The 72,089-nt window shown below is 43.1% G+C and overlaps 1 protein-coding gene across 2 annotated transcripts; it reads right to left on the bottom strand.

Moving 5' to 3' along the window:
• Positions 1–38,236: 38,236 nt before the first annotated feature.
• On the bottom strand, positions 38,237–67,972 carry STMND1 (stathmin domain containing 1). Of its 2 annotated transcripts, none has more exons than XM_053223194.1 (5): positions 67,630–67,972; positions 56,125–56,305; positions 51,555–51,706; positions 43,263–43,394; positions 38,237–42,367 (listed from the first exon to the last, which is right to left on the bottom strand). In XM_053223194.1, the coding sequence occupies exons 1-5, from the start codon at positions 67,705–67,707 to the stop codon at positions 42,080–42,082; spliced, it is 831 nt and encodes a 276-aa protein (XP_053079169.1). In that variant the 5' UTR covers positions 67,708–67,972; the 3' UTR covers positions 38,237–42,079. The 2 variants fall into 2 exon arrangements, with proteins under 2 accessions (XP_053079169.1, XP_026896160.1); XM_027040359.2 differs by lacking the exon at positions 67,630–67,972 and adding an exon at positions 67,379–67,570.
• Positions 67,973–72,089: the final 4,117 nt, after the last annotated feature.

The following is a 72,089-nucleotide window of genomic DNA, read 5'->3' as shown; positions in this document are numbered from 1 at the left end:
GAGAATTCTCCCTAAGCTGAATTATAGTTCTTTCAATCCTAATAAAAAGCAAATCAAATTATTGGTAGAGATTGACTCACTGCTTCTAAAGTATATGGAAATGCAAATGATAAAAAAAATGGCCAAAACGCTCTTGAAGGAAAATATAAGGGGTGAATTTGTCCTTCCATATGGCATAAAACTGTAGTAATTAGTGTGGTACTGATGCCAGGATAGTGAATAGACTGATGGACTAGATTAGAGAACCCAGAAACAGATATATGTTCATATAGAAAGTTGGTATGTGAACAAGGTAGCTTTGTATATCAGTGAGGAAAATTGACTTTTCAAATGGTACTCCTGGGATAAGTAGCTTTCCATATGGAAAAAAGTAAAAGTGGACCCCTACCTCATACCATACATAAAAATTGATTCCCAGTAGAAAAGAGATATAAATGTGAGAGACAAAATTATAAAGCATATAGAAGATAAGAAAGCTTCAATGACTCAAAAGTAGTGAAGAATTCCTTAATCATGAAGGAAAAAGTTGATAAACTTAACTTTAATAAAATTAGGAATTCTATTAATCAAAAAACATCATAAAGAGACTGAAAACACAAAACACAGAATAGAAAAAAATATTTGCAACATGTATTACCAGAAATCCAGTCTAGTATCTTGAATATATTACAAATTCCTACAAATCAACAAGGAAAAAACTGAGAACTCAGAAAGTAATGAGAAAAATTCCCACATAAAGGGACACTTCACAAAGAAGGAAATAAAATAGCCAACAGACATATGAGAAGGTGCCCAACCTCACTGGTCGTCAGGGAAATGTACTCGAAAACCACAAATAGAGTCTACATTTTACCTAATCAAAAGAAAAATGCAGAAGAAAATGCCAGGATTCCTTTTTTAATTAAAAAAAAAATCTACATTTTAAATATGTTCCCTGGGAAATTTTTTATTCATTTTAAAGTTTCAGAACTATCTTGTCAACGAATTACTAAAATCGGTATTGCATACATGTTTTCACCTTCTTTGGGCGATTTACTTATTGGAAATGAAATTACTCCATCAAAGGTGTATGAAGCAAAAAGGGTTAAATAAATGGAAAGATATTTCATGCTCATGAATAGGAAGACTCAGTATTAGCAAAATATCAGTGCTTCCCAACTTGATCTATAAATTCAGTGCAACCTCAGTTAAAATTCCAGTTTTTATGGATAGACCAACTGATTCTAAAGTTTATGTGGCAAGGAACATGACTTAGAATAGGCAATGCAATATTGAAGAAGAATAGAGCTGGAGGGCTGTAGGCTACCCAGCTTCAAGGCTTACTATAAAGCTGCAGTAATCAAGACAGTGTAGTTTTGGAGAAAACAGACAAAATAGATCAATGGAACAGAATAGAGAGCCCCAAAATAACCCCCATAAATTTGGTTGACTCATCTTGGACATAGGAGCAAAGGCAGTATTTTCAACAAATGGTGCTAGAACAAATGAACATCCACATGAAAAAAAAAAGGAATCTAGACACAGTCATTACACTCTACCTCATAATTAACTCAAAATAGATCACAAACCTAAGTGTAAAACACAAAACTGTACAAAGGAGCAAAATCTAGAAAACCTGGCGTTTGGTGATAACTTTTTCGATGCAACATCAACATATGATCCACGAAAGAAAGAACGAACCGATAGGCTGGACTTCATTAAAGTCAAAATGTTCTGCTCTCCAGACGATACTGTCAAGAGAATGAAAAGACAAACCACGGACTGGGAGAAAATATTTGCAAAAGATGTATCTGATAAAGGACTCATCTAAAATGTACAAGGAACGCTTAACACTCAATGATAAGAAAAGAAACAAGTTGATTAAAAAATGAGCCAAAGACCTTAACAGACACCTCACCAAAAAAAAAAAAAAAAAAAAAAAAAGATATGCAGATGGCAAATAAACGTGTGAAAAGATGCTCCACGTCATATGTCATCTGAGAAATGCAAATGCAAACACTGAGATACCACTAGACATCTATTAGAATGGCCCAAAGCCAAAACACTGATGATATCAAATTCTGGCAAGGATATGGAACAACCGGAACTCTCATTTATTGCTGGTGGTAATGCAAAATGGTGCAGCCACTTTGGAACACATCTGGCAGTTTCTTAAAAAAATTTTACATATTTATTTTTATTTTTGAGAGAGAGAGAGAGAGAGAGGAACAGAGAGGGATACAGCATCCGAAGTAGGCTCCAGGTTCTGAGCTGTCAGCACAGAGTCAGACACGGGGCTTGAGCCACCCAGGCACCCCTGGAAATTTCTTTTAAAACTAAACCTACTTTTGGGGCACATGGGTGGCTCAGTCAGTTAAGTGTCCAACTCTTGCTTTAGGCTCAGGTCATGATCTCGTGGCTTGTGAGTTGGACCCCCGCATCGGGCTTTGCACTGACAGTAAGGAGCCTGCTTGGGATTCTTTCTCTCTCCCTCTCTTTCTGTCCCTATCCTACTCTCTCCCTCTTTCTGTCAAAATAAATGAATAAGCTTTACAAAAATTTAAAAAAAAAACCTAAACATACTCTCACCACATAATCCAGCAATCAGGCTCCTTGATATTTTCTCCAAAGAATTGAAAACTTATGTTCTGACAAAAGTCTGTAGCCTGATGTTTACAGCAGCTTTATTCATAATTACCAAACTCTGCAAGCCACCAAAATGTCCTTCAATAGATGAATGGGTAAATAAACTGTGGCACATTGTGACAATGAAATATTATTCAGCACTAAAAAGAAATGATCTATCAAGCCGTGAAAAGACATGAAGGAAAGTTAAGTGCATGTGACCAAATGGAAGAAACCAATCTGAAAAGGCCACATACTGTATGGTTCCAACTATATTTTGGAAAAGGCAAGACTATGGAGACAGTAAAAAAAAAGTCAGTGGATGTCTGGGGTGAGCAGGGAGGGAGGAAGGAGGAGCATAGATTTTTAAGGCAGTGCAAATAGTCTATGATACTAGAATAATGGACACATGTCGTTATAACATTTGTCCAAATCTACAGGAAGTACGACACGAAGAGAGAGTCCCAATGCTCGCTGTGGTCTTTGGGTAGCAATGATGTGTCAATGCAGGTTCATCTGGTGTAACAAACGTACCATTCTGTGGGGGGTGTTGCAATGGGGGAGGCCATGCATGAAGGGGGTTGGAGGTATATGGAAAATCTCTGTATCTTCAGTTCAACGTTGCTGTGAACCTAAAAATGTTCTAAAAAATAAAGTCTATTTTTAAAGCTTATTTTTTAAAGGTGTGTGAACATTTTTTTGAAAATCCTGATGCACACCTCCCTCTATGTGGCAAGGATAACTATGCCACAAAGACCTGATCATCAGGATGTTACAAGGTAGTGTTGGAGGAACCAAGTGAAGCGATGTACTGGGGGGTGGGGATGGTGGGGAGTTGGAGGATGTAAATGAAGGAGGAAGGAGTATTAATTAAGCTGGATGTGAGAGCACTGGGTTCTCCTGGGAAGAATGATGGTCCTCCTTCAAGGCGGTCCTTTACCTCTGTTCTGGCTTGTTCCTCCTCAGACATTCTGAAATATGGACACACATAGAAGAACTATTCCAAGAGACTTTAAATACAATAATTTAACGCTACTCTCCCAGGGCGATATACCATAAGGACAAAACATAATGGGGAAAAATATTTCAACATTGGTTACGGTATTCATATTGTCTGGGAATGGTGAGTGGTAGCATTGTTTCTCTAAGACTGTTCTGGGTCTCTTGCGGGATAAAGCAAATGAATAAGAATGTGATATTCTAATTCTATCATTTCCAGTGTTCTTGACAACCAGCTTTATCGGTGCAGGAAAAAGCACATCTTTAGAGATACAAAAGTTCAAATAAACCCTTTACTTCTAAGTTTGAATTGGAAGTTCAATATATTCTCATGATTTATTTTATCTTTAAAAAATTTTTTAAGCTTTTTTCTAAAACAAACTTCTAGTTCTGTGTACAGAAGTAGCCAAGAAAATAATGATGAGCCTCACAGCAATGAATATCTTCAGCAGACAGATGGTGATCTTGTCATGCCGTTTCCCACTAAGAAGAAAGTGCTCCTTGGAGAAATGAATGGTTCTAGGTCTGGGTCAGAACATGTACAGGAGAAATGAATGGTTCTAGGTCTGGGTCAGAACATGTACAGGAGAAACCTGGAATATCTTCTCGGATCAGAAATTAAGGAAGAAAGGAAGATGGTGAAGACAACTTATTCACTAAAATGTGTCAGAAGGACTTAGGCACCAACCTGAAGAGGTCCCCTGGGTAAAGACTGAGCAATTTAAACATCATCAAGAGAGCAAGTTCAGTGGGGTGAAGCACAAAAACAGGTTAAAGTCCACACGTTCATGATGGAACAAAAACCAAAACCCAAACAAACAAAAACACCCCACAAAATCAACTCAGACTAACTGCCAAGTGGTCACCTTTGGAGAATGCTGGTGAACCAGCACGTTCATATAAAACTAATACACAAAGGGAAATAATCAAGCATTTATCTGATGTTTCTCTATGAGTGGTGTCACTGGTTAAATGGTAGATGAGGGGGAGTTCCTCTGTAGAATTATTCCCGCTAAGAAATGAACAACGATTGATAGCATATTCTCATTTTACCCCTGAATGAATTAATGTCTCTATTACTCTACATATTACATACCACTACATATTCCCCTTAATGAATTAATGCATCTACATATCACACTAATGTATAGCCATTAGCATCTGGCAACGTCACCAAAGAGAAACAACTAGATCTTCCACTTGGAAGACTGCACCACCACTTATAAAGCAGACTTAAAAGAATTCAGGGGCACCTGGGGGGCTCAGTGGGTTAAGCGTCTGCCTTCAGCTCAGGTCATAATCTCACGGTTCATGGGTTCGAGCCCCGTGTGGAGCTCTGTGTTGAGTTTGGAGCCTGGAGCCTGCTTCAGATTCTGTGTCTCCCTCTCTCTCTGCCCCTCCCCTGCTCACGTCCTGTCTCTCAAAAAAAAAAAATGTTAAAATTAAAAAAAAAAAATTTCATCCTAGACCTGATCCAATCAGTCATGTACAGGAAATTACAAAGGAGAGACTGATATGTTAAAACACCATGGAGATGTAAGGAGCAAATCCAAACTGGGAAACTCTACAGGACGAATCAGCTGGCTTTTCTGCAACATCAACAAACTTCAAGGTTGTTGAATCAACAACGATTTCAAGAGGATGCTGTAGATTACAAGAGACTTAAGCAACATAATCACTACGTCCAGTGATGGGCTTTTTGGATCTTGATTCAAGTAAACAATTTGTAAGAATGAAAGCACAGCCATTAATGCAGTTATGAAATCATTATTAACATGAACATTGTATACTAAATAGTTGATGATATTGAGGAATGACTTAATTTCTTGGGATATAATCATTATGGCTATTTCTGAAGAATCCTTATCTTTTAGAGATACATGCTAAAAATTTTATGGATGAAATTTAAAAAGAAAGAAATCACCCTGGGAATAATAGAGGAATCACCACAGATAGGAAAGAGATATAATCGATTTCAGGAAAGTTTCATTTCCTCCCCCAACCCACCCCTAGAAGTCAGAGTTTATTCTATGGAGTCATGGATGCACAAACAGAGCCTACTTGGGGAGGCAGGGCTTTTGCTTCTAGGCTGGGAGGAGCCTGGATGAGGCAACAGCTTCACAGTGTTCTAGTCCATCCCTCAACACTTTGCTCTGAGACTGTGCCCCCGTATTAGTCAGCTCAGGCTGCTGTAACAAATACCATAGACTTGGGGGCTTAAACAACAGAAATGTATTTTCTCATGGTTCTAGAGGTTAGGAAGTCCAAGATCAAGGTACCAGCTGATTTGGTTTCTGATGAGAACCTTTTACCTGGCTAGCAGATGGCCACCTCCTTGATATGTCCTCATGTGGTAATGGTAAGAGGAGGGAGGGAGAGAGAGAGAAAAAAAAAGAGGGGGGGGGGATGGAGAGGGGAAGAGAGAGAGAGAGGGAGAGGGAGAGAGAGAGAGAGAGAGAGAGAGAGAGATCTTTCTCTTCTTATAGGGCCACAGTTCTGCTGGATTAGAGCCCAACCCTTATGACCTCATTTAACCTTAATTACCTCCTAAAAGTCCCGTCTCCAAATTCAGTCACAGTGGAGGTTTGGGCTTCAACTCTAGGGAGACACAATTCCATTCTACCACCTCCCCTTGTAGGACTTTCCTGCTCGGTGCTGGGTCTGAGCCAGTTCTCTGTGTTGGTAGCCAAGTACCTGAGAGGATCCAGCTACGTGAATATTTGCTGGGCTTCATGATGGCCCATATGGCTTTGCACAGATGCCAGGCTTGACTGAATTCATTAGATCAAATCAAACTGAAGAGAGCTTAATGGGATATTGCTTTTTGCTAGTTCTTTCCCTCCTAAGACCAAATACTGAATGGAATTAATCAGTTGCACGACCGAAATGGAGACGGTTCAGGTTTTTTTGGTCTTGTTTCCATTCAGTTGGGTTTCATTTTATGAAAGCTTTCTCTGCAAGGGCCACGCACAAGCACCGAACCCCCCTGCTTTTTGGAGGAAGGATAATGAGCATGAAACAAACCTAATGAAACCACAGCTCCTAACCAGGAGCGCTTCACAATTGGGAGCAGTGGAAAGGCAGGTGGGGGGTGGTGCGGGGAGAAGGAAGGAACCAGAAAGACAAAAGAAATAAAGAGAAAAAGAGCAGCCACAAAAGGGGAGGAAGGGGCAAGTCTGGAGGAAGAGGGAGGCGGTGCGCGGTGGGGGGGGGGGGGGTGGGGGGAGAGCTGGAGACCGCCAAGGAGGAAAGGGCGGACACAGTGCTGCAGAAGAGAACCAATAACCTGGAATGACAGGGAAGGGCTCAGGAGCCCTTGACGTTGGTATTTCTTAAAATAAATAGCTCTCTCTGAGCTTCAGCTTGATTTGGGCTGAAAGCATAAAAGATGAAATCATCATCTCGCCTGATTGTAGGTTTGCTGAAATATTGTCCACACTTAGGTCTTCTTTAGCCTTAAGTCATGGGACAGTGTATTGTAAACGGAGAAGCTACAAGCCCCGAGTGAATAAAATTAGTGTTGACACTTCAGAATAATGTCAGTACAACTGCAGAGTCACCCCAACTCAAGGACCCAAATGTCTTTATCCTTCAGGGCTTTTTTTTTTTTAATTCATAGGGCAGATATAATTGGCTGCCTCCCCAGTATCTATTCTCCCTTCTTTGCTAATGGAACCCATGGTTGTGCTTGAATGGCAATGTGCCCCCATCCTGGGGAATAATAAGCATAAGCTAGACCGGTTTTGGAAATCCCACTCCCCCTTGATAATAACCAAACTAGGGACACACAGTGAGGTATAAGGGGAAATTGGCTTGTGGGTTTATGGGAAAGATTTTCTTAGCTGATAAAGGAGAGGTTGCCTTCCTGTTTTGGATGCTGTTGTGTGAGAAGGAGCTGCTGCAGCCAGATTGTGAACAGAGGTAGCAGGCCAAGAGAACCACAGAAATACCATGTTCAGGTCCTGGTGTTGTTGAGCCGCAGAAAAGATTCTGACGCTCCCTACCTCAAGACTTCTTCACGGGACACGATGAAGTGTTTCGTTGCTTGAGTTCCCACTAACCGGCTATTCTGTCACTTGTGACCAGACACACTTTACTGAGAGCATCACGTATGCACAAAGCTAAAGCATATTAGCAGGACTTGGTTCAGCTATGAGGTACAAACCCCAGCATAGCAGTGGTTCAAATGAGATGGAAATTTCTTTCTCTTTCACTTAAGACTCTGGAAATAAGCAGTCCCATTGGTATAGCATCCTATGGCGTCAGAAACTCAGAAGTCGATCATCCTGGCTTAATGATCAGTAATCCATGGCCTTGGTTTCAAAGGTCCCCTCGTGCTCTAGGTTGGTTGCTGCAGTTCCAGCCACCATGTCCATTTTTCAACCAGCAGAAGGAATAAGAAAAGGAAGGGGCACCCACATGTGACTTTCGTCCCAGTCCTCAGGAAATACAGGATCTCAGGTAATAACCTTGAACAACTGATCTGTGTAAAGGAATCTGTGTAATGAACTGAATAGGAGATTCTTCCTATTTCAGAGGCCCCCACAGTAAGGTGCTTTTAGAGGGTGTTGACCAGAGGCAGCTCCTCAGAGCTCCCCACACTTCCAGAATTAACCCCTGTCTCTTGGTGGGTCCTGACAATGGGCATGACTGAGGCTGAGGTGGCTCCCGGGGTGGATAGGAGACACTAAGGGCACAGAGGTCTGGGGCCAAGCTCTCTGGGGAGTCATGCTTCCACTCCCCGGAATACAAATGAGGCAGATAAAAACAGACGTGGGTTTGACACTGGCTCCGTGCTTCTCTAGCTCTCAGTGAAGTTACTTAGCCTCCCTAAGCATTAGATTCCTTGCCTATGAGACAGGATGTAACAATAGTAACCACAGTAAGTGGACTTTTTCTTCTTGCTCTTCCTCTCCTTTCCTCCCTCTCATTGACCATCAGTCTAGGTGCTGAAAGGCTGTGGAGTGAGTCAAGGAGAAGGGCCAAGGCTTTGCGTGGACAAGTGCACAGTCCTGAAGCTTTGCGGTGAACAGTGGTCATGTTGGCAAGAGGAAGGGCCCTCCTGTTGATGTTCCACAAGATGGCGCTCCTCTCTGGACTCACTTAAGGGCTTGCGAGCCCTTCGCGGGATACTCAGAACCCTTGGGATCCCGTGGTGCTTCCTGCTGCCAAGGGCAACCAACCCGTGGGAGAGAACAAGGGTAGCAAAGACCAAAAAGATCCTGAGTGAAGGGGGCAGAGGAAGAGAGACAAGACAGAGAAGGGTCACTTAGATACCTTCTGAACCAATGGGCTGAAAGATTCTCAATGAAAAAAGAAATATACACTGTCTTCTTGTTGTCTTTTTCCTTGTTTGATAATGGACTGTTCCTGCACATCCTTACATGTGTTGTGACTTTACCTGCGAATCTTAGAGGCAATAAAATGCTCCAACGTATACAAGGTACTGAGCACAGTGTCTGGCACATGGTAACCACTCCAAGAATCCCAGTGACTGTCTTTAGACTAAAAGAGACCTTGGTTCTTGTCTCAGTCCCCCCACTGGTGAGCTGTGTTTCTTGGTTGATGAAATGGGGGCTTTGAACAAGATAACTTCTAAGTACTGTTTTAGCTCTCCTGTCTTTGTAGAGCTGATGTTGGGGCTAGAAAGAGGGTGGTGGAATACATACAGCCAAGATTAGGAAAGAATTTTTGACCTGATCTTGGCTGATGGGGGTCAACTGGGTGGGGAGAACAAGGGCTGGGTTCCTGCTCTCAGGGCCCCCCTAAAGCCATCTGAATATGGAACCAAGACATGCCCAGGGGTGGACCTCTCTTCTTCAGAACCGAATGTGTCCACTCTTCAATTATTCTTCTCATATAGGAAATCTGACCAACTAAAGAATTCTCTGTAAAAGGGGAAATGTTTTTGGACAAATGGTGGCATCATCTATTCTAATGAGAAGTGATTCAATCAAATTGGTTTTCTCTGAACCTTTAACTGACATGAGCCACGTTTAGGAAACGAGGACTTTGATGTTAGGATGAGAAAGTGGAGGGCAGAGATGAGATGTGGTGGGGTGACGGAAGAAAGTGTGTAGGGAGGTGAGATCAATGCGTGTGTGTGTGTTGCTGTACTTGGCTAAGGGCGGGAGATGCCTAAAGAGCTTCCAGATTGCATTAGTGTCCTGTGGCTGCTGTAACAAATTACCACAAACTTGGTGGCTTAAACCACCAGACATTTATTTTTTCACAGTTCTGGAAGCCAGAAGTCCAAAATCAGGGTGTCAGCATGGCCATGCTCCTCCTGGAGGCTTTCGGGAAGAACCCTTCCTTGCTTCTTTTAGCTTCTGCCTGGTGGGCACATCGTTCCCGTGTCTGCCTCCCTGTTCACATGGCCTCCTTCCCTGTGCGTCTCTCTGTGTCCTCTCTGCCTATGAGGAACCAGTCACTGGATTTAGGATGACCCTAAATCCAGGATGGTTTCATCTCGAGGTTCCTAACTAATCACATCTGCAAAGACCCTATTTCCAAACAAAGTCACATGCTGAGGTTGTGGTTGGCCATGACTTTGGCACGGGATACCATTCAAGGACTGGGCAGACGTTGCAAGTGGGAGAAAGGGGAGGGGCCCTTTGGTGGTGCTGGATAGGAGCCAGAATAAGCTGCGAAATTGTCTTTTCTCTAGAGCTGGCCTTTCCTCTCCCCTCTTCTCAGGTGAGGCTTGGCCTCTCCTTCCAGAAAATGCGGCCCAACAGGACAGGAACTGCACCTGTAGATACCAACGCAGGGTGTTGAGCTCCCTGCTATCCTTTATACCTGCCGTCCAGCTGGAAAACACTCTCTCCCCAGCTTGCCTCCTCTCTTGCCCTGCTCCTTCTCCCCTGCCTGCTTGCTCCTCCCTACCCAGGGACCTGATTCCACCTGGGACGGCTTCAGGCTTAGAGTGTTTTGAATGTGATAGACTGGTGTTTGTGGGTTTGGTCCGGGAAAGAAATTACTGGTGGCATTCACTCATGTAAATGGCAGTCTCTAATTGCCTAAGCATTTTTGTTAGTTACTGCTATGACTTGAACGTGATTGGATCCCCTCACCCCCCGCTACTGAGTACTATTTTGAAAATTTCATCTCTACCTACAAGAGCTTGGTCTCACAGCCCCATCAGTGCAGCTTTTTTAGGCAATGCACGAGCCCAAGGGTGGAGCATTGGATTCTTATTAGCATTTTCCAACAGCCAGGCTCCGTGCTCTTATGCAGATGTGCCGAATGCATGCTTTCCTTTTATGTAAGTGTCTGATCCACAACAGAGTTGTCCTCTGACGGCTTTCATCTGCTCAGATCTTCCAGGGCCCTTTTAAGGTAGTAACAATTTGGCAGGTCTAATCAAAGAAGCTGGCCTCCTTATATCAAGAAGTTAAAGTTCCGACATAGCCCTAAAATTTCTTGAGACAAATAGTTCATATATCTTCAGTTTGAGGGTACATTAGTCGAGAGTTGTTGTTGTTTTTTTCCTGAGTGTGATAAAAGATCAACTCAAACTAGCTGGGGCACGAAGAGGGATTTAATAGAATACTGGGGTTTCTTACATAACCGAAGGAAACCAACAGCCAAACAGCGAGAGGGCAAGGATGTGGCTCAACTCAAGATCCGGAGAGCCTTGAAATATCCCAAGGTTTTGTGCTTTGTCTACGCTTCTCTCTACGTGTTGACCTCATGATCACCCCAGACCAGCCCACATTTTCATCTTGCTGAGGCCACAACTACAACAGCACTGACTCACTCTCTTTTGGTCCCACGGTAAAATACAGTGTCAGGGAAAGGCTGTGATTGGTCCAGCTGAGACAAGACTATCACTCCTGGATCCAAGAGCCACACATATCTGGAAAAGTTCCTTCCTTTGGACAGTTTCTGAACTTGTATTGAGGTCAATGACTCTCTAAGTCCTGTCTTCTTTTCTGCAATGCAAATCTGGATGATTTTGCTGTGTACCTTCTCTTTTTGAAGAAACTGATGCTTTGAGTAGTATGATGGTTTTTTCCTTCGACAGAACCTTTCTGGAACGAGCAGAAATATCCATCCCAGTAAAAAAAAGCCTACTACTCCAAGTTTATTAAAATGGGTCAGATATTTTATTTAAAATTCTGTGTTAAGTGCTATCACATAAAGAATATTTAGTATTGGGGCGCCTGGGTGGTTCAGTCGGTTAAGTGTCTGACTTCGGCTCAGGTCATGATCTTATAGTTCACCGGTGTGAGCCTCACGTGGGGCTCTGTGCTGACAGCTCGGTGCCTGGAGCCTGCTTCAGATCCTGTATCTCTGTCGGTGTCTCTGCTCCTCCCCGCACTTGTGCTTTGTCTCTCTCTCTCTCTCTCTCTCTCTCAAAAATAAATAAACGTTAAAAAAAAAATTTAGTGTTACCGATATAGATTTAACAAACACTATAATATTGTGTCTAGCAAAAAAACCCTCTTTTCTGTTTTAAATATACATTTCATTTATTAAGGAACTAAAGCTGAGATTTAAAAGAGGGCAGTTTAGGGGCGCTTGGGTGGCTCAATCGGTTGAGCGTCTGATTTCAATTCGGGTCATGATCTCCCAGTTACTGTGATTTGACTGCTCACAGTAAATTGAACAGTTCGAGCCCCGCGTCGGGCTCTGTGCTGACAACTCAGAGACTGGAGCCTGCTTCGGATTCTGTGTCTTCTTCTCTCTCTGCCCCTCTGCCACTTGTGCTCTGTCTCTCAAAAATAAATAAATGTAAAAAAAAGTGGGGGACAGTTGATAAAAGCAACTCTAGGCTATGTCCCCATATGTTAAAAATAAGAGTATGGGCAATACGTGTCACCGTCCTTTGAAAAGACAGGTGCTGGTTCCATCAGAAAAGCAGACCAGATTCTACCACGAGGCTCAGCTGTCTTGCACTCAGTCGTCATTTAATGGAGCAAGGTTCTTCCCTTGTCCCGTGCATTCCACATTCCTGGTTCCTCGGAGTAGCTCACACGTCATTCAGGAGTCCTTCTTTGCCCACTTCGAAGGGTGAGGCCGAAAGACTAAGCAGAGACCCTCCATCTCTCACAGGGATATAGTGCAGAAGCGAAGATTTGGAGACAAACCGTCCTGGCTCCAGATTTAGACTTGGTCACTTCATCGTGCCGAACATCATATTTAACACTTGAGGGTTTTGAGTTTCTCATTTGTAAAGTTGAGATGATTTTAGCTAGGGTTGTTCTGAGTATTAAAGGAGATTATCTGTGTAATGAGTTTGGCACATTATTAGCTGGCAAGAGTTCCATTTGCTTCTAACCATACTCTGACCTCACCTCCTTTTCTGGGCTGTCCCAGTCTCTCTCCTTGGTCCCCTGCGTGTCCCCAGCACCAGGTGGGTAGGAGGGGCCACAGCCCCACTCATGTGAACTTTCCTTCCAGTGGTGTCACTTAACCAACAGCTTCCCTTCTGTCTTCCCTCTTTACTGTTTTTACATGAGTGCTGGGTCATTTCTGGTCGGCTGGCCTCACACAGGGAGAACACTCATCTGATATGGAGTGTCCTCTGTCCTATGTGTCCGGATGCCCCATCGGGGTGAGAAGTTTGTCTTGAGCAGAGTATTACGGTCTTTCAAAAGTTATGACTAGGTGGGTGTTCCAGTTCTGTCTTGTCATCCTTCCATATTTACTTGTGTGCTAATTCCGAGTACCCCATGTTCTTTTTTTTTATTTAAAAAATTTTTGATGTTTATTTTTTTTTGAGAGAGAGAGAGTGAGAGAGACAGAGCACGAGCGGGGGAGGGGCAGAGAGCGAGAGGGAGACACAGAATCCGAAGCAGGCTCCAGGGTCTGAGCTGTCAGCACAGAGCCCGACGCAGGGCTTGAACCCATGAACCATGAGATCATGACCTGAGCCGAAGTCGGACGCTTAACCTACTGAGCCACTCAAGCACCCTCCAAGTACCCCATGTTTTTTGGAGAACATTTCTTATAAAGAGGAAGAAGTGTTTGTGTAAATGCACCAACAACAGATTGAGGGGCACTTTGAAGCAAGGGGGCCTGCTAATCCTTTCCACGGCTGGCCCAGTCCCTGGAGGGAGAGTGACAGGAAGGAGAGTCAACTGGTGATCAGAAATAGTGCCATGTAAACCCTCAGGCACCAACAGCCGCATCCAAGAAACTGTTATGAATGTCAAGAGCATCACATTTGCTGAGGCAGGATCAGAGGACAGCCAAACTCGTGGCCATTGCCAACGCAAGGATGATATACGACCGTTGTTTTCTCTGCTCATTAATATCCGGTTTTCCTGAGGTGACATTTCTCCCAGTGCTAGAAGGAAGCAAATACGTCTTTGGCTTTCTCTGGCTCTGGGTATCAAGCTTAGTTCTCCAACAGAAGAGCCCAAATTCATTCTGATGGTCTATCTGTGTCAATATACATGTCAGAAAGAAGAACCCATGAAGCAGCACCTCTGGAGAGATCCCGACAAGCACAGCATATAATTTGGCATTGGGGCCTCCTGGACACTCCAAAATCCTGCCCTTTGCAGGAGAGCTGAGAGGAATGGCGGTAGCAGCTGCCCCTGGAAATTCTGATCAAACTTCCCAAGAAGCAGCGCAACCACTTTTGGGCAGTGACCCCGCCTCCAGGGGTGTTTTGGGGCCAACCTGGCTTTTGCTGAATCCTATTATTCTAGCTTGAGGACTCAACCGCGGGGCACAGGGCCAAAGACGGTCCTATATCTGTTGAGAAGAATCAGAAACACTTGGCCATTTAATTCTGTCTCAGATAACATTCAGATGCCTTAACCCATAAAAATAAATCCAATTCTTTGAAGTCTGATGTGTGTTTGCATCTTTATACAGAGACAATGGGAGCTATATTTCATTATTGGCTTTAATAGAAAAATCAGGGACTAAATGTCTGTAAGATGAAGCCCGTGAAACCATTTTAAAGCCTATAATTGTCTTGATAACTAGGGGCGGGGAGAATGCACTAGAATTCAATAAAATAAGGTATATTTAAAGCATTCTAAAGACAATATTTGGATTGATAGTTATAAATACTGTTCAAATGGGCCTAACTTTATTTCCCAATTAGCAAAAGATAAGAAGACCACTTCTGATTGTTTTAGATGCAGACCATAAATGAATGGCCACGGAATAAGATATGAGCGTCTCTAAAGCGCACAGCTCATGAATTTGTCCAGAGCGCCACCTCGTGGACAGATCGGTGCGGCTCCAGAACGGCAGGGAGGGATCATGTAATAATGAGTTTAAATTTAAGAGGAAGTGAAAACCCTTTGTTGCCTCATTTTAAAACGATTTTTCTAATATGCCCATATATATTTTGCCTCGATAAACATACCATAGCATAACCACCCATTTCTTAGGCAAACTGGAGCGATTGTACTTCAAAAGCATCCTTTAGAAAAATCAATTTCCTATGCAGAGAATCAGTAGTGTAGGTTGGCAATGCAGACAGTGAGAGATCGTCACAAACTCTCTCAGCCTTTGTCACATGTGTTTTGAGTAAGTCTCTTTGTTTTCATACAGTTTACCTCTTAATGACAATAACTTAGTGCATACAATTTTATGGAGTTGACGGCACTGGTTAATGAATTTATTGGTTATAGTTAATAAAGTGGCCCATATATACGTGTGTATGTGTGTGTATGCGTCTATGTATGTGTGTGTACACACACGTATGTATATATATGTATCTATGTATCTATACCTCTATCTCATGCTCTCTGTATATACATCGAAGCATTCAGAGTGTGCTTCCCTCCCAAACCTCCTAGCTGTGAGGCCTCTGAGGACAGGAGCCATTGCTTATGGGCCCTGGCACCTTGAGACCCTCGCATGGTGCTGGGAGGATTTAAAGCAGTGGTTCTCAGCTTTGCCTGTACTTCGGGATCCTCAGGAGAGCTTTCAAAAACATTGACGCCAGGTGCCACCCCAGAGACTCTAATTTAATTGGTGTGGAGAATGTGCTTGGTATTGGGAATGTTCAAAGTTCCCCAGATGATTCTAATGTGCAAGTCAGTGTTGGGAACCACTGATTATAGGAGTAAATTCTCCAAATGCAGAAACGGCAGTACCACTTTTCATAGGTGGTGGAAGGAAGCAAGGAGGACGTGGGTGACACGGAGGTCCCCCGGATTTGCTCGTTAACACACGACAATGTGTGTGTCCCTGTAGAGTTGCCTGGCGTGACAGTAGAGAACTGTGGGAATTTTTCTGGCCCGATCGTCATGAGTAGTTGGGATGAATTCCAAAGAATGGAAGAGTTTGAGGGCATCTGAAGGTTCCAGGAATAAACTTCACCTCTGCCCCAGGTTTACAGACTATCCCATAAACAAGCAATTCACAGAAAAGGAAATAATAAAATATTAAAAATGTTCAATTTCAGCAGCAACAGTGTGAGGGCAAATGAACACTCCTTCCTTTTAATTACAATAAAGTTATTTTGACCATTCCCAGTGTTAACAGGGAGAGTGTAAAACAGCTTTGCTCAACAGCATGGATCAAGGATGATAAAAATGTATACCCTTTGACGCCATGATTCCCCTTCTGAGAGTCTATTATAAGGAAGCCATTCACCATTCTGGAAAATCTACATGGACAAAATATTCATCATGGTTATCTCTAATGGTGCAATATCAGAAATAGCCAAAGTATCAAACAGGAGAAAGGTTAAAAAAGATGTGAAAGGATCTATCTTTCATAGATCCTGGGTGGAATATTATACAGCCATTATCAATATTGATAGAAAAGAAAATGTGGCACATAAAAATTTAGCTCTGATGCTAAGTAAATCATATCGCACTATTTGCAAACTATGATTTCCATAGTTTTGTTTTGTTTTGTTTTGTTTTCTCCAGAAAGTCACCTGGGACATATTCAATTCCAAAGCATTTCTCTCCTGGGAGTTATTCTGACACACCAAACATTTACTTTCTGTGTAGATTTTCTTATGATGGCTCCATTTTGGATTCAGATCTTTGATCTAAACCGTTTCTCCTTTGAAATGGCTGTTGGTCTTTTTCATCAGAAGTTACTATGACTAAAAAGTACTACAGACACTTTTTAATTTTCTTACTATCTTGCACTTTCTTAGGACAGCCTGAGATCACTAAAAGGGGAAGCTATTAAGTCCTATGAAAGTTCTCTCTTGGTATTGCACAGGGGAGAAATCACAAGCCTGTTCCATTCACCTTTTAGAGCCTGTTCCTGAGGTCTTTCCCCCTTCAGGTTGAAATTTCCACATGTTCTTAAATTAAGGAGCCTCGCTGACCACCCGGTTGGGGCAAAGAGTTACGAAAGGCAGAGCAGAACCTCCAGCTCCAGTAATGATAAAAATCACCAAGTAGGAACGTGGGTGCACAGAAAGGGAATTGCTACAAAACGAGTAAGGATTAACTCGCAAATCCATCTGTGAGAATTCCAGAATTGACATGGATACTGGAGCTTTGGAGTCGAATCGGACCAGCTACGAACGGGAAAGCAAAGCCGTTGCTCCACGCGGCGACCACTGCTGGTGAACCCAGCCGGCCTGTCCAGATGGCACAGCAAACGGCGCCCCCACCAGGCCACGCCAGTCAGTGAACACTTACCGAGCTACATGCATATTAAGTTATGGTAGAGTACTTGTGATCTATTATTAACTTATGATTATTAACTTATTATTAAGCTTATTAACCTATTGTCTAAAAAATGACTTAGTCCAATTCATTTCCTACATTGTGGCCTGAAGGATTTAAAAGCCAGGCTGGATCCAGTAGAATGCCTTTCTCCTCCTTCCCCTTCCCCTCCCCCCACTTCCCCTTCCCTCCCCTTCCCTTTCCTCTTCCCTCCCTTTCCCCTTCCTCTTCCTCTTCCTAGTTCTTATTCTGCCTGTCTCTTCCTCTTCCCCCTCCTCCTCTTCCTCCTCCTCCTCCTTTCTTTAAGGAAAAAAAAGGCTTTTATTATCCTTCCTAATTAAAATTCCAAAGGTTTATTGTTTCAGGTATAACCCAGGGGCTCAAAGGGTGATTTGTTCTTTCTGCATCTTTTGGCTTTTATCTCCTTTTTGTTGACTCAAGATTTCTTCCCATCAGAGAGAATAGAGATCATTCTAAACAAATGAGTAGCAGCCCTGAGAATGAGGTGACAAAAGGTGGCTATTTGGACTTTAAGACTGTCTATTTTATCTATTTGTTTATAATTATGGTAAAAAAAAAAAAACCCATATGTCACAGGGGTGCCTGGGTGGCTCAGTCAGTTCAGAGCCCATCACTTGATTTCTGCTCAGGTCATGATCTCAAAGTTCTGGTTCCATGGGTTCGAGTCCCAGGTCGGGCTCTGCGAGCTCTCAGTGCATCACGTCCTTGGGATTCTCTCTCTCTCTCTCTCTCTCTCTCTCTCTCTCTCTGCCTCTCCCTCCCCACCCCTCTCAAAGTAAATAAATAAACTTAAAAAAAAAATCCCTGCAGACCATCAAATACACCATCTTATCCATTTTAAAGTGTGCATCAGTGACAGCTATGTTCACATTGTGGTGCAACAGATCCCTGGAACTTTTTATCTTGCAAAGCTGAAACTCTATGCCCTTTGGACATCATCTCCCTACTGCCCCCCACCCCTGCCTTGGCCCCTGGCCACCACCATTCTGCTTTCTGCTTCTGTGAGTGTGGCTACTCTAGATACCTCACGTAAGTGCAATCATATGGCCCTTGCCTTTTCACGACTGGCCCATTTCTCTTTGATAACATCCTCAAGGTTCACTCACGGGTTGCATGTGATGGAATATCCTTCTTTCCTAAGACTGACGAGACTCATTTGATGCCTTGCTTTCTTTAGCCTACAAATATGCTCAAGGATTCCATCTCATCATAACTGAAATAATAAAAATAATACTTTCCTCTCTTTTCTCAGATAAACCCTCAAACTTATGTCTTTCCTCTTTTTACTCATTGTCATCATAAAACCCCAACTGACCTTTATTCAGTCCTTTCCTCTGGATTGAAGCTCACCACTCTTCTAAAACTATTTCCTTGAAGAGTGTTAGAACTTTCTGGCATTAAAAAAATTAAGAGAGGGTGCCTGGGTGGCTCAGTCAGTTAAGCATCTGACTCTTGGTTTCTGCTCAGGTCATGACCTCATGGTCCATGGGATCAAGTCTCGTATCAGGCTCTGCGCTGACAGTGCAGAGCCTGCTTGGGATTTTCTCTCTCTCCCTCTCTCTGTGCTTCCTCAATTGGCACTCTCTGTCTCTCTCAAAATAAATAAATAAACTTTAAAAAAATTAAGAAAAAAAAAGAAGTTCTTCTATATCATGATGCACTCGTGGGAAATCTACTTCTGTTTCTCGGCTTATATTTTCTTCCAGATGAAGTTCTTTGTCCGTTCCCTACAGCTCCTTTCCTTTCACTTTCCTACTCTTTTAGTTTAGTTTTGTGTAGCTTTGCCTTTAGCCACAGAATCATCTGTAGAGCAGACAGAAATTCCTCATGCTTTAAACAGACAACTCTTCTCAGACGTCTAATTGCTCTTCTGCACTGTAATGGATTCTACTTGACAGGTTCCTTGCCTGATTGTGAGGCCAGGTTATTATGTCTTTCCAATTTTAAGGTAGGTGTCGCTTTCAGCTCGGTTTTTCTGTAGGCTGGAGGCAGGAAGAGACATGGAGACGGGTTGACATCGGAGCCAGGGCGCATGAGTGCTGAAAGTGTTTCGAGATTCTTTCCTATGTAACAGAGTCCGCTCGACCCACTCAGGGGGACAACCAACCTCAGTAAGGTTGAGCTCATCACCCCAACTCAACACAATGTCTTGGAGGGTGGGAAGCCCTCCTGTGTCTTTCTAGCATCTCTCAGGACCCCACCAGAGAGAAAGGCGTCTAATCTGGAAGACTTTTCCACAGTTTTTCTGGGAAAGCCTTTCCATGCCCTTGGTCTACTTCTCCACCGATTGGAAGGCATTTAGTGAGAAGGCTCGAGATTTTGCTGACTCATTCGTGTTCTTTCCTCAGTAACACTTTTGGGGGAGGAGAGAGCTGTCAGGAGCCACATGGATTGTATCACTCCAGAATCGTGCGTTCCTCTGCCCCTGTCTCTTTTTCCAAGTGTAGGACATGAAGGGGTTTCTTTTTTTTTGTTTGTTTGAATACTCCTGGTAAGTTTTTATTGTTTCTTTTTAGCTTTTGCGGTTGTTTTCAATGTTTCCCTCATTGCTTTAGCAACAGTCTATGGGTTGGCTTTGTGCGGCCATCTGTGCCTTGAAGTCCAACAGCAGTGTCCTCATTATGAAATGTAATGATCTTTTCTTGGTACTCACCCCCCCCCCCCACCTCCTCAGCATTTTAATGTAGCTGACTATGCCCTTATCTGACCCAGGTTATGTGACAGGCTCCTACGTGGCCCTAGGATCTCTCTTTTTTGGATTCCTTCTCCCTAAAACAAGGCTGTCAGACCACTTGCCAGTTTTTAGTGCTAGTTGTACGTTAGAATCACCGAGGGGGCATTTGAGAAATACTTCAGTCCCAGGAAATCTAATTTATTTTCCTTGAGGTTGAACCTGAGCATGAACATTTAAGATTTTTTTTTAATGTTTATTTATTTTTGAGAGAGAGAGAGCATGAGAGGGGGAGGGGCAGAGAGAGAGGTTAGACACAGAATCGGAAGCAGGCTCCAGGCTCTGAGCTGTCAGCACAGAGCCGGATGCGGGGCTCCAACTCATGGACCTCGAGGTCATGACCTGAGCCAAAGTTGGAGGCTCAGCCGACTGAGCCACCCAGGCACCCCTCGAACATGAACATTAAAAAATAACTCTCTTCAGGGGATTCAGTGAGTGGCCAGAATTGAGAGCCACGGACGGGTCTCTGCATAGCGACAGCCCTCCAACCCCCAGCTCTGATGCTGTAAGGCTGTCTTCCCCTAGAAAGAAGGCAAGTGGCACTTGCCAGAAATCCCCCCAAAGTGCAAGAGGTTGAACAACTTTAGCAAGAGGGAAGATTCCATGAACGGAAAACACAAAGTACAGAGAAGACCTAAGTACAGCGGAGGAAGAAGAGCCCAAAACAGGATACTGATTCTGTTTGGTAAATCAGGAGCAGGATCCGGAAGTTACAATTTTTAAAAGCCACCCAATTTGGGTAGTTGGTGAGATTTGAGAACTGGGTATCTGGAGATATCCTTTGCCTACCTCCTGCCAAACCTTCAGAAAGGTCTTTCTAATGCATCCTGTCCCGCTTAAACTCACGCCCCTGGCTTTTTCTTTTTTCGGGCCTGAGCTATTTGGAACAATCTGTGCAGATTCAATCTGTCTCTCCCAAACTGTTACTAGGACAGTGTGTCTCACATTTGAATGTGGATCAGAAGCAGCTGGACGCCTTAATACCATACAGATTTTCAAGCTCCATGACCAGAAATTCTGAATTTCTGACTCTGAAATCTGAACTGGGGGCCAGAACTTGGGTTTTTACCAGGTTCCCAGGTGAGGCCGCGGCCGCTGGTCTGGCCTACGCCTCGGGGAGCCCGGGATTGGAGCCATCACCCTACAACCCTGGGTGCATTCACCCATCGCCTAAAACCCTTTCGTGTTTACAGGATCGAGCCCAACCGTGGAGCAGGGCACACAGACTCTTCAGTGTTTCGGTACGTCTCTCTCCCCTCGGCATCGCGGGCTCAGGCACAGCAAACATTTCCGTGTTCCACCGCCCTGCCTGGTACTTTCACACGTTCAGGCTTTGCATATCCTTTCCTCTGCCTGAAGCCTTTCCCTCCTGCTTCTATATTCGGTGGACTCCCACTCATCAGTCAAGATTCTGCCTAAATGTCACTTTCTCCATGAAACCATCGCAGAGCCCGTCAGGAATACACTGCCTCTCCTCTCTCGTCTGTGCTCTGATTTGGAATCATCACCTCGCATTTTGATGATCTATTTGCACATCTCTCTAATGCCTTGTGAGCCCCTAGGAATAAAGCTCAATTTATTCTCCTTATCTTCATCTTAAGACCTAGAACAGTGGCCAGCACAAAATATACGCTAAGTGAACATTTGCCACAGGAAACGCTGGCTAGTCAAGGACAAACTATATAGCAAAGAGGCGGGTGACTTTTCCCTTAAGGCCTAAAAATACTAAAAATGAAAAGACAGATTCACTCATGAGATGGGGGGGTGGGCGTATCAGAAGGACCCGGAAAATGTTTTCAAGGCTGGACGTTATGGAAAACATGTAGAGTTCCTGAAAGAATTTCCTGAGATCACTGTCTTCTCTACCCGGGAATTAATGCCACTTTCCTTAATCCTTACTCCGCACTTCCAGAAAGGTGTTAGCATTTCAAGTCTCATCAGTACTAAAGAGAGTTTGGGTGTGGTCTCACTCTTCTGAGCAAATATAACTGCAATTATCTCAGTGACAAAAAGTCAGAGAAACGACTTGGTAACACCCTTCACATTTGAAATGTAGGACACACTGCCATTTGGAGGATAGAGATCCAAGGTTCTTCCTTTTATTAAGATTAATGCCAGTATCTTAGGGCTTAAAGACACTTAAGTGGCCACAGAAGAAATTTAGTGTCATTCAAACAAAATGAATTACAGTCATCTATTCTCAGGTTTCTAAAATACTGGCTGGGCTGGGGGGGTGGGGTGGGAACCCTGCATTTATAGATGATTGTAAGGATGAGGATATTTTTCTGTCGCTGGCTGGTATTTTATAAAACATGCCACTGTGTTCAGCTTTGCAGAATTATGCCGTTAGGAGTTATACCTTCAGATGATAGCTGGCCCCAGGAAAGGGAACTGTGGGCAGAGCATTTGTTGGGAAATGATTTACAAAGACATGTGAGTTGGTTTGTTCTGAGTTTTAATCTTTCCTTTCAGGAAAGCCTTGACCTTGAAAGGACTTGCAGATCTGCTTGAGCTTGTACTTCGGAAGGGCAAAGTACTGTCGGTCACGAGTGGTAGGTGGTATTTATTTGCGTGTCCAGACACATTCTGGGATTCGACCACTAATGTGGTCCAGAATAATTATCTGTTCACTGGTCATTCAGCAAGCTTGTATGGAGGGCTGGTCCTGTGCCTGGTGCTCCTGTCGGCCCTGGGGAGACAACAGTGAACAAAGCAGACACAAGTCTCAGCCCACATGGACCTTACACTCTAGTTGGGGAGAGACAGGCAAGAAACAGATGGGTATCTGTATGTGTATGGTGTGTGTGTGTGTGTGTGTGTGTGTGCTGAAATCATTATGGAGAAGAAGAAAGCTAGAAGCAGGCTAGAGAATTATGAGGGTTGCCAGCCTGTGATTTTCCACCACGGGTTCAGGGAAGAACCTCATTGGTGGGGAGACGGTGGCCGAGGGGCCCTGCCACTGCTGGGGGAGGATCCTTCTGGGCAGAGGAAATAGACACAACTGGTCTGAGATGGGACCAGGCCTGGGGTGCTGAGGAACTGAGAGGTGCTAGTGAGACTGGAGCAGAGTGAGTGGGGAACGTACTAGAAGATGAGGTCCAGAGAGCTTGGTGTAGGGTGGGGGCATCCCTGTATATGGCTTTGCAGGCCATTGTAATGACTTGGGCTTTTATTGGGTGTGAGATGGGCATTCTTGGCAATGTCAATTAGGAAAAGGATGGGGGGGATGCGCCTGGGTGGTCCGGTCTGTTAAGCACCCAACTCGTGATTTCCACTAGGATCATGATCTCACGGTTCATGAGTTCGAGCCCACCTGGGGCTCTGTGCTGGCAGCGTAGAGCCTGCTTGGAATTCTCTGTCACCCTCTCTCTGTCCTACTTGCGTGTTCTCTCTCCCCGAAATAAATATACTTTATTAAAAAAAAAAGAAAAGAAAAAGGGTAGGATCTCTTTTATGTTTTAACAGAGTCACGCTGGCTGCTGTCTTCAGAATAGATGGGAAGGAGACAAGGCAGGGGCTGGGGGATGAATTGGAAGGTCATGACAGCCGTCCCCATGAGAGGTGGCTCTGGCTTGGAGAGGGACGTGGTACACAGATGGTGAGAAGTGGTCATACTCTGGATATATTCTGGAAGAAGAGCCAACAGGATCTGCAAAAGTATGGGACAGAAAATGGGAGAGACAGAGAGAAGTCAAGCGTGATGTCAAGGTTTGGGGCCCAAGCCATGGAGGTGGAGATGCCATTCATTGAGAGGCGAAGGGCTGTGAGGGAAGCAGAGAGAAGCTCTTATTTGGAACATGTTAAGTTGAGATGCTGATGAGACACTCAGGTGGAGCCTGGTCTTAGAGAAGACATTGGTGTTAGAAGGTCAACAGTCATCTGCATGTAAGTGGTATTTGAAGCCACTGGACTGGATATCACCAACCATGATGTAGGTAAGAAAGAAAAGAAGCCCAAAGGAAAATGTCCTAGGTTGTTTAATGGGAAGGGATCAAGGATACAAGGAAGTCAAGGAACTGAGAAGTCAAGATGTGGGAAGGGTATCCACGCAGATATTGAAATTGCCAAGAATTGGGGCAAAAAGAATGTTGGAAATCCAGGAGTGAAAGAGTCAAGGGATAGACTATCCAAGATTTTGATTATTATGCAATCAAGTAGAATAAGCCAAAATGCTCTAAAACCCAGTAGATATTTAGGGTACTATTGAGAGGCATAATGGCTTCAATTAACTATCCTTCAGCGCCACCTGCTGGACACAGACCAAAGCAAATGGCTATACGGATGAAGCCTCTAAGGAAAGCCTTCCACGTGATTTTAGTAAGTTTCATGACAGGTGCAGAAAAACGGAAAAGTCCTTCGGGCACTCTGATTAATTAGCTAATCACTTTGGCATTTCACCAGAGGTAATAAATTTTACAGAGTTTGGTTTCTGAAATATCTAGAGAAGAGATAAAAGAAAGAGGAAGGTCATAAAAGGGAAGCCCAGGCACACAAAGGGATAAAAGAAAAGGAGGCAAGGATGAGACAGAAGTTGTCTATTCTACAATTTGGCCTTTGGGACATGCAGTCGCCATTTTATTTTTTCACGTGTACATGTATTTCCCCCTACCCCACCCCACCCTAGTTTGTTAACATTTTCTGTAATCAGCAACCCCATTTTAAACATTACTGATGATATACCCACCCTGCCATTGAGTCTAGTACAGGTCCAGGTGAAAAGTAAATGTTTAATATTTGCCAAAGATTGGAGTAAGTAGAACTCAAGAGTGAAGCTAGTTGCCCAGCCATGTGAACATGCTTAACATATTAAGCTGTACACTCAAAAATGTTGAGATAGTAAGGTTTATATTATGTGTGTGTGTTTACCACAATTAAAAATTTAAAAAATTAAGAGCAGTACAAAGGATACTTGTGCTGATGGAAATATCCTATATCTTGCCTGTATCAATGTCAACATTGTGGTTGTGCTAGCGTATAACAGTTTTGCAAGATACATCGATACATTTCTTTAGTGTTTAAAATGGTGCTAGCTTGGATTTTTATAATTTTTAGTTGAAAGCATCCTAACTATGAAATGACTTGGCTAGGGGTTTACTCCAGGAGTGGGAGTATTGGTCGGTATTGGCAACGATGCTGGTATAGTTCGTTCCATTAGTAGGGCAGAGGAGAGAAACACCATATCCATTTTGGCATATATTAAAGAGGCATTTGGGAAAAGTCAAACTACATTTGTGAGTGAGAGATTCTCTATCATCAAAGAATAAGAAAAAATGAATACAAAAATACAAGCTCTGTCAGAGGATGCAGAAACATTTGGGGAACAGAGCCACCTAACTGTTCATTTCTCTCCCTTTACTCCTACCCTCATGTCTATGGGTTTTCTAAGCCAAACAGCTATTGGAGTCCGTAGCAAGCTGGAGGAAGGCAAGGTCTTAGGTTTTGTTGGACTGTGGCAGAGAGAACTAGAATAGGACTGTCTCTCCCAAGGGCAGGACGATTGCCTGGAGACCAGACATTTGACAGTGGTAGATACTGGGAAGGATGAAGCTTTTGGAGATAAAGGGAACCAGTTGTGATGATCACCATCTGAGCTAACAAAGCATGCCTGGCTACTAGGGTTCTATAACGTTAAAAAGTTAATAGGATTAACTAATCCCTCTTTGCCCATGAGATTGGTAAGGTACACAGAGACCAGCGTCAGGGAACTCTCCCCCATGTACATACAACATTGGGGGTTGTGGCCTGACTTCTACCCGTGAACTCCCTAGAATGGAAACTGGTTTTCTTCCCTCTTCCTGTCACTGCTGCCTCCCAGGGTATTTAAACAATCTTACCTGGGTGCTCCCATTGGACATCCAACAAGAGTGATGGCAACAACAAATCCCACCTAAGGATGGTCTGCAGTCAAAGACAGAATGACAAGTTGTAACAAATAGAATACATGCCCAAGGAAATGAAGCTGCTGGAGAAGACAGACAACAATTTAGTAGGGGGAAAATAACATCACATTGAGGAAATCATTGGCAACAGGGACAAGAAATGCTGAAGCTAAAAAAAAAAAACAAAAAAAACCCAAAACATAATTTAGCAATTAAGCAATTCTAAAGATAAATACAAATTTTCCGTTAAGACCCAAATTAGTGTACTTAAGAAGGCAAGTCCAAGAAATATCTCAATGACAAGGGGGAGGGGGATAGATAGATAGATAGATAGATAGATAAGAGAGTTGGAGGACAGGCCTAAACACCTAATTCTATAATGGAGCTCTAGAAAAAGAGGCAATACTTTAAAAAATAATAAAAGAACATTTCTGTAAGTTAAACAAATATTGGTGGCCTATAGACTGAAAGAGAATACTGATTTCTAGACTGTGTGTATGAAAAAAGACACACACCTAGAAAAATGCCAATAAAATTCCTGAATTCAAAAAAGAAAGAAAATCATAAAATCTTCAGACAAAAAGACAAAATCACTTCCCAAAGGAAAAGAATCAGACTGGCCATGGACTTCTCATATGTCATGCTAGAAAATGAAAGACGGTAGGTTCAGATCTACAGACTTCTCAGAGAAAAGAACTACAAGCCACAATCCTATACCCAGCCAAGATATCCCATTTCACACGTCAAAGAAACTTGAAGGTATGCATGAATTCAGAGACTGTATCACTTAAGTGGCCCCAAAGGAGGAATTTTCTCAAGCAAATGTTCTCATCAGATCACAAACCTAAAGAGACATGAAGATAAGGCAAGAAGATGACAGGAAACCATCATGGGCAATGAAACTTGAGATATTTACATCTGTGATATATCTATATCTGAGAATCTGTATATAAGTATACAGATTCTGTATATTAAATCAAAAGTACTAAATTATCTCAAAAAAAAAACCACACACACACACACACAAAAACAAAACAACCCTGGGAGTTAGAAGGAGTAGTAACTAAAACCATTCTTAGACATTCAGCTTAAGAACAGATGAAGAACGGGGGAGGAGCCAAGATGGCGAAACAGCATGGAAGTTTTTTGTGTGTCTCACATCCATGAAATATAGCCAGACCAACACTAAACCATCCTACACACCTAGAAAGCTGATTGGAGGATTAACACAACAATCTACACCACCTGAACCACAGAATTCAGCAGGTACGTGGTGCAGAGAGGTGAACTTGGGGAGCGAGAAGTCACGGAGGGCAGGGAGCTGCTTTTGCAGGCAGAGAGAGGATGGAGCCTCTGGGGGGGGGGGCGGGTAGAATACGGGAAAAGCACCCCCCCCAAAAGCAGCTGGAGAGAAAGTGGAAAATTGGAAATAGCCGCAGGAACTAAACTAAAAAGGGAGAAAAGAGAAAGGAGAGGGTCTAAATTCCATTAAGACTGTAAACAAGGAGAGCGCAAAGGCTGCAACTCCGCAGCTCGATACCTGGCGGTGCTCTGGTGGGAAGAGTGAATCCCCAGGAACAGAGTGGGGTCTGGGAGGTTCTCAGGCCACACGGGGAAAAGCAGTTCCACTGCTGGAAGGACATTTGGTAGAGACTGTTGAGGTCACCTGGTCCCAGCAGACCCCAGAAAACGGCCACATTCGCTGGTGCTGGAACAAGGTCCTTAAGGGTGAAGGCTGGTGCCAGATGTGTGTTGTGATTTTCCATAATTCCTGAAAAGCTGCAGCTACACTATCTTGCAAACTTTTGCTGGGGCAGGCTGGCACCTGGCCGCAGTCTCGGGGCACCGGCTGCAGCAGGGTCCAGCAAGCGTTCCTGCATGCAGCCAGCATTTGACCATTGCTCGGTGAGACCCTCCCGCAGAGGGGCAGAACGGGTCAAAGCCACAGGCCTTCAGAAGTAAGGGGCTGGGAAAACAGCCCCATCTGAGACAAAACTCGGGAGAGAGGTGCCCGGGGCCTGGTCACGGAGAGTGAGAAAGCGGGGAGTGGATGTAAGCTGAAGACAGGGGACGGGTGTGCGATTGCTGATCGGGGAGAACAGAGTTCCAATACTAGAGACTGGGTAGCTGGGTGGACCCATTTTCACCGCTCCCACCATGCACATACCCACCTATGAGCACTGCAACTATCCGCCCCAGTAGGCTAGTGGTGCCATCTAGTGGAGAATGGAGCCATTACACTGAACCCCACCCAACTGGGCCAACCTCACTCTTCAAGAACACAAGTCTCACCGCCAGCTTAGTTTATGGACTATAAAGCGCTACATAATCTGACTTCTAGGGGAAAACGAAGTAATTTCAGCCCTATTTCAATCTGTTAGCAGGTCCATCTATTCAATTTTCTTTCTTTTTTTCTTTTCTTTTACACTACTTTTCTTTTTCTTGAATACAGAAAGAGAAAAAATTCATTTTTATTTTCAATTTTTATTAAAAATATTTTTATTTAATTTTTTTACTATATTTTTTACTTTTGTGTAATTTTTTTTCAAATTCTTACTTCCATCATTTTATTTTAGTCTACTTCAGTGTATTCACCTTTTCAAATTTTCAAACGATTTCTTTTTCTTTTTTCTCATTTTCATTTCTTTTCTTTTGCTTGAATGCAGAAAGAGAAAAACTTCATTTTTACTTTCAATTTCTATTAAAAATATTTTTATTTATTTTTTTCTATATTTTTTGCTTTTATGTAAATTTTTTCAAATTCTATTTTACTTCCATCATTTTATTTTAGTCTTCTACATTGTACTCACTTTTTCAAATTTTCAAGCGATTTCTTTTTTTTCTTTTTTCTTTTTCATTTCTTTTCTTTTTCTTAAATACAGAAAGAGAAAACTTCATTTTATATTTAATTTTTATTAAAAACATTTTTCTTTAATTTTTTTCTACTATATTCTTTACTTTTGTGTAAATTTTCTCAAATTCTATTTTACTCCCATCATCTCATTGTAGTCTACTTCAGTGTATTCATTTTTTCAAATTCTCAAACAATTTCCTCCCCCCCCCTTTTTTTCTCTAATCTGTCAAGCCATTTTCAACACCCAGACCAAAAACACACCTAAGATCTAACATCATTTATTAGATTTGTGTGTTTAATTTTTTAATTTTAATTTTTTAAAATTTTAGTTCTTTTTTAATTTTAATTATTCTACCTCATTAACTCCTTTTCTCCCTTCAAAATAACAAAACGAAGGCATTCACCCCAAAAGAAAGAGCACGAAGAAACGACAGCCAGGGATTTAAGCAACACAGATACAAGCAAGATGTCTGAACCAGAATTTAGAATCACAATAATAAGAATACTAGCTCGAGTCAAAAATAGATTAGAATACTTTTCTGCAGAGATAAAAGAAGGAAAAACTCATCAGGGTGAAATATAAAATGCTATAACTGAGCTGCAATCATGGATGGATGCAGTGGCGGCAAGGATGGATGAGGCAGAACAGAGAATCAGCGATAGAGAGGACACACTTATAGAGAATAATGAAGCGGAAAAAAAGAGGGAGATGAAGGCACAAGAGCATAATTTAAGAATTAGAGAAATCAGGGGCGCCTGAATGGCTCAGCCGGTTAAGCGTCCGACTTCAGCCCAGGTCACCACGATCTCATGGTTTGTGAGTTCGAGCCCCGCGTCGGGCTCTGTGCTGACAGCTCAGAGCCTGGAGCCTGCTTTGGATGCTGTGTCTCCCTCTCTCTCTGCCCCTCCCCCACTCACGCTCTGTCTCTCTGTCAAAAATAAATAAACATTGAAAAAAATTTAAGAATTAGAGAAATCAGTGACTCATTAAAAAGGAACAACATCAGAATCATAGGGGACCCAGAAGATAAAGAGAGAGAAAAAGGGGTAGAAGGGTTATGTCGAAAACTTTCCTAACCTGGGGAAAGACAGAGACATCAAAATCCAGGAAGCACAGAGGACCCCCATTAGATTCAACAAAAACCGACCATCAACAGGGCATATCATAGTCAAATTCACAAAATATTCAGGCAAGGAGAGAATCGTGAAAGCAGCAAGGGAAAAAAAGTCCCTAACCTACAAGGGAGGACAGATCAGGTTTGCAGCCGACCTACCCACAGAAACTTGGCAGGCCAGGAAGGAGTGGTGGGATATATTCAAGGTGCTGAATCAGAAAAATAGGCAGCCAAGAAGTCTTTAGCCAGCAAGGCTGTCATTCAAAATAGAAGGAGAGATAAAGTTTCCCAGACAAACAAAAATTAAAGGAGTGTGTGACCACTAAACCAGCCCTGTTGGGGCGCCTGGGTGGCGCAGTCGGTTAAGCGTCCGACTTCAGCCAGGTCACGATCTCGCGGTCCGTGAGTTCGAGCCCCGCGTCGGGCTCTGGGCTGATGGCTCAGAGCCTGGAGTCTGTTTCCGATTCTGTGTCTCCCTCTCTCTCTGCCCCTCCCCGTTCATGCTCTGTCTCTCTCTGTCCCCAAAATAAATAAACGTTGAAAAAAAAAATTTTTTTTAAAGAAATTTTAAGGGGACTCTCTGAGGGGAGAAAAGACTAAAAAATATATATACATACATATATATGCATATATATACCAAAAGCAACAAAGATTAGAAAGGACCAGAGAACACCACCAGAAACTCCAACTCTACAAGCATCATAATGGCAATAAACTCATATCTTTCAGGACTCACTCTAAACATCAATGGACTCAATGCTCCAATCAAAAGACATAAGGTAACAGAATGGATAAGAAAACAAGATCCATCTATATGCTGTTTACAAGAGATCACTTTAGACCTAGACACCTTCAGAATGAAAATAAGGGGATGGAGAACCATCTATCATGCTAATGGTCAACAAAAGAAAGCTGGAGTAGCCATACTTATATCAGACTCTAGACTTTAAAATAAAGACTGTATGAAGAGATGCAGAAGGGCATTATATCATACTCAAGGGGTCTATCCACCAAGAAGACGTAACAATTGTAAACACTTACGTGCCATATGTGAGAGCACTCAAATATATAAATCAATTCATCACAAACATAAAGAAACTCATCAATAGTAATGCCATAATAGGAGACTTCAACACCCCACTGACAACAATGGACAGATCATCTAATCAAAAAATCAAAAGGAAACAATGGCTTTGAATGACACACTGGACCAGATGGACTTAACAGATATATTCAGAACATTTCATCCTAAAGCAGTAGAATATACATTCTTCTCCAGTGCACATGGAATGTTCTCCAGGATAGACCATATACTGGGACACAAATCAGCCCAAAGTAAGTACAAAGAGATCGAGATCATACCATGCATATTTTCAGACCACAACGCTGTGAAACTCGAAATCAACCACAAGAAAAAATTTGGAAAGGTAACAAATACTTGGAGACTGAAGAGCATTCTACTAAAGAATGAATGGGCTAACCAAGAAGTTAAAGAGGAAATTAAAAAGTATATGGAAGTCAATGAAAATGATAACACCACAACCCAAAACCTCTGGGACACAGCAAAGGCGGTGATAAGAGGAAAGTATATAGTGATCCAGGCCTTCCTAAAAAAGGAAGAAAGATCTCAGATACACAACCTACCCTTATGCCTTAAGGAGCTGGAAAAAGAACAGCAAATAAAACCCCAAACCAGCAGAAGACAGGAAATAATAAAGATTAGAGCAGAAATGAAATGCTATCAAAACCAAAAAAAACTGTAGAACAGATTAATGAAACCAGAAGCTGGTTCTTTGAAAGAATTAACAAAATGGATAAACCACTAGCCAGTTTGATCAAAAAGGAAAAGGAAAGGGCGCAAAGACATAAAATCTAGAATGAAAGAGGAGAGATCACAACCAACACAGCAGAAATAAAAACAATAATAAGAGAATATTATGAGCAATTACATGCCAATAAAATGGGCAATCTGGAAGAAATGGACAAATTCCTAGAAACATATACACTACCAAAACTGAAACAGGAAGAAATAGAAAATTTGAACAGACCCATAACAGTAAGGAAATTGAATTAGTAATCAAAAATCTGCCAAAAAACAAGAGTCCAGAGCCAGATGGCTTTCCAGGGGAATTCTACCAAACATTTAAGGAAGAGTTAACACCTATTCTCTTGAAGGTGTTCCAAAAAGTAGAAATGGAAGGAAAACTTCCAAACTCTTTCTATGAAGCCAGCATTACCTTGATTCAAAACCAGACAGAGACCCCACTAAAAAGGAGAACTATAGACCAATTTCCCTGATGAACATGGATGCAAAAATCCTCAACAAGATATTAGCCAACCGGATCCAACAATACATTAAAAAAAATTATTCACCACGACCAAGTGGGATTTATATCTGGGATGCATGGCTGGTTCAATATCTGTAAAACAATTAACATGATTCATCACATCAATAAAAGAAAGGACAAGAACCATATGATTCTCTCAATAGATGCAGAGAAAGCATTTGACAAAATACAGCATCCTTTCTTGATAAAAACCCTCAAGAAAGTAGGGATAGAAGGAGCATACCTAGACATCATAAAAGCCATATATGAATGACCCAATGCTAATATCATCCTCAATGGGGAAAAACTGAGACCTTTCCCCCTAAGGTCAGGAACAAAACAGGGATGTCCACTCTCGCCACTGTTATTCAACCTAGTATTGGGAGTCTTAGTCTCTGCAATCAGACAATACAAAGAAATAAAAGGCATCCAAATTGGCCAGGAGGAGGTCAAACCTTCACTCCTCGCAAATGACATGATACTCTATATGGAAAACCCAAAAGATTCCACCACCAAACTGCTGGAATTGATTCATGAATTCAGCAAAGTTGCAGGATATAAAATCAACGCACAGAAATTGGTTGCATTCCTATACACCAACAATGAAGCAACAGAAAAAGAAATCAAGGAATCGATCCCATTTACAGTTGCACCAAAACCCATAAAATACCTAGGAATAAATCTAATCAAAGAGGTGAAAAATCTATACACTGAAAACTATAGAAAGCTTATGAAAGAAATTGAAGAAGACCCAAAATGATGGAAAAAGATTCCATGCTCCTGGATAGGAAGAACAAATATTGTTAAAATGTCGATACTACCCAAAGCAATCTACATATTCAATGCAATCCCTATCAAAATAACACCAGCATTCCTCACGGAGCTAGAACAAATAATCCTAAAATTTGTATGGAACCAGAAAAGACCTTCTTAGCCAAAGCAATCTTGAAAAAGAAAACCAAACCAGGAGGCATCACAATCCCAGACTTCAAGCTATACTACAAAGCTGTAATCATCAAGACAGTATGGTCCTGGCACAAAAACAGACACTCAGATCAATGGAACAGAATAGAGAACCCAGAAATCGACCCACAGACATATGGCCAACTAATCTTTGACAAAGCAGGAAAGAATATTCAATGGAATAAATACAGTCTCTTTAGCAAGTGGTGCTGGGAAAATGGCAGCGATATGCAGAAGAATGAACCTAGACCACTTTCTTACACCAGACACAAAAATAAACTCAAAATGGATGAAAGACCTCAATGTAAGATAGGAAGCCATCAAAATCCTCGAGGAGGAAGTAGGCAAAAACCTCTTTGATCTTGGCCGCAGCAACTTCTTACTCAACACATCTCTGGAGGCAAGGAAAACAAATGCAAAAATGAACTACTGGAACCTCATCAAAATAAAAATCTTCTGCACAGAAAAGGAAACAATCAGCAAAACTAAAAGGCAATTGACAGAATGGGAGGAGATATTAGAAAATGACATATCAGTTAAAGGGTTAGGATCTAAAATCTATAAAGAACTTCTCAAACTCAACACCCAAAAAACAAACAATCCAGTGAAGAAATGGGCAAAAGACATGAATAGACACTTCTCCAAAGAAGACATCCAGATGGCCAACCAGATGAAAAAATGCTCAACATCACTCATCATCAGGGAAATACCACCTCACAGTGGTCAGAGTGGCTAACATTAACAACTCAGGAAACAGCAGATGCTGGTGAGGATGTGGAGAAACGGGAACCCTCTTGCACTGTTGGTGGGAATGCAAACTGGTGCAGCCACTCTGGGAAACAGTGTGGAGGTTCCTCAAAAAACTAAAACTAAAACTACCCTATGACCCAGCAATTGCACTACTAAGCATTTAGCCAAGGGATACAGGTGCGGTGTTTCGAAGGGACACAGGCACCCCCATGTCTATAGCAGCACTATCAACAATAGCCAAAGTATGGAAAGAGCCCAAATGTCCATCGATAGATGAATGGATAAATGGATAGAGAAGATGTGGTATATATACACAATGGAGTATTGCTTGGCAATCAAAAAGAATGAAATCTTGCCATTTGCAACTACGTGGATGGAACTGGAGGGTATTCTGCTAAGTGAACTTAGAGAAAAACAAAAATCATATGGCTTCACTCATATGAGGACTTTAAGAGACAAAACACATGAACATAAGGGAAGGGAAACAAAAATGTAAAAACAGGGAGGGGGACAAAACAGAAGAGACTCATAAATATGGAGAACAAACTGAGGGTTATGGGAGTTGTGGGAGGGGGGATGGGCTAAATGGGTAAGGGGCATTAAGGAATCTACTCCTGAAATCATTGTTGCACCATATGCTAACTGATTTGGATGTAAATTTTAAAAAATAATTAAAAAAAAAGAACAGATGAAGAAAGAGGAGAAGCATATTGAAAAGTATTCACTGATCTTGTTGAGGTGATGTGGGGCTATACTGGAGATGTGGGAGGGCTCAAGCTGGCTGGTTGTTGGGAGGTTCCAGGGGGCACCATGAAGGTCCTGGTGTCCCCCACTGAGCTGGGAATATTGTGCACACCCTGCTATGCCCCTTGAGCATATGAAATAGCAGACTTTTATCAGGCTGAGCAGCATGAAATTGCCAATGAATGGACCATATTTAACCTCTGAGTTTTATATTACAGACAGTGGAATGTAATGTTTCAGCCAAGCCAATACTCCAAGGCCATCTGCCCAGGGCTTCACTTTCTTCCTTTTCGCCCTACAGCACGTCACATTGGAGATGTTAGTCTTTCTAGCAACCGATTCGCAGGCCAGCAATTGTTCCCCATGGGCCGAGGACTCAAGTCCACACGAACTTCTCTACCTTGGCTGCTGCAGCTGGCGATCAATTCAATTGTTTTTTCTGGTCCAGATTTCCAGCATGTAAACCACACAGGTCACAGCAATGTGGAGGGATAAAGGAATAAGTGTCCCTCCTAGGAGAGTTACCCAAATGGTTCCAAGCCATCTGAACTAATCAAGCACTCAGTCAGTGCCACGGTATTTCTGTCCAAATGGCAATTTCCTACATCGCCAAGTTTTCTGCAATGGGAGACACAAGATGCAAAACAAACATTTCCATGTTATAGAGCTTAGGAGATAAAACTGAAGGCATTCAAGACTAGTTTCATAAACTAGCATTTGTATGTTGACTGCAGAATCATTCATAATAACCTATAAAAGTGAGAAATTGAAACTAACCCAAACCTCCTATAACAGGGATGAATTAATTAATTAATAGCAGTCTCTTCCAGCTTTTTTGGAAACGCAAATCCCCTTAAATATTTTCAGCAAAAATATTTTCAGCAATTTTGAATGGCATGCGAGAATGAACTGATTTTAAATAAAAAAATATTTAAAAAAGTTTTGATCCTAATTCCTTCAAAATGTAATAGATGTAGGGGTGCCTGGGTGGCTCAGTTGGTTAAGTGTCTGACTCTTGATCTCAGCTCAGGTCATTATCTCCTGGTTCGTGAGTCCAAGCACCGCATCGGGCTCTGCACTGACAGTGTGGAGCCTGTTTGGGATTCTTTCTCTCCCTCTCTCTCTGCCCCTCCCCTGCTCCCCCCACCCCCCACCAAAACAAATTAAAAAACTTAAAAAAATAAAATATAATAGATGCAGTCAGGTCTGAAAGATTATTAGTTAATAAAAAATAGTCAATTTGACAGAAAGTCTTAAGAAACAATGCATATATACGGTAAGCAGTTTATTTTAACTTAAAACAGTTACATAAATTTTCATTGAAAATATTTTGGCATAACACCAACAAAGCATGATTGGAATTCTTAACATGAACCACACCTGTCATGCATTATCTAGAGCCAAAGTTTTAGGTGTTTTAATTAGAGGGTGCAATTTGTACATTTTATGAAATGATGTGAGCATAGAACCTTTGAAGTTTTTTTTACAATCTTATCTATTCCTTTACAGACCATTTTTATTTTTATTTATTACAGACTATTTTTATTTAAAATAGAGAAGCTATTAAGAATTAAATATAATAACCAGTACAAATGGCATTAATAGGTTTTAGAAGAAGTATCACTGACTTGGTAAGTATTGTTTTCAAGTTTATTTATTTATTTTAAGAGAGAGAGAGAGAGAGTACAAGTGGGAGAGGGCCAGAGAAAGAGGGAGAAAGAGAATCCCAAGCAAGCCCCACACTGACAGTGCGCAGCCCCACGTGGGGCTCAAACTCACAAACCGTGAGATCATGACCTGAGCCGAAACCAAGAGCCAGACGCTTCACGGACTGAGCCAGCCAGGCGCCCCTGACTTGTTAAATATTTAACTCGACGCTAGAGGGTAGGGGTCCTTGAGCCTGCTGGAAAGTGGCCTGAACTGAGTGCCTACAAGGGAGTGAAAGAACAGGGCAGACTTTGGTGAGAATCAGAACTACCTGGAAGGCTTGAGCAAACCCAGAACGTTGGGCCCTACCATCTGATACAGAAGGGCTGGGGTGGGACCTGAGAACTTGCCTTTATTACAAGGTGGGGAAGGGGCACACCCTGAAAATTGTTATGCCCAGAATTCGTGATCCCCAAAGACCACCAGGGAGCCGAGTCCGATGCAAAAGCAAAAGAGCCTTTATTCGAGCTAGCTCGAGCTCAGTCCCCTACCTGCACCGAGGCAGATACCAGGGAGAGAGAGCGAGTTTCAAAAGCACAAAGGTTTTATAGGGGTCTAGGGGCAGCCAATTGGCTGGGGAAGGGGCGTGGCCTCGGCCGATTGGCTGGGGAAGGGTCAGAGTCCTGTTACGCAGGTCGCTGGGCGTGTTTTGATCAGGAAGTTTGAATGGGTGAGAGGGAGGTTACTCAAGGGGAGGAGGCGTGGTCTAGGTGAAGGACACAGAGCAAGATGGAGTCGGCCGGCGTAGGTCCGCCCTTTCAAAAATCACTGGCATAAACCAGTCTGGAGGGTTGGTGAACAAATCTCCCTACCGTCTTTCTCCCACTTAGCATGTGAGCATTGCTGTTTGTTTTAAGCAAGGAAAAAGCATGAATTGTTTTCATATGCATTTTAGACGATACACTGTGTTTGCTTTAGGGATTGAGTTGTGTGACACAGAGAGAAAATTTATGTGTTAATTACTAGAAATTCGTAGGAATTGAAGTACAGCTTTCATGACCTTACTGTTTGGAATGAATGCATTCTGTGCTTAAAATAGCCAGTCGCTTTATTTTTAAGACTAATTTCTTGGTTCTGAATGATGAGAGAAAAAGTTTCAGACCCTTAGCTGCAAACACTCTTCTGTCCACAACACTTTGCAAATACAGCTCATCTTTATTCCTAATCCACGAAAAGCCAATTCGGATATAAGATGTAATTGTCAGTCTTGTTTTCTCTTTAGCACACGGGCTTTTGAAGCAGACTTGAGATCTCCGTGTGCTGAACAGCATCTGTGATGAGGCGAAGTCGGGAGTGGAGTCTGAAGGTGGGTCTGTAAAACTGGCTGCATGTGATCTTGTGTTCTTTTGCACTGACCATCCTGCGGGGAAGGGCGTGGAACAGAGAGCGAGCCAGGGAAACCAGCAGGGCAGTTTCTGCCCTGCAAGGTGTTCAGACTGTGTCGTCTTCACAGGGGAAATGTTCAAGATGTTTGACTTCTCCACCTTTTAAAAACAGAGACTGAGCATGCGTTCTTCCCGTCTTTAGCTACGGGAACCCTTAGAAACCTAAGAGGAAAACCATACAGTGTTGCATCATTAAGAACGACAGCGCGGAAGTAGATGTGTTTACGAATGAGAATGAGAAGTTGTTGAGTGAAAAAAAGCAAGTTGCAAAAGAGTTTGTGTAGCACGAGTCCACTTTTGCCAGGAAAAACGTGTTGAAATACATACAGCAAAATGCTCCCAGCAGTTTCTTAGCTGGAGGGAAGCACGTTGGTTTCCTGGTGGGTTTTTCCTTTTCTTTTCTTTTCTTTTTTTTTTTTGCGTCTTAGCTTTTTCAGTGTTTGTAATTCCACATTGCTTAGGTAATTTAAAAGAAGGGGGGGGGAGGCAGCAAATACAAGTGACACAGAGAGACCATAACGGTCATCTCCCACAGTTTATTTTAAAATAATGCCCTTTCCTGACCCAAGATGCTCTAGAAAAAGGTGTGGTGTCTACAGGTTATGTGGGGGCAAAGCGATCTATCTGCTGACACCCCAAAGCACCGCACAGCTTTAAAATGCAGTATTTACCGTGTAATTACGACTTCAAATACTAGCTGTTTACTAGCAGTGGAGTAACACACAGAAATAGGCTCAGTCATAAATTACTGGTAGTCGCTATAGCAACACTGCGATAAGTTCTATTCTTGTTACCGTGATTGCACAATCACTTTTGATCTAACATAAATAAGAATCTTACAACGTGTAGTACTTTCAATATATGTGAAATATTTTAAACACACCTTTTATTTTTTTAAACTTTTTTTTTAATGTTTATCCATTTTTGAGAGAGAGAGGCAGAGCGCGAGCCGGGGAGGGGGCAGAGAGAGAGAGAGGGAGACACAGAATCCGAAGCGGGCTCCGGGCTCCAAGCTGTCAGCACAGAGCCCGATGTGGGGCTCGAACTCATGAACCACGAGATCATGACCTGAGCCGGAGTCGGATGCTTAACTGACTGAGCCACCCACACACCCTTTAAATATACCTTTTAAATATTAGTTTAGGTATAAATTATCCATAAGGGTTTTTTTGTTCACCCCCCTAAACTGGAGGGTTTACTAAACATCAAGTTTACCTCCTATGAGACTGGACCAGACCGTCTTTCACAAGGAAATCGATATAGGCGTTTTTCTGTTGCACCCAATTAAAACGGTTATAGGGACATTTACCTAAGTTTGTCTTCCTGACTCATAACTTCCTGAAGGTTGTAGCTGGATTTGAGTTGAAATACCCTGGCAGCTGTTCAAAACCTTCTGCTTCAGCAATGAGAAAACCAATTAGGTTATTCTCAACACATAAAATTAATGTGATCCCAGAGGCTATATTTTAGAAATCTCTTTCTTTTCTCTTACTCTTCAGTGTAAATCATCCTTTTAAATAAAAAAAAAAAAATGAAAACAAAAAGAGGATCATGGGAAAAAGTCACATTTACATTTGAAGTTAAAAAATAGTACGTTGCCGGGATGGGCTGACCGCTCTGGAGGCAGTGGGAGGATTCAAACCCCAGCCAGACCCCCTTGATGCCAGGGTTCGTGAAGGTGAAAAGTCCTTAGAGCCTCTGAGCCTGTTTCTTCGTCCGTAAAGCCTCGGTCTGTTTGGTGAGTAGTAATATACTTAGAGTTTAAGAGCCATTCCTTGTATCCAGGTGTATATTTTCATCACTTCTCTTCCCACCCTGTTAAAGTGTTTCTTGCTAAGAAAATACATGGCTAGTCATTCTGGATGTGTTACTCCGCTGTATTTAACTCTATGTAGAAAGCTTTCCAAGCCAGGTTATCAGCGATGATGTTCACATCTGTAGTGCATATATTTGAACTCAACAAATGTGTCACCCAAGCCACTGTAAGTAAGAGCATAGAAGTTCAAGAGAAAGTATTAGTGGGATATTTATCAAATTGGGGGATTTAATATACAACAATTACTATAGAGGCACCTGGGTGGCTCAGTTGGTTAAGCGTCCGACTCTTGATTTCGGCTCCGGTCATCATCTCAGGGCTTGGGATCCAAACTGACAGTGGGGAGCCTGCTTGGGATTCTCTTTCTCTTCCTCTCTCTCTGCCCCTCCCCAACCCGCACATGTGCTTTCTCTCTCTCTCTCTCTCTCTCTCTCTCTCAAAATTAAAGACAAAAAACTTTGAAAACAAAACAAATCAATTACTACACATTTGCACTCCGTGTATATTTGGGCCATTTAAATTTTTTTATTTACAGAGATCTGAATGATACCTAAATCCTTTCGAAGTGGCCTACTGCAATCATTTCAGCTACTGTAATATTTTGTAAGATTATCACATGTCACCACAAGATAGCTGCCAGAAAAAATCTCAGGACAATATGGAAAGCATCATGTTGGCCACCTGGGATTTTACATAAATCGTATTCTATAATATTATGGCATATTCCAGTTTCCACAGTACTTTTAGACCCATTATTTCATTTGGGTTGATGGAAGCGGTTATCCCAAATTAATATATAAGGTAATGGAGACACAGACTGCCCTGGACCAGGGCTCTGCAGGTCACATTGTAAGAAGGAGATCGTGGTTCTTAAAGGTTTGGGTTCCAGAATGGGTTTTGAAAGAAGCCCCTCCATCATACCACCATCATACCTGGCTACCGGATCCCGAGTCCTACAATATCCCAAAGGGAATGCATAAGCAGCAGGTGCCTCGTGGTCCTCCGGTCAAATTGCACTGTCCCCAGCCACTGGTTCCCATCTTTGGGGGCTGTCCTGCTTCTCAGAGATGTGTGGGGACACCGATGCATCCACTAACAAAATATTTACACGGCACTTATGATGTGCCATTCACCTTCGGAGGGACAAAAAGATGCAACTGTGAACAAGACACTCATCTCCTGCTCTGCTAAAACCGAAATATTTCGTGGTGGAGCTGAAAACCTATCAGGCGATTTCAAGTGGGTGGCAAGTGCAGAGGTGAGTGGGCCAGGGTGCCGAAAGTCAACTGGAAGAGAGCAGCACCAACCCAGACCGGGAGCTTTGGACTAAGTGGTCTGAGTGGAGACACAAACAACAAGAAGGCATTAGTCGGCTCCAGCAGCGAGAGGGAGAGAGGGGAAGAGGGGAGCTGCACGTGCAAAGACCCTGAAGCAGAGGAGAAGCAGTGTGATGAGTCTGAGGGGCTCAAGTTCAGCACAAGTGAATTGTGAAAGCAGAGATCCTTACCAGTCACAGAAAGGGTTCTGGACTCTGCTTTGACCACGAAAGGCACCCAGGGAAGGGTTTTAACCAGAGGACTGTGGTATAGGGACCAAGGAAACTTTTGTAGAGATCCAGTTGAATGACAGGAGGGTGGTGTGAGGGGAAATGTGTGAAAATGGATGGGAGATCTTCAGGATGTAGACTCATCAGAGGCGCCCGGGTGGCTCAGTCGGTTAAGTGCCGGGCTCTTGATTTCAGTTCAGGTCATGATCTCACGGTTCATGGGATTGAGCCCCACATGGGGCCTGGGAATCCTGCCTGGGATTCTCTCTCGCCCTCTCTCTCTCTCTCTCTGCAACTCCCCTGCTTGCACACATGCTTTCTCTCTCAAAATAAATAAACAAACAAATAAATAAAAAAAAGAATGTAGATCTGTCAGACTCCCATGGGGGAGTTAGGCACAGGGCCTCCTGTCAGTGTACCGCCTCCAGGACATCCCCCACCCCTAGACCCTAGTGAAGTTTGTCTTTTTTCATACTTAACTCTCTGAATTGGATATTGCTTCCTTAAGCTGTATGGATGAAAGTGTAATTCAAACAGCTTCAAGATATTGCTTTCCATCTTTCACAACACAGAATGAGAATAATGAAACATACAGATAAGCATACAGATCATTCAAACACGTAATACAAATCTGTGCAATTTGTCTGAAGGGACCCTCAGAGGGTGAACATAGCCAACGGGCAGGAGCAAAAAAGAAGGGTTTCATCTGGCACAAACACATTAACGTAAGCTGGGAAGTATTCATAAAGATGTCTTCATAGCGTCTGAAGCCCCACTGGAAGAGAATGCTAACTTTATAATGTGGAAGCCAGTCAGATCTTCCTGGGTTTTTTCCCCCCCTTTTGCTAGCTAGCATAGATATTGAATTGACTCAGCCAAGTTCAGCCCATGCACATTATACAATCGTTCCTAAACCCATGGCAAATCCCAGTGGGGTGAGATCAGGCCTCCAGAAAAACATGAGACAGACTAAAATTGTCACAATCAGGGAGAATGGATGTCTTTTCATGAAATCCACATAAGATGGCTTATTCAAATACATCATCTGCTTGGTTGTAAGACACATCTGACTCCACCAACCCATATCCTTCATAACTGAAGTTTCTATCACTCGATGCTGTATGACTCTTCTTCCCTTTCAAAGGCTTTCCTCCCTGCGGGTCAGACGGCTCAAACTCAAACACAGCAGAACTCACAGCCTGAGGTCCTTTGGCAAACAGAACCTCAGCCCCTTCCGGCTCAGCTGCATCTGAATGATTGGCTGGGGACAAGAGTCGGTCACTCCTTAGCCTTTTTCTTATTTCTTCTTCTTTACTCTGAAAAGCGGTATTAAAGAATGAAAATGAGCCCCAATAACTTCCTCCGAGTTCTCATTAATATGCCTGAAATTAACCTGTATGATTTTCCATTTCATTATTCAGTCACTTCACAAACATGTGTTGAGGAACTACATAAAATCTTGGTTTGCGAGCATAATTTGTTCCGGAAACAGGCTGGTAATCCACTTGTACATCAAAGCGAATTTCAGAACCACTGGCTCAGTTGTGATCGTGTGACGTTCAGGTACGACTCATATTGCAAGGCATGGCTTGTTTATCAAGTTAAAGTTCATTAGAAACGTTTGCCCGTCTTGCGGAACGCTGGCAGAACAAGTTACTCGCAATCCAAGGTTTTACTGCACTATTAGACACTCGCACACTCCTACCCTAGTGGAGCTGAATGGGGAGTCACTTTTCCCCCCCGAGAGGCCAGGTAAAGGGATGGAGACAAAGGCTGTCAGACCACAGCTGTGAAAGCTGCTTCCCGGCAGGATGGGGGACAGAGGGTGATGGGGACCCGGGTCGGTAATGGAACAGGTGTTGGTCTAAAGGTCTGCACGGCCTCCTCTCGGCCTCTATCCTCCACCCCACGCCCCCCCCCATCCCCACCCCAAATGAAGCTTTTCTTCTTCCAATGAAGAAAGCTCCATACTTCATTCTGAGAATTGAACAATGCTTCCTTAGGCTATTCAGATGAGACAATACTTCAGCCAGCTTCAAGATGTTGCCTCCCTCCTTCACCACACAAAGAGAATTAAAGTAAAATTAAGCATCCTGCCTAGGAAGCACAGATCACTAAGACACTGGATCTGAATCTTCAAGCTGCAGATAGGAAAGGCCTACGTGGGCTCATTTCAGCAGGTAGCACACAGTGACACAAGAGCTCAGGTACCTTCTTGTGCATCTCCACCGCTCGCACCTTTTCTTCTAGATCGTTCGTTGTGAAAGCCTTTGCTTCCTTTTTGAGCTGAAGTTTTTTCAGCCTGGCTGGAGGCTTTCTCAGAGGCCACTCGGTCACGTTTGCCTGGAGGAAGAAAAGGGAAAAAACAACAAAAGGGAGAAACAGACATATTCACTGGTGGAGGAGAGAGATGGGAGAGGTAGAATCAACACAGTGTACAATGTCGATCCTAAAAATCTGAACAGATACGTTGGCAGATTTAAAAATCACGATGTGAACGCTGGTCACCCCAGAACTAATTCTTCGAAAAGAGAAAAAAAGGTCTATTAGATGCCTAGAAGGAAAGACAGGCTCTTTCTAAAACACATTAAAGAATGCAACAACGTTCTGGAGCTGGAAGAAGGCTCACGAGAAGAAAACGTTCTGGAGAATGAACACAGGTGGGAAAAGGTGGCAGACGAGTGATGAGTGAATGCTTAGTTCAAGGTCAAAAGTGAAACCTGATAATTTTGTAATATGCCACAGCTAGAAGCGCCTTTCCCTTGGGATCGAGATCGGTTTTGAGTACTTTGGGTCTCATGCAGGAGAAAATTAACCCGAGCAGCATCCTCGGGCTGGCCTTTGCCGTCAGGACTCTGTGAATGTTTTCAGGACGGGAGGAAAAATCCCCAACTATTTCGTGTGACTGACTACCCTTTCCAAAGTTCAAAGCAGAGATAATGACTTTCTGATGACAACTTCTAGTTATAAAAAGGAAAAGTGTCGTGAAGGGTTTATAAAAAAAGTTTTAATGTACATTTTTTTCTTTTTAAAAATTAGTTTTCTATAACGTACATCAGTTAGGAAAAAGTAACGTGACACGTAAATAACTGCATAGTCTTCTGTTGAACCCCCTGGCCCCCAGTCCTACTCATCAGCATGAACTATGTGAAAGAATTTGGTATGTGTGTTTCCAGGCATTCTCTACGTACATATATTTATGGACATATGTATGTGCAGTACAACTGTAACGCTAAACCAAACGTAAATGAAATGATACCCTCTACAGGCTGTGCAATTTGCCTTCTTTACTTACTTTGCTACGGACATCTTTCTAGTTCTATGACATCTTTCCAGTTCATTATAAAGTAAACTGATTGTTCTAGGTAATTTCTCCAAAGACTTTTAAAGGCAAAGGAGCCACTGATATCCATTGTAATATCTGAAAGAGTCTCTTTACGCTACAAGCCTGCTGGTCCTGAGAAAACACATCAGAGAGGCAGTCTAGCATGTTAGAAAAAGATGCCAGGTCAAGACTCAGACAGACCTCGGTCTGAGTCCTGACTTGGCCAAGGTGTGCTTTGTGTGAGTTCTTAAGCTCTGTGAACTGGCTTTTGTCACTTAAACGGTGGGTTTAATGATACTTATTTCACAGGATTTTCTTTTTTAAGGGACTGTACAGTAATCACTCGGGAAATGGTAATTACATTTCATTCAATGAAAGGAGTGACTGTTTTAATGAAGTTTTAAATTTTAATTGCAGTAGAGTTAACATACAGTGTAATATTCCTTCCAGGTGTACAATATAGTGATTCAACCATTCCTTACATCACCTGGTGCTCATCACAAGTGCCCTCCTTAATCCCCATCACCTGTTTTTCCCATGCCCTCCCCTCCCTTCTGGTAACAATCAGTTTGTTCTCTATAGTTAAGAGTGTTTCTCGGCTTCTCTCTCTCTTTCCCTTGCACGTCTGTTTCGTTTCTTAAATTCCACACATGAGTAAAATCGTATGGTATTTGTCTTTCTCTGACTGACTTATTTTGCATAGTATTATACTCTCTAGTTCCAACCATGTCATTGTAAATGGCAAGATTCCATTCTTTTTTATGGCTGTATAATATTCCTTATGTAACAATCCATCTATATATATAATATTATATACCCTACCACTTTTTTTTTAAAAGGGAATTTTTTTTAACGTTTATTTATTTTTGAGACAGAGAGAGACAGAGCATGAACGGGGGAGGGGCAGAGAGAGAGGGAGACACAGAATCGGAAGCAGGCTCCAGGCTCTGAGCCATCAGCCCAGAGCCCGACGCGGGGCTCGAACTCACGGGCCGCGAGATCGTGACCTGAGCTGAAGTTGAACGCTTAACCGACTGAGCCACCCAGGCGCCCCTTCCCTACCACTTTTTTATCCGTTCATCCATCAATGGACACTTGGGCTGCTTCCATAGTTTGGCTATTGTAGATAAAGCTGCTATAAACATAGGGGTGCATGGATCTCTTTGAATTAGTGTTTTAGCATTCTTTGAGTAAATACCCAGTAGTGTGATTACTGGATCGTTCTATTTTTAACTTTTGGAGGAATCTCCATACTGCTTTCCCCAGTGGCTGCACCAGTTTGCATTCCCACCAGTGGTGCAGGAGGGTTCCTTTTTCTCCACATCCTCACCAACACTTGTGGTTCCTTGGGTTTTTTATTGTGGCCATTCTGACAGGTGTGAGGTGATAGTTCATTGTGGTTTTGATCTGTATTTCCCTGATGATCAGTTATGTTGAGCATCTTGTCATGTGTCTGTTGGCCATCTGGATGTCTTTTTTTGGAGAAATGTCTGTAAATGTCTTCAAGCAGTGATTTTTTTTTTCTTTTTTAATGTTTATTTATTTTTGAGAGAGAGACAGAGCACGAGCTGGGGAGGGGCAGAGAGAGAGAGGGGGAGACACAGAATCCGAAGCAGGCTCCAGGCTCTGAGCTGTCAGCACAGAGCCCGATGTGGGGCTCGAACTCATGAACCACGAGATCGTGACCTGAGCCGAAGTCAGACACTTAACCAACTGAGCCACCCAGGTGTCCCCAAGCAGTGACTTTTTTCAATGACAGCACACAGAATCATCACCAAGATAGAGTATTTGTCCTGAAGGGCAGGAATGGGCCAGCAGGCGGCCTGGGCTTTAATCCGGGTTGACCTCTAATACCCACGGTGTCCCCTGAGGCAAGACACCTCTACTCTTCGGACTTCATGTTCTTACATGTAAAAATAGTGAGGGGGCTGAGGACCGCTAAGGTTCCCTCCAGGTTTAAGAACCATGCTTCTCAGAAAGCCGTTTAGAGGGAACCATTTGTTGAAGCTCTGGCTCACTTACAGCCATCAGACAGTTTTATGTGGTGAGAAGTTTTTCACTACATGAAAACCGTGGAATGTCTGTCAAAGCAAGTTCCCCTTCCCCCATCACTGTATTATTTTTATGACAATTGGCTGTTAGGCTTCCTCCTGGCAAAAGCCATTTGCTGCAAAGAGGGACGTACTTGCTGGAGTGGCTCAACTAAAGATACTGTGAAATTAGTATGAAAACAGTTTTTTAGGGAAGTTCACTCACAGAAGGCTAAAAACGTGAAATGGCAATCCCAGATTCAGTGAAGAAAGGCTCCATGAGGTTTGACACAGGAGTCTGAATCTTAACTAAAGGAGTAGGTGAGTGGTTCTGAGAGACTTGGGATTTCTGGTCTGGGTGGACTCTTCCTGTGGCTTTAGTTCAAAATGATGCCTAGGAAATCAAGTACTTCCTCCCGCTTCCGGAAGTTAATCCAACCTGGGCAACCCTCATCCTTTCCTGAGTTTGACATTTGAAGTAAAAGCCTTGGAAGACCTGAGGGAAAATATCTGTACTCTTTCCCACTGGATTTTATAAAGTCAGGCGTTACCAACTGTTGGCACTTAAAAATAACAATAATTGCATGATGCTTAGAGAGGGTGCTCCCTATAAAAACCCTAAACCTGTAGAAGTTACTAGTTCAATTATTTCCTTTAAGAATACCATCAGAAGACTGTCACACCCAAAGATGCTGTGATGAAGTTTGGATCTTGTTTCTAGCCAACCTGGCTTGTATATATTACTTCCTGTGGCCACCATGTAGCCCTCGGAGTTTCCCTAATTAGCTGTTGATCCACAGGTAAACCTACCGTGGCTATGTTCCCTCCCCAAAATCTTGTGCATAGAACGGGTCAAAGCTTCCAGGAGACCTGCCGTTCTTGCTCTAGCCCCGTGAGACCTCCCAGCAAGGTCACAGCGTCAGCTGACATTAGTCTTACCCAGCCCACTTCCTCCTCTTTAAAAAACTCCCTGTGAGGTTCAACGAGTAACGGTAGGGACTCTGATGCAAGAGAGACGAACTCCCTAACTGCACTGAAGGTTACCAAGGGCAAAAGTTGCCCAGAGAAGGGGGTACACTTTGGCCAGAGACAGAATGAGTCAACAGAGAAATTGGAGTCTTGTGTATGGAGGCCAAGGGGCAGGGAAAAAACGAGTCTGGGATAAAAGACACCTCAAGTGGATAATACCAATGTGGATAAATGAGAGCCAATTACACTTCTTGTAGAGATCTATACCAATCCAGACACACAGAGACGTGTGCGTATAAAGTCCATACACATTTATGATACACCCACTTAAGTCTCTTTAGAATATTTAAAAATATACTAAGAAATTCATTTAGTCTGATACTTAGGTTAATATTATATCATTATATATTATAATTAATTATATCAATCTAATTCTTTCTGAGTTACTCGGAGCAAATTCTATTAGTATGACTCTGTTTGAAAGCATGTTACCCCAGGGGCACTGTGAAATTGTTGTAGTACTTGCCAAGAAGCAAATGATAACAATTAAGAAAAAAGACGAATGGGGGCCTGTGGATAGATACTTCCCTGGACCTTCAGGGAGAGACTGACCCACAGAGGGGGTCCCCCAATTCAGCAGATGAATGGAGGACCTCACTTTTCAGCATCCTGTCTTATTTTTCACTCTACATGAGAACTAAATTAAAGAAGGGGACAGATCTGGGGCACCTGGGTGGCCCTGTCGGTTAATTGTCTGATTTTCGCTCAGGTCATGATCTCACCATTCGTGAGTTTGAGCCCCGCATCGGGCTTAGCACTGCAGAGGCTGTGAAGGTGGAGCCTGCTTGGGATTCTCTCTCTCTTCCTCTCTCTCTGCCCCTCCCCCCCCCTCTCTCAAAACAAATAAACTTAAAAAAAAAAAAAGAAGGGACAGATCTAACATTCCCTGGTATTTATACTAATGGTATATGTTAGAAGTCTTGTTTTTAAAGTATTCTCACATTTATTTCTATTTTTCCCCCATAATATTTGATTTAAAAGATTTTGGGGGACCAATGAAGAAACCGTGTTACATGGCTTCATCACATTGTATAACTGCTGACATTACTAACATCCCTTTGGTTTGCATTTTTAGCCAATTTTATCATCTGTTGTTTTCTTCTAAAAATATTATTAAATATTGGATAGGAAAAGCATTAACTATCCAATAATACTTCCGTTCTTAGTATGTTCCCTTTTCAGTATTCACTACTCATCTTTTCACATTGGCTCAAAACTTTTGCCAAAATATGAAGGCACCTGGTGTCTGATATATGCATGTTCTCAGCTACAGCTGAACTGTAAGAGACTTTACCTGTGACGCTAAGCAATTATACCTCTCCCTCATTTCCCTGTGTTCCTGGGGATACTCTTTGTCCTCTGCCTGGAAGTATGTTACATTTTCAGGAATCCTTTAGAATTCTTACACAATGGGGGATTTCATTTCAAAAGATTTAACAGTTTCCAGCTTTATAATGAATCTGAGGGCTTTGTGTATGTTGGTAGAAAAGTCAGGGCAGTGATTCTTGGCCTGGGCTGCCCACCAGAATAACCTGGGAGCTTTCGAAAGCACTGCGGCCAGAGCCCATCCCCAGCCAGTGGTCCCAGGGGGACCCAGGCACTGGGATTTTCTTTCTTTTCTTTTTTTTAAACATAATTTTTAAATGTTTATTTAATTTTGAGAGAGGGAGAGAGACAGAGCTCGAGGGAGGGAGGGGTAGAGAGAGGGAGACACAGAATCCAAAGCTGTCTCCAGGCTCTGAGCTGTCAACACAGAGCCCAATGTGGGGCTCGAACCCACGAACTGTGAGATCGTTACCTTGAGCCGAGGTGGGACGCTCAACCAACTGAGCCGCCTAGGCACCCTGCGAATCCCAAGGAGGCTCCTCACTGTCAGCACAGAGCCCCATGTGGGGCTCAAACTCACAAACTGTGAGACCACGACCGGAGCCAAAACCAAGAGTCGGATGCTTGACCGACTGAGCCACCAAGGCGCCCCTGGGGTTTTCGAAAGCTTCCTAGGTGATTCGAATGTGCAGCCAGGTTAAGGACCACTGCTCTAGGTGATAAAGCATACAGCTGTGTGTTACTGCGCTGGCTTTTTGCAAATCTAGATTATGCTGGGACATCGTGGCCCAAGTGCAGAGCAAAAAGCAAAAAACAAAAGCAAAGAGCTGTGTTATTCTTACCTACCTCTGTGGTCCTGTCACATTGAAATCCTTTTGAGAACAGTCCAACTAGGCTCCTGACAACTGTTCCATTTCTACAGAATATGAACACACTCATCATCTTTGGCTCACTTAATGATGTTATTGAAAGTCAAGCCTGTAGTTTTCATTTTTCAGATACATTTCTTTCTCAAGGTGGCTTATGTTAATTCACCTTGTCGTGCCCTTGTAAGGTCTCAGTCTGGACTCCATCTCTGGCGTCTGAATCACTGGAAAATATTTTAATGCTATTCCCATTGCGGTTAGCATCAATTTTCTATAGCATTTCCCTGAAGAAGGCACCGCTTAGCGACTGAAAGTTTCCACAATTTATCCTCCTCCAAATTGTTCTCTTGTCTTTTTTTCTTTTGACACACCTTCCTTTTTTCTGACCCCCAGAGACTCACCTATAGCTGGAAAAGAATCCCTCCCCCTCCTTTTCCATGTTAAAGACCCATCTTCCAGTACTTTCAAATAACATACTGTACTCTAAAGTGCCATGCATCTCACAGACGTGAACTGTCATTATATTGGTATTATCTTTTCCACTATATAATCTATTTTTACCTTCCCCTGTCCCCTACACCCTCTGATTATTCGCAGCCTGATAACATCATTCGTGAGGTTTAGCGATTTCCTCTCTTTTCCCCAAATACCTTCTGCAGCATGTATTTTCTTCAAGAGAAAATGCCACTTTGGTTTTTATTCATGAGTCTTAAGCAATTCCTACATGCAGAGAAGGAAATTACCTTTGTTCAAACACTTAAGTGACTTGGTCTAGGTGGCATACTTGATTTAAATAATGTGTCTATTTGTCCGCAGTCGATTGTTTTCCCTACAAGACAAGGATGGGCGGCCATTGAGGAGCCTTCGATGTTATTTCTGGTCCCCATTTCCATCTTTTCTGTGTCTTCCTTGTCTTTCCCACTCATCTCTCCCTAGGCTTCTTTTCTCTGTTAATTCTTCTTTCCACCTTCGTTAGGCGATGGGGTTGCTTGGGAGCTTTGTTAACAAACGAACACCCGAGAAAGCAGAACAAACAACACCTGCCATCGTCTTTATAGGTTTAGACAGAACTTATTAAAAAATTAAGGACTCAAGACTTCGGCCACAACCAGTTAAAATCAGAGTAAAAATTCTGCTCACGCTAGGGAAACACTACAACCGATTAGTCAAGATGAATCAACAAAGAAAAAGAAGAGTGTGAGGAGTTTTATAACCGTATTCATTTCTTCCTGTTTGACCTTAGGGTCAATATCGAAATGTGTACATATAGGTGTATATATAAATGTGTAAGCATATCTGTTTTAGCTTTCGCATTTAGGCCTATTTTTTATTAGATAAATCAGAGTTCAGTTTTATATTCACAATACCTAGTCCACAGGCAATGCTTAATAAAAATTCTTCAAAGAATGAAGGCATGTTATCCAATGGGGCTTACTGTCCCTCAATTTCAGTAAAACCCAAGATATGTTTTACTGGATTCCTTTATCATCAACGATCAGGGCAGTTGCTGGGTGCCTGGCTGGCTCAGTCCATAGACTATGCAGCCCTTACTCTCAGGGTCGTGGGTTTGAGCCGCATGTTAGGAGTAGAGATTGCTTAAATAAATAAACTTCTCTTTTTTAAACTTTTCTATGAACTTATTTATTTATTTTTTTTAATTTACATCCAAGTTAGTTAGCAAATAAATAAGCTTAAAAAAATGATTAGGGCAATTCCCGAGTCCGTGGAAAAGGATGATGTGGAGATGGGTGAAAGAATTGATGGGAGAGAGACCTGGCTTAGATAAATGCTATAATCTGCATTGTGACTTTGGAAATCGTAACTCATGATCAATCATATTCTATTACTATTTTAAACTATTACTATTACTTTCAAACTAAACTATAACTATTAGCTTATAGCTAATGTTTAATTAAGGAATACTTGCCATGACATCATAAGATTCTCCATTTCTAAGTACTTTGCTGTGGCTTTGTATTATTCCTTGACCAATTAATTCCTCCAGGATGTCTGATGACTTTTGTCGCTCTCGGATCTCGGGGGCTTGGGGGTTATGGATTAATCCACCGGTCACTAGGTCTTCCAAAGGAAAAGAAAAAAGAAATAGGAATTTAAGCCTGAACATTTTATCAATCGGATGCTAAATGGATGCCTTATAAATCATGCCGCTTCATTAAATCTTGGGTGAACACTCTTACCTACATATCTGTTTCTATTATAAATCTTTGAATCCTTTGAAGTTGAAAGTCTTCACGTTCTTTTAGAGGATACACATCACCATAATATACGGTTTGCTTAGCAAGCCCCATATTAACATAACAAAAAGTCTTTCATGTGCTGCTATGTACTACTTTTTTTGTTGTAACAACACTTATACACTGGGGTAGGACTACATGGGTTCTCGACACTAATTACCAAGCTAGAGCACAGCAAGGAAGGAGATCTTCTTTCAGTGACTCTTGTGAGTTGCAGTTTGGTTTCTATGCTTTGTATACAAAGGATAAACAGTGCGATGTTGCCAAGAGACTTCTAGTTCCGCAACCTCGAGCTTACAATTACGCCATCTGCTAAATCTATGTAAGTAAAAGTAATGCCTTTTTGAAAAGAGTCTTTGAACCAAATCAGAACTGAAGTGAAGTGATGTCAGCTAAATTTTTATTAATGATTCTAAAAATGGCACCAAAACGGTGTCTCCGGGAGCCTTTATAAACTGCACTAATGAGAGAGATCCCATCCCCCCATTACAAACCGCCCAGTGCTCCAAATAAGCAAGCATCTGTTTTTCCGGACTCACACCATTAAATAAAGGTGCAATGAGTCTTCAGAAATGAGCTATTTTCTATTTTGTAATCATCAAGAAGTGCTCACTGTAACCCCGTTGATTCCGTCTAGTGGACGGAGTCTTTTAATGAAAATTTCTAACCTCGCTGGTTAACAAAGACAGTTTTTGTGAATTTGCAGTGGGAAGAGAGAAAAAATGCACACATACACACGAGCCAGATATCTCTTACTTCAGAATATTTGCCTTCTTGTTATGAGAGACTTCTCTAATTGACCGCTGCAGGTAACTTCAACAAATCGCCTATAATCTCATTTCTTGTCCAGTGTTGTGTCTTCCTTCTACCTTCGCATGTGTCTGGAATAGACTCGATTCCCACTGTAAAGAGCTATATACAGATTTTGGTACAGAGTGGTAAAGCATGTCTTTGAAGTATGTAACCTAGAAGCTTGAAACCACAGAGAAAAGTTAAAGCTAGAGGTAAAGAATTAGATGGATGTTTTTTTTTTTTTAGAAGGTGGATTTACCTGGAAGGGCCAAAACTGAGCATTTACGTGCCTGGCACCATATTAGGTACTTTATAGACTTTATAACACTGTGAATTCTGTGAGAGAGGTACCGTTATCCTTATTGTACAAATAAACTATATGAGAGAGGCGAATTAACTTGCTTAAGGTGACATGGGTAGGAAGAGAATCAACTAGGGTTTGAACTCAAGAATATCCAACTTCCACATCTGTGTTCTCTGCCACCCTGCCCCCCCCCCCCCCCCGCACTCCTTTCCCAAGGTCATGGATGGAGGTCCACTGCATGATCCATTATTTTTCTGAATCTACCAAAGTATTTGGCTTGACATTGACAGTCGTTAGCCTACAGAGAGAACCCTGAGCTATCATGGTCATTTCAACTAGTTCTCATGATTTCTTGGGATGCTGAAGACGATTGGGGAAATGTGTGAAAATGACATTATGCTTTTTTCTGATCATGAAAGTGATACATGGTTACATAGTAAACTTGGATAGAAAAGAATGAAAAAAGAAAAGAAAAATGCCCATACTCTTAGCATTAAGAGATTACCACTGTTAATATATCAAATTTTACTTTTAAAAATCAGACACCATACTGAAGATAGTTATGTTTCCTATGCAGTCAACATATACACTAGCATTTTTTCACGAGATCGGAAACTCTTCATAAGCGTAAGTGTCACAAGCGAAGTCATACGAGAAAATGTAGGTGAATTCATCTTAAACTCTGGTGTAGGAAAAAACTTTCTAAACATGACTCAAAATCCAGATTCAATAAAAGAAAAGATTGAGAAATCTTTGATTTTTAACTACATTAAAAAGTGTTTGCAAGGAAAAAAAGGAATAAATGTCAAATATAGATACCATGTAGCTTGTGATTTGATGTACAAATGGGGTACAATGTCATTTTTGGTATTTTTGCTAAAAATGTATAACCTGAAGTTAATCATGGGGAATTCTCAAACACAAACTGAGGAACTTTCTACAAAAGCAATGGCCTATATCTCCAAAATATCAATCCAATAAAAGACAAAGAAAACCTGAGGGACTGGCTCTGGATTAAAGGAGAAAAACACATTATGTCTAAATTAAACGTGTGATTCTGGATTAGATCTTGAACCAGAAATTTATTTACAAAGGACATTTGTGAGACAATTGATAAAATTTGAATATGCAGATGAGACGATGTACTGCGTAAGGGGTAATTTGCTGATTGTGATCCCTGTACCGTGATTATGCAAAGAATATCCTTGTTTTAGGAAACACATATTGTGCTTAGGAGTAAAGTGTCATTATGTCTGCGATTTGCTCTTAGAAACAATCTAGGGGCGTGTGTGTGTGTGTGTGTGTGTAAGAGAGAGAGTGTGTATGTGTGTTTACGTGAGAGAAAGAGTGTGTGTGAGAGAGAGTGTGCCAGAGAGGGTGTGTGAGTGTGTGTGAGAGAAAGAGTGTGTGTGAGAGACAGAGACAGAGAGCATGTGTGAGAGTGTGTGTGTGAGAGTATGTGAGTGTGTGTGTGTTGGGGGGGAGCTATGATAGGTGCAATTGTATCACATGCAAATGTGGTATAATGTTAGCATCTGGGAAATCTGGGGGAAAGAATATAGGCGTCCTTTGTTTTTGCAACTTTACTTAAATCTGAAATTATTTACAGTAAGTTTTTTTGTTTTTTTTTTAAGAAGGAAGAAACTTGAGAAGTGTTAGAGTGAAACCTGAAGTTTTAATCGACTGCGTTCTGTAGCCGGGCAGGGCAAGGATGCAGAAAGGACACAGGAGCAACAGGGCAGAGGACAAATCTAAGCCTCGGGGCATTGGTTCTGCACTCTGGGGCAAGGTCTTTTCTGGAAACTAGTCGACAACACATTTGGGGAACACTGCTTTGCTGGTTCACTCCCTCCCCAGGCTCCTGTCTCTTGGCTCCACCCTGCTGGCTGGACTGACGGGGAGGGTGCACCCAGGTGTCCCCTCCCGCCCGACAGTCTGCGGTCTGCTAGGGCCACAGACATTGAGCATTCACGGCGCTCCCGTCCACAGAATCATCAGAGAGAGACACACAGAGAGAGGAGAGGCGCCCCCCGCTCTATCCCCAGCCTCCTACCTCGTTCTCTGAGCTCACGAAGACCTCACCTCAGAACCACGAGACGAGGGCTAATAGGAAAACTATCATAACTAGACTGTGCCGTCCAAGTCCAAGGAAAAGAATCTCACTTACTAACCCATCTCTTTTCCATCTCTAACTTGTAGCTAGGGAAGAAACAACGGCCACGAGGAATGACACACGAGGCGTCCCCCCAAATAAAACAGAACACTTTTGCTCGAGTTCTGTTGAACTCAATTGGTTTCAGAGGCTGATGAAATATAAACGGGAGCTCTCAAATCAACACCAGGGGGGGTACCTCAAGTAAAGCAGAAACAACCGTAGGAAAAATCAAAATAGTTTCCAAGGAGCGCACCAGGTCATGATTACTTCTTTTATGATTTTGAAAGCTGTTTGTTTTGTATATTCGCTGATGCTTTGGATGGGAGACACAGGGGAAACAGTTTGACATAGGTTTTATTTATTTTTTCAAATGTAGAACTTTCTCTTGGAAACATGTTAACAACAGTGGAAGTTTACAGGAATTTAACCAAAGCCTGTGTGACTCCTCCTAAGGCCTGTTCCCAACCACCAGTAAGGGCTCTTAGTTAAAAAAAGGGTGGGGGGGGGGGGGAGGGAGAGAAAAAAAAGTAAGATAGTTTTAATTACTTGATCTACAAGAAGAGAAATGGTTAGCTTTATGTACGCACACAATGAAGGCTTAAGGCTACATCCTAATGTCTCAGAAATAGGGATTTTGCTATTTGGAGCACTGCCTCGCCCACAAAACTGTGATAAAGGGGTTGCTAGCATACATCATACTTTATATAACGTATATATGTGTTTTTAAAAAATATTTATTTATTTTGAGAGAGAAAGAGCACACGTGGGGGAGGGGCAGACGGATAAGGAGACCGAGAATCCCAAGCAAGCTCCCCACTGTCAGTGCAAAGCCTAATGTGGGGCTCGAACTCATGAACTGTGACATCATGACCTGCGTGGAAATCAAGAGTCAGACGCTTAACTGACTGAGCCCCCCAGGCGCCCCTACATTTTACAATATATGTAGAGAGATAAGTGTTTTGTAGAGATTAATATACATGGGGGCTGTTACCTGAATTTATTCCTCTGTTTCTTTCACTAAGAAATGGGGGACTTTCTGTTGTGGTTCCAGGTAAACTTCCCAACTGAGCCTGTATTTCCAGGCCCTCGGGGCTGCTCAAAGGGTCCTTGGGTAATTCAGCTCCAATCTGGGGCCCGAGGTTCTCCACGGAATAAGTCACACCGACATCAGCCTGTGAAGAGGGAATGGCTCCATGAGAGTCAACATTTCTTAGAAAACAGTTTCTTGGAAAATGAAAACAATGTCACAAGGTCTGCTTGGCAAATATTTAGCCTACGAGTATCTGCAGCAGGCTGATTAGCCCCAGCCACCTGTACATGTTACCACGCATGCAGTGTGTGTTTATTTTTGAGAGAGACAGAGACAGAGAGACAGGGGGTGAGTGGGGGAGGGGCAGAGAGAGGGGGAGACAGAATCTGAAGCAGGCTCCAGGCTCTGAGCCATTAGTACAGAGCCCGATGCGGGGCTTAAACCCAGGAGCTGTGAGTTCATGACTTGAGCCAAAGTCCGATGCTTAAACGAATTGCCCAGCTGCCCCCAGATATGATTAATTTAAGGACCTTGAGATGGCATGATTATTCTGGATGATCCAGGTGACCTATGTGTAACCATGATTGTCCTTAAAAGATGGAGGCGGAGGGAGATGTGGCTACAGACGTGGAGAAGGTGATGTGCCAGGGAAGCAGAGACACATTCGAGGATGTTACCAGCAGCGGATGAGGGAGGGTCACCAGCCAAGGAATGAAAGAATGTAGCTCTAGAAGTCAGGATGGGCAAGGAAAGGGATTCTTTCCCCAAAGCTCATTCCTGAAGGCAACCCACCAACTTTATCCCCAGCGCAGCTGACTGTAGCCCAGTGGAACTGATTCTGGACTTCAGACCCCCAGAATTGGAGGAGAATAAAATTGTGTGGTAGTGAGCCACCACATTTGTGATCATTTGTTATAGCAGCAATAGAAGTTAATATAGTATCTACTAGGAATCTATCAGGTACAAGCTACTATGCTGAGCACCCCAGAGGATGCCAAGCTGAACATGTTCATCAAGTGTGAAGAGTAAAGATACTGCTGTGTAAAAATTTTTTTGTCTTTTGTGTGTGAGAGAGAGTGAGTGGGGGAGGGGCAGAGAGAGAATCCTAAGCAGGCTCTGCGCTGTCAGCACAGAGCCTGACATGGGGCTCAAACCCACGAACTATGAGATCATGACCTGAGCCAAAACAGAGAGTCATCCGCTTAACCAATGGAGCCACCCAGGCTCCCCTAAAAAAGTTTTCTTTAAATGAAACTGTCTCTATTGCTTATGCTGATTAAAGAAGCAATAGAGACTCATTGAAGAAATAAATAACATAAAAGGAAACTGTTGATCAGTTTTGTGTCAACTAAGCTATGGTATTGTTATCCAATCAAACATGAATCTAATCATTGCTGTGAAGGTATTTGGTAGATGTGGTTCAGGTCTACAATCTGTTGACCTTAAGTAAAAGAGATTATGCTCAATAATCTGGATGGGCCTCATCCAATCAATTGAAGGCCTTAAGAGTAGAATTGATGTTTCCCTGAGGAAGAAGTTTTTTCTGTGGACTGTACCTTCAGCTCCAGTATGGTCCTTTCTGACCACCTATGCTATCGTGTGAATTGTGGACTTGGCTAGCCAGCTCCCATAACTGCATAAGCCAATTCCTTGTAGTACATCTATCTATCTATCTATCTATCTATCTATCTATCTATCTATCTCTCCATCCATCCATCTGTCCATCCATCCAGTCAACCATTATACTGGTTCTATTCTTTTGGTAGAACCCTGAATAATACAGGAACACAGTAAAAAATAAGTACCATACTCTACACTAATAACATCTTAGTATATTACTTCTTAGATGTGTTTGCTCAAAGAAATATAATCTTTAAAAACAAATTGGAATTGGCTAATTAGCACATGAAAAGATGCTCAATATCATTAGACATTAAGAAAATGCAAATCAAAACCAGAATGAGATATGACCTCACATTCATCAGGATGACTATAATGAAAAAAACACACACACACAGAAAGTGTGAGCGGGGGTGTGGAGACATCGGAGCCCTCGTACAGTGGAGTGGGAATGTAAAATGGTACAGCCACTTTGGAAAACAGTTTGAGAATTTCTAAAAAAATCAAACAGAGCGTTAGCGTATGACCTGCAAATTCCACTTCTAGGTATATACGCCCACACAAAATGAAAGCATACATCCACATAAAAACTTGCACGCAAATGTTCAGAATTAACATTCAAAATATCTAAAAAGTAGAAACAATCCAGACACCCATCAACTGATGAATGGATAAATAAAATGTGATATGTCCAGACCAGGAAATTTTATCTGGCAATAAGAAGAAAGAAAGTACTATTGCATGCTGCTCAGAGATGACGTTTAACAACATTCTGCTGAGTCAAAGAAGCCAGACGCGGAGACTGTTCCAGTTACCAAACACTCAGAATAGGCAAATTAATAGAAACGGAGTGTAGATTTAGTGGTTGCTTAGGAAGTAGGGGTTGGCCGCTAATGGGTAGTGGTTTCTTTTGTGGGCGGGATAAAAATGTTCTATTAGATTAGATTGTGGTGACAACTGTGAATTGTATAATATGTGGATTATATTTTAAGAAAGCTATATGTAAATAATATACATCAAGTTCTATATTAAATGGTATTTAATATTTCCATAACCTGTTTTTCCCATTAAGGATATGTCAGGGACATTTGCTTACGTCAATATATATAGGTCTACCTCATTCTAGTTAACGGTGGGGAGTAGTCATTTATTTGATGACTGTAGTGTAGTCTATTATATACTATACTATAATTTATTCAACCAGTTCCTACTGACGGCCATCTTGGTTGTTTCTATATATGCTTCTATATGTGTTTCTGTATATGTCTGCAATATAATGAACTATGCTGGCATAATATATGTGCATATATATATCAGTGTGAATTCACCCCATCATTCCATGAGAATAAATCCCTACATCTAAAGATGTACACATTTTCTATTAGTATGTGTTTCCAGAGGGTCCTCCATAAATCTTTCACTGGCTTACAATCCCACCCCTTCCTTTTATGAATCTCTATTCTTCCATACCAGTTCCACTGATCGTAAATACGTCAATACACTGTAAAAAGGGTCCGTATGTGATTTAGTAAACCACTGACTCCAAAATGCTGGCCCATGTCAAATTTTTCATAGTCCCACAGCAAAAGAAGAAAAATAAGAAAAATGTAGTGAGTGCTCCAAAAAGTTAAATTAATTCAATTTAAAGAGTTGGCATTTATTGGAGAGGCAGCGTGTTCTAAATATTGGTATGTTCAGGAAAAGTTTTCTCCAATCCTCGCTAACTCCCCTGCCCCCTTTCTCCTAGTGCTGGCCTTTCCTTCCTTGCTTGGGTTGATCAGCCAACCTCTTCTCCATCACACATACCAGTGAAGCCCCCTCAGTGTCCCCAGGGGACCTAAACACATAAGCAACTTCTACAGAGTTTCGCCTTCTGGTTATTCTTCTCATGTCTATTGATTTCATGTTTGTTGGTCCAAGGGGTGCTTTTCTTCTCCCCTGAGTATTAGAAGGTCCCCAGGACTGTACCTCCAAGGCCCCATGGTTTCCAGTAATTCCCTGGTACACTTGTACCACGTTGTAGCTTCTTGGGGCAGCAGAAGGTGTTCAAGAAGATGCTTGAATTGGCTCTTGATGAATGAGTTTCCAGTGGGCAAGGAGAAATTGTCATTGTAGACAGAGAGGTTAAGCACACACAAAGACGGGTATGAAACAGTATTGTGAGCATATGAACTTGAATTATTCCAGGGGAGCAGAAAGATGGAGATAGAACGGGGTAGATGCTGAGTGGGAAAGGGAAGTCTTTTGTGATGAGTAAAGGGGCTTGGTTTTATTTTGAATGCAACAGGAATCCTTTGTAGGGTTTTTGTGTATGGAAGTAAAATAAAATGATCAGTCATGTGTTTTAGAAAGATCACTGGGGTTCATTTAAATGAGGGGGGCTGAAGGAAACAAGGAAGGGACAGAGCAGGGCGGCCAATTACAATGATGGCAATTGTCCAGGTGAGCTCTGATTGAACGTGACCTAGGACAGTGGCAGTGAAACTGGGGGAAAGAGATGGAAGAAACATTAGAAAGGAAGACAGCAGACACCCTCTCCCCCCCAGCTCTTCCATTTAAAGGAGGGACAAATAGGACATCAGCATTAAACCCTTGGTAATCTCACAATAAAAATCACACAGATTTTAAAACACCTAAGCACGTTTGTTCACTTTCTGAAAGCTCTCCAAAGAGCTGTGAAATCCCTCAGAGGCTAAGTAGAAACCACAGTAGCCAGGTCCTGGCGGCTCCAACACCCACCCTCAGGTTCCTGTCATTCAATGATGATTTCTCGAGTGTTTGAGTGTTCATGGGGAGACTCACGTAGCTCCTTATCACTGTGTTTACATAACATGCTGGCTGCAGCTAATCAACATCAGTTCATTGTGCTGGGGGTTAATTAGCTCTGTGCTTCAGGGCTGCATGGGAAAGTATGAAAACGCGACCAACTGAACAAACAAGCCGGCCAACAAAAAGTCCACAGATCCGAAATACCAATGGCCTATGGAGAAAGTATCAGAGCTCTTATGTGCTCTTTCTATCTCTCTCCATTTGTCTTTCTTCATAGACACAGTTACTGCCATGTAGTCCCTGTACTGTAAGCCGACCCAGGAAAAGTCTTTATGTATATTACGTGCTATTATTTTATTATATAATAATAATCTTACTATATCAGACAGGGTCTCTCTCACGTGCACACACACATTTACAGATATATAAAATATATATTGTTATTTTATATATATATATAAATATATAATATATAAAAATATATGTTGTTACATATAACAAAGGACAAGGAGACTCTGATGGTTTTTTTTCAGGTGCTCATAGTCCATGCTGACGGGAAAGAGCAAAGATCACGGGGCCCCCGGTGGCTTAGCTGGTTAAGGGTCCGACTGTGGCTCAGGTCGTGATCTCGCGGTTCATGAGCCTGAGCCCCGCATCTGGTTCACTGCTGTCAGTGCAGAGTCACCTTCAGATTGTCTCCTTCTGTCTCTGCCCCTCCACCACTCGCACTTTCTCAAAAATAAAGAAACTTTTTTTTTTTTTTTAAAAAGAACAAAGATCACGTTAGGTATTCTTGACCTTCTTTCCAAATAAACTATTGAAAACCAATATATGCAATGGCGGTGAAGCAGGCAATTTCACAAGCTCATCGTGTCTTGCAGGCCTTCGTTTTTTGAACATAGCAGGGCACTGAGTTACACATAGGGATGAGTTTTGCCATCTAACGTTTCCCATCAGAGACCTTGGAAAATTTAGCAACAACAAACAAAAACACGTCCATATTGGAGCTGAGAGCACACACGAATATTCTCAATCTAAAAGGCGGCTTTTCACAAAGATATTCTGTCATCTACAAACCAGAAAAATAGATTTAATTTTTTTAATTTTTATTTATTTTTGAGAGAGAGAGAGAGAGAGCATGAGCACACGTGCTAGGGGGGAGGGGCAGCGAGAGAGGGGGACAGAGGACCCAAAGCAGGCTCTTCGCTGATAGCAGCCCAAAGTGGGGCTTGAACTCACGAGCCCTGAGATCATGACCTGAGCTGAAGTCAGACACTCAAACGACTGAGCCACCCAGGCACCCCACAAGTCAGAATATATTTAAATTCCACATTTAATTATGTGACCCTCATTGGTTTCATCAAAGTGAGGAATCCAGGCCTTACCAAGAATCTTAACTCCTTTATTCTGACTTAGATCCCGTCTGCCTTCAAGCTCTGTTAGTGACCAAAGCTTAAATGGCAGCAAATGAAGCACAATCTTTGGGCATAAGGTAACATATACCAGGCTTCAGTTTCCAGAGCAGAAATGTAAGGTTCTTCTCTCAGAAAAACTAAGCATGTCTTTCAAATATCTTATCTATGTGCAACACATTCTGGAAATTTTAACCCAATTTCATAATCTAGACTTGAGAACAGACACAGTTCAGAGGCCAGAAATATTGACAAATTAATTATACCTATGCCTCTGGGGGCATCGCAAAAACAGTTTTCTTATTCTTTCTATGCATGCAGGGTTTATATTTTCACACCAATGAGAAGTCTATCTGCCGTGGAGGGGATCAGGAGGTGGGTGGGAGGTTTGACTTTGTTTCCTGGAGATGAAGTTGTGCAAACGTACAGATTCGAAGGGCGTCTGGGTGGCTCAGTCGATTAAACATCCAGCTTCAGCTCAGGTCATGATCTCGAGGTTCGTGAGTTCGAGCCCCGCGTCGGGCTCTGTGCTGACAGCTCAGAGCCTGGAGCCTGCTTCGGATTCTGTGTCTCCCTCTCTCTCTGCCCCTCCCCTGCTCGTGCTGTGTCTCCCTCTCTCAAAAATAAATAAGCATTAAAAAAAAGAAGTAGAGATTCGATATGTTTATATTTTGTGTCAATTCTATTTTATGTTTCATTGTCTTGGGGATACGATCTTATTAGTTTTAGAATTGAAAAGCCGTGAATTCTAAGCTAACAGTTATGCATGGGAATCATCAGCATTCCAAAAAAGGTATTATTTTTAATTACAGACAGGGCTGTTTTTTGTTTGTGTTTCATATATTTGTTTTCGGTCTGGAAGTGTTATAGGTTCTGTTCTAAAGCTTTTGGGAAACACATTTGCCAAATAGTTTGGAGGGAGTCATCTGTCATGTCTCCCTTGGACTGAAACCTTAATCACATTATTGGCAGGTGTATTTTATAAATATATTTGTCTGTAGACATATAGGAAAAAAAATGGGTTCTTCAGCATTTGATTTTCTAGTTTATGTCTAACGAATATTGTAACAACTAGCAACCCTCCAAAAACACTCAAAAATACCCTGTTTTAAAAATTAGGACTTGAAGAAGTCATTTAGTCCCTTTTGCTGATGATAAGCCAGAACTTTCTTGTCAAAGGTTAGGGGGAAACTGTGAGGGGTCCTTAGGGATTGTCTATTCCAATCTAGTCTGTTCCCTTTCATAATAAGACAGAAACTCAGAGTTCATCATACAGAACATTTCCCTCATTGAGAAAAGTTCCCCATGCTTTTTTTATTATGCATTATTTTATTATCATGTCTACCTGCCATGTTAGACTAGGGTAAAAGTGAAGACAAAGTCAGTAGTCTTGACAAGTTTGATTTGGAATATTTTAAAAGTTGTGCCACTAAGGAACATAAATATTTCATGCACGCAAACCTGTACATCTCATTTTAAAGACACTGGTGAACCACTGAACGTTCAGCCTGTACATTTAGGAAGTTAGCAAAAATAGCACTGTCTGGTAGCTAGAGAGCGTTTCATTAGTGATTACGCCTTGGCTGGATCAGATTTCCAAAGTCTACCACTTGGGGTGGGGAAGGAGGTATATGCGTGAATCGACCCTGAGTCTATTTTCAGGCTATTTATTTTAATATTTTTTTTAAGTTTTATTTTTAAAAAATTTTTTTCTGAGAGACAGAGAGACAGAGAGAGAGTGAGAGAGGGAGAGGGAGAGCGTGAGCAGGGGAGGAGCAGAGAGAGAAGGAGAGAGAGAGAAACCCAAGCAGGTTCTGTACAGTCAGCACGGAGCCTGGTATGGGGCTTGAGCTGAGATCACCACCTGAGCCGAAGTCAAGAGTCAGATGCTGAACCACCCAGACTCCCCTATTTTCAGGTGATTTTAATACTGAATTTACTCCTTGCTGACTGTTGTTGGTCTAGTTATGCAACTAGGAGACAAGAAGATACCAAGGATCGGAGGGAGTGGGAGGGACACCGGGTCCCTCAAGAAATGGTCATTAGTGCCTGGTCTTTATCAGGCGCTGTAGTAAGCAGGGGGGATTGCAGAGACAAAGAACAGTTTCTGTCCTCAAGAAGATAATAACAACTCAGGATGGGAAGCAAACACAGACATGAATAAATACAATATGATGTTTTGAAATATGGTAGGAGAAGGTATAAGTTCTGCCAGTGTGGTAGCCTAGCGGGGTGGGGAGCAGGGTCAGGAAAGTGGTCTTGAGTTGTCTTGAAAGATGGGTACGTATCTGCATGTGGCCCAGCACGGAGGACGGGGAAAGGTCTGAAAGGAGGGAAGACAGCAGGTGCAAAAGCGTGGAGATAGAAACGGAATGGATTTGGGGAGCCACGAGTAGTGAGGTTTGACCAGCAATGCGTGTGGAAAGAGACGAAGCCGGAGAATTTGACAGGAGGCAGCTCAAAGACGGCTGGTAAGGGGCACCTGGGGGCTCAGTCGGTTAAGCGTCCGACTTCAGCTCAGGTCACGATCTCGCGGTCTGTGAGTTCGAGCCCCGCGTCGGGCTCTGTGCTGACGGCTCAGAGCCTGGAACCTGTTTCAGATTCTGTGTCTTCCTCTCTCTCTGCCCCTCCCCCGTCCATGCTCTGTCTCTTTCTGTCTCAAAAATAAATAAACGTTTAAAAAAAATTTTTTTTTAAAAAGATGGCTGGTAAGATGTGCTAAGGAGTCAGGACTTTATCTTACATAAATCACTGTAATAACAATTGTACTGACTCATATTGAGCACTTATTCTGTGCCAGGCATTGATCCGATCATTTTACGTGAATTGAATTCATCAATCTTTGTGACAACTCTGTAACATAACTATTATTCTTATTATTGCCCTCATTTTACAGATAAGGAAATCAAAGCACAGAGATGTTAAATAACTTGACCAAAGTCACACAGCTGAAACAAACAGTGAACCCAGAAATCATAACTGAGGTAGTCACATTCTTTGACCCCTGGTGTGTGTGCCTACCTAATGATTTGGGAACTGTTTTTTTTAGCAGAGGATGACATTACCAGATTTTAGAACAATGGCTCTGGAGGTCATGCGAAGCCCGGAGCTGGAGCACAGGTGGGGGTGGGCAGAGGAGGAAGGATCCAGGGAGACCAGTTGGGAGACTTGTCAAAACCCCAGGAGAGAGGCAATGACTTTCATGCCCAGGGAATTCAGGAAGAGACCAGAAACCCTTCCAAACCCAGGGAAGCTTGGCTTCCAGGGACCCAGCATATCTGACACTCAGAGAGGATTGCTTTTCATCACTGTCTCCTGCTCTGTGCAACAGTCATTTTCAGTAATAACCTTGAAATGAAACAAATGATAATGGCCAGATAAGAAACACAAATGGTGAAAATGTCCTTCTCTGGAAGTCTCATGTGTAATCGCACCAGTCAAGTAAATAAAAAAGATTTTTTTTGCGCAAAAAAGAGAAAAGCACAATGGGTTAACATTTTAAATCATATTTGTACAGTTTTTGGAGAAAGGGAGAAAAATGTATTCCTACATATTAATCAAAGCAGAAGTAATGAGCAAGTAAGAGGACCAAGTTGTTTCCAAGAAGCCCGTAAATCTATGTGGGAGGAAGAGCTTTAAACACACACTTGCTGTGTGAGAAGCGAGTGGTACAGCAGTGGTGTTTGGGCTCAGTGCTGAAGGACAAGCAGGAATTGCATCAGGGGACCTGGGAATGGGGCCTGAGGAGGGCATTCCAGGAGGATGGAATGGCACGGGGAACAGCATGGACTGTGTCGGTGACTGGTGGGACCGAACCCTGCAGATTCTCGGGTTGGCAGACCCGAGAGTCCTCTAGTGTGCAGGGCTGGACAGGACGACATTACAAAGCCTGGTGGGACCGTGGGTAGAGGGTTTTGCGTGCTCTGGAGAATTTTTTCTTAGGAAGACAGAGGCAGTGTGGGAGGCAGAGAGTACCCTGTGCTCACGGGGGAGGCAGGAAGACCCAGTAAGAGGGAATAGGGCCCTGAACTCAGACAGAGGTGGCTGGAACAGAAAGCAGGAAACGGGCACCAGGTGGCTCAGTGGGTTAAGCATCTGCTCAGGTCACGATCTCACGGTTCGTGAGTGTGAGCCCCTCTTTGGGCTCTGCGCTGGCGGTGCTGAGCCTGCTTGGGATTCTCCCTCTCTCCCTCTCTCTCTGTTCCTCCCCTGCTTGTGCTCTCTCTCTCAAAATAAGTAAGCAAACAACAACAAAAGCAGAAAACAGTGTCAAGATGGGTAGGCACCTGGGCACAGGCATCCACAAGGGCGCCAGGTCCTAAGCCTGAGTTTCAGCCTTAACCAGCTTCCAGTTTGTTTTTTGATGTACTCCAAGAGCCCAGCAGGTGTGCTGTGGGGGTGTGTGCATGCGTGCACCCCCCCCCCACACACACAGTAGGTGCTGTGACACCAAATGGCACCTTGCACATTGTCTGCTAAAAAAAAAGGTGTGCTCTTGAGACAGTAGCTCCAAAAATGCCCTTTAGGAAGGGTGACCGTAAATCCTGGTTTTCTGCCCAACAATATGGGCTTAAATCAGACCAGGCAAATTTATTAATAGTGTTCCTTTTCACTCCTAAAAGTATTCTGCTTTTGGTGATCAGTTATATGGTATTACTACCTTTGGGTGACCCCTCTCCAAGGGGTACCATTGTGCCTTCCCAGCTCGGTTTGTGGAATACTGACCGTGGTGAGCATGGGACGAAATCCTGGACCTCATTTCTGTCTGGACCAACCCATCCCTCCATGCCCCACCCTGGAAAAAATTCCCCTTCAGGCCTGCAGAAGAATTACCGGGATGGCAACCTTGAGAGAGGGAGCAGAAAGAGTACTGGAATGAGACTCCGAAAGTTAGATTCTGTCTCTAGCTCTGCCCCCAAACAAGCTGTGCAGCCTCAGGCAAGGCGTTCTCGTCTCTGGGCCCCAGGGTCCTCAGGTGGGAAGCAAGAGGGCTCAGCCAGATGGAAGGCCTCTACCGTGTCTTTGAGCCCTTAAGTAATTCTAGAAGGGCCCACTTTCCGGAAGCGGGTAATATAAGGCACCTCCCAGGATCTCCCACCCTCACCTGAGAATCCCCGCCGGCCCCAGCTCTGTGCGGGTCGCAGGCTCTACTTTTTAGTGCCCCGGGGTGTGACCAACTTCGCAGGTTCTTGACACACAAAAGGCTCTCAAAGCTAGTCCTACAGCAGCGGGGCCCTGGACACGACAGCAGTGAAACACAGACCGGTACAGCTGCTCCCTTCCCTGCCACCCTGTGCCCACCCACCGGGAGGGCTGCGAGGCCCCTGCCGACCCAGCTCCAGCCCACTCCAGTCGCTCCCCCGCCAAGCGTGGCAAAAGGCCTTGTGCCTGCTTGTCTGTTTTGTTGGTTTTACCTTAAATCCCTCATCCCAGCCCTTCTTGGGCGCGGGGACGCCTGTCTGGTCCTCAGCAGCCTGGGAAGGTCCGCAGCCCATGCCGCGCGCTCCACCTCCGGCCGGGCCTCCAGGTGCGCCCCCGGGGGTCGCTCCCTGCCGCGCCCCTGAACCTCACCCCGCCGCCCCCTCCCCTGCGCCCCGCGTCCTGCACCGTGCCCCTGCGCCCTGCGCCCGTGCCCCTGCGCCCCGGCACTCTCCGCCTCTCCCACCTGCCGCACTGAGAGCCTGGGCTGGAGGCGCTCGGCGTCTGGGCAGTTGCCGGGAACTGTTGCCACAATAAACCGCATCAGCGGACCTGGGACTTTTGTAACTGGAAACTGGAAGGCCGGAGGCGTCTAAATCACAGCTAGGACGCAACTTGCAGCCCTCTCCGTTGAAAAGTGAAGGGTGAGGGGCGCTCACTGCTGGGCGATTAGTCTTTAGAGAACCGTAGTCTTAAGCATCCTGCGGGACCTGTTATTTGTCCCTTTCTAAGGCACCGTGGGACCCTCCTGCTTCTGTGCTGCGGAGGCTGGGGACTGTGTGGCCAGCCGCTGCTGAACGAAGGGGGGCCGTGGAGCTGGCCGGACAGCCCCAGACGACAGTGTCACGGGCCCACCTCGGGGAGGACGGTCACACAAACAGAAACCCGCACAGTGAAGAAAAGCGGGCATTAGGACCCTCACAGCTCAGCGGCCCCGAAATGGGTCATGCAAATCATTTTTATGGAAGCCACATTTTGTGAGCTGCTACATGGTAAGGAAGTGCGTTCTCAGAGAGCTAAATAAAAAATGCCGCAACCCACCAGGCAAGGCGGACCAGGAAGACTGCCGCACTGAGCAACAGGTCCTTTCCTGGATTTCCCCCCCCCCCCTTTTGTCCTATTTTTGATTATTTTTTCAATTTTCAATAATTAAAAAAAAAAGTGAGAGGGATCTTAGACATCATCTACCAACTCCCTATTTTACAGGCTGTAAACCTAGGCTCAGAGAGGCTGAGTGGTTCAGATCGGGGTGGGGAGGCTAGTCAACGAGGGATCTGGAACCAGGAACCAGGTGGCCTGGTGGCAGGATTCTGACACAGGGAGTCGGGACACGGAGGCCTTTCTTGCCAGGAAGCAACTTTATTTGAGCCAGCACCACTCGGTTGGGTTCCTACCCTAAGAACTGAGCCCCCAACAGCCAGGTGGCCTAGTTTTTTTAATATATTTTTTACTTCTTTGTCTCCCACATACGGTAACACACAAATATGTAGTCTGATTAAGTGGTCTCATATTACAGGGTGGTGACGGATGTTGTCACATATGCGTATAACCAGGTTGCCTTGAGGTCTTTTTTTTTTTTTTTTCCTTTCCTTAGGGAGGGTTCCCTACAACAGCCTGACTCACTCCCATGAATCAGCAACACCAGGAAAATCCTAGTAAGAATTTTTGGAAATGTAAAAATCCTGGATCCTTCCAGGGAAATTACTGGTCCGTTCTGTTATAGGCGTTGATTCTTTGGGTTATAGCGTTTAAACTCCTTTCGCTGCCTCTCTTTACTGGTTGGACGATGTTGCCCATCAATTTTCCTTTTGCTAACATTGAGAAAAAAGAGGAAATATGGGATGAAAATCAAGTCAAAGCCTTAGGATTATGGAGCAAGGAGCATTACAGATTTGTGAATGAAGAGTTGAAACAAGGCTCAGATGGCATTTGGGGTTCTTTCTCTGAAAGAATGAACTCATGGGTGTAACAAGTCACATGAAACGTTCCAGCTGGAAACTGAAAAACTCTCAACCAGAATAAGCCAACACAAGACACCAAAGAAATGTTCTCGAGAAAGTTTAGTGAAAGTTTACAGGATGAGCTGTGTGAGTTTTTTTTTTTTTCTTTTAAGGCAACCTGTGAACAGAGACTTGATAGGACATGGGTGTGAATAAATGGGGTGGAACCCACATGTGTTGTGTAAGTGTGTCTGGAAGCATCCTCTAACTGCGGTCCACAGTTGTGAAAATTCTCTTTTTCTAGCAATGTGCGAGAGCTTGCGTGTACTGCCTCATGAGAGCTGATTGTCAGGAATATTTGGGCCTAGCTATTAAAATACGATCATTATTAAAAACGAAGTTATATAATACAATAATAATATGTAATGCATACAATTAAATTAGTTGTATTCAAAATGAAGGTAATGAACACAACTCACCAGTTCCTAATTATTTTACTATAGTTTACTCTCGGGCGCCTGGCTGGCTCAGTTGGTTAAGCGTCCCGCTTTGGCACAGGTCATGATTTCACGGCTCATGAGTTCAAGCCCTATGTTGGGCTCTGTGCTGATGGTGGGGAGCCTGCTTGGAGTTCTCTCTCTCCCTCTCTCTCTGCTCCTCCCCTTTGCGTGCACTTGCTCTCTCTCTCTCAAAAAAATAAATAGACTTAAAAAAATAAAACAGGGGCACCTGGATGGCTCAGTCACTTGAGCATCGGATTTCGGCTCAGGTCATAATCTCGCTGTTAGTGAGTTTGAGCCCCGTGTCAGGCTCTGTGCTGTCAGCTCAGAGCTTAGAGCCTGCTTTGGATTCTGTGTCTCCCTCTCTTTCTGCCCCTCACTCATGTTCTGTGTCTCTCTCCTTCAAAAATAAATAAACATTAAAAAATTAAAAAAAAAAACAATTTACTCTTACGCTTCTGAATATATTGGTCATATCTGTGTGCTGTGCTACTGTGGGTCTCTTTCCAACTCCACATCCGGTGACATCACTTCCGTAGTTTGAAATCAGTCAAGGTGGGAATACAGACACCGTGAAAACTGATAAAAGCTACCAATCAGGGCTTTCTGCCTCCCCACCTCCGGCCCCTGGAGTTGGCTATTAAACATCTATCAGCACACCACTGCCTTTTCCCTTATATTCCAGAACACCAAGGAATAGCTCTGCTCTGCTTATCCTTCCCTGATTTCTGCAGTGAAGTGACCTCGGTCACCCTCAGCCCCAGCCATGGGAGGTATGTGGATATCATTTCTCCGTCCTCCTTCACCCTGGAGCTCTGCACTGAGGCTCTGTGCTGCTGGCCCATAATGATCATTCTCTGGTCTTGGATAACTTGTTTCCACTTTGAAGGCCGTGTGAGAAAGCCTTTGATCTTCAACAAAACAGGGCCATATCGCTTGCCCAGTTTTTTAAAGTAAGCTCTACCCCCAAGGTGGGTCTTGAACTTACCACCCGAGATCAAGAGCCACATGCCCCACAGACTGAGGCAGCCAGGTGCCCCATCACTTGCCCATTTTAAAGTTTGACCACCAGCCTTGGTTTTCCTCTTCAGTTTTGAATAATCTCAAGATGGCCAGCTTTCCATTTCCCTATGGAATTTAAGCCTGAGGTTTGACCTGAGCTCTTTCTTCTCTGGGGTGTTGAGGATATTGGAAGGACTGGTTGAGGATATGGGAAGGACTGGTGCCTCTCAAACTATAATGTGCACACCCTGGAGACCTTGTCAAAAATGCAGATTCCTATTCAGTAGGTTTAGGGCAGGGCCCAAAGACCGCTTTTCTAACAAGCTTCCAGGCCACTGCTGATGGAGGGTTGCGCTTGGAGTAGGAAAGGTATAGAACACATGTGGATGTTGAGCCGTTACTTCAGAAGACAGAAAGGAAAAATGGAAGGAAGGAGAAAGAATTGAAGAGGAAAAGGATGGAGGCAGTGACAACGAAGTCCATAGTTCATTTTACTCCCATCTGGGAAGGACCTTTACACAAAAAGTTACAAACTAGGAACACGACCAGCTTCCTTCTCATCCCTCTTCTCCGGTGCACGATGGGTGTCTGTGAGTAACTGGGTTATGGTGAGGAAGAAAAGAAAATCCTTACTTGCTGTCACCCAAGCTCTGGAGTTAGATTTTTTTCCTCTTCTGTTCCTTCTGAGATAGTTACCTTTCCAGGGATTGTGGGTAAACCAGACGGCAGAGTTAGGTGTCTCTCTGTGGCACTCAGAGCATTAGTGCATGAGGGAAGGGTCGGTACCAGGCGGCTGCAAAGTTTCAGGTTGCAGTGACTAGAAAAATTATGTGTGGACCTTCATTCCCAAACATGTCCCAAAGACTGATTAGTATAATCATAAGTGATTATACTAATTTGTTTTAATGTGTATTTACTTTTGAGCGAGAGAGAGACAGAGCGTGAGCAGGGGAGGGGCAGAGAGAGGGAGACACAGAATCCAAAGCAGGCTCCAGGCTCGGAGCTGTCCGCATAGAGCCTGATGTGGGGCTCAAACCCATGAACCATGAGATTGTGACCGGAGCTGAAGTTGGCCACTTAACTGACTGAGCTACCCAGGCGCCGCTGACATTTTTAAAAAAGATTTATTTATTTATTTTTGAGAGAGAGAGAGAGAGAGAGAGAGAGAGAGAAGTGGAGGAGGGGCAGAGAGAGAATCCCAAGCCAGCTTCACATGGTCAGCGCAGGGCCCCACATGGGGCTCGAACCCATGAACCATGAGATCACGACCTGAGCTGAAAGTCAGATGCTTAACCAACTGAGCCACCCAGGAGCCCCATGGTTGACATTTTTGAGTGCTTGCTAAGAATTAGGTACGAGAGGGAAGCTGATGGCTCTGTTGGTATTTCTATTTTATTGCTATTTTATTAGTCAGTTATTGGCTTAAAGTATGGATTGGAAAACTATGACCCACAGTCCAGATCTTGATAAAGACAGACACGCCT

This window comes from Acinonyx jubatus, chromosome B2, assembly GCF_027475565.1.
Source record: "Acinonyx jubatus isolate Ajub_Pintada_27869175 chromosome B2, VMU_Ajub_asm_v1.0, whole genome shotgun sequence".
NCBI lineage: Eukaryota > Metazoa > Chordata > Mammalia > Carnivora > Felidae > Acinonyx > Acinonyx jubatus.
The sequence above is the reverse complement of the archived record's forward strand: the minus strand, read 5'-3'. Positions and strand labels throughout refer to the sequence as shown.

Excerpts from the sequence above, each read along its gene's own strand:
- STMND1 (XM_027040359.2), bottom strand. The coding sequence starts at position 67,459 with ATGGGCTGCGGACCTTCCCAGGCTGCTGAGGACCAGACAGGCGTCCCC. Across the intron at positions 56,306-67,378 it reads GCTGGGATGAGGGATTTAAG|GCTGATGTCGGTGTGACTTA; the intron begins GTAAAACCAACA and ends CCCTCTTCACAG. Across the intron at positions 43,395-51,554 it reads GAGAATCTTATGATGTCATG|GCAAACGTGACCGAGTGGCC; the intron begins GCAAGTATTCCT and ends TTCTTCCTCCAG.